Source organism: Rosa rugosa, chromosome 5, assembly GCF_958449725.1.
Source record: "Rosa rugosa chromosome 5, drRosRugo1.1, whole genome shotgun sequence".
NCBI classification, from domain to species: Eukaryota; Viridiplantae; Streptophyta; class Magnoliopsida; order Rosales; family Rosaceae; genus Rosa; species Rosa rugosa.
Window position 1 is genome coordinate 43,876,788 of NC_084824.1, and position 70,984 is coordinate 43,947,771.

Consider the following 70,984-nt stretch of genomic DNA (forward strand, 5'->3'; position numbering starts at 1 on the left):
ATCAGCTTGCTTGCTCGTGGGCATGTCACTTGCTTAATTGTATGCTTGCTGCCTTAGCCAGCCTTGGCCAGCACTGTCTGCCTCTTGGCCGACCTTGGTCAGCCCTAGCCGGCAGGTTGTGGCCAGGTTGCCGCCATACTTGGCAGATTGCTTGTCAACTCCGCCAGCATGCCCCTTACTGTGTGCTGCCCCTGGTAGTCCCCCACACAAGCCATGCATTGCCTAATCTCAATACATGGGCTTGCTATCAGTGCTTAGTGAGGCTAACTCCTTGCCTACTGATGGTGCCAATGTTAGGCAACGTCCTGCCTGTACCTTTGCTAGCAAAGTTAACGCCCTGCACACCCATGTGCCTAGCAAGGCTAACTCCCCGCACACTGACTCCTAATTTATCTTGCTTCACTTAGGCAATCCTTGCTGCCCTTCAACACCTAAGGTGGGCGCAAAACATGCCAACACTTAGTGCTTTCACCTTTGGCACCTTCAAGGGTGTAGCTAGCTACCTCCGGTGATACACTTTTGAGCAAACATCAAGATTATGGTTGATGTTTAACCATCTAACTAAATGGTTAAATATTTGTTTGATGCTAATATTTTGTAATAGTACGTACTTATGGAGTTATGGAGACCAAAATTAAACAGCTCACGTTATTGAAATACATCGTAGAATTAAACCCCAACGACGTGCCTGTTTTCTTTGCTTAAAGAAAGGATCCTTAATCCTCCATACAAGTATATATGTATTTCTGGAGATTTATATGCATGTAGATCATCATCAATATTTCCAAAGAAGACAACATTTCAGACCTACCAAATATGATATATCTAGTACAATTTTTGTCCTTGTTGGGAAAACAGGGGCTCTCGATCTGTTGACTTTAATTTTTAATTTTTTTTTCCCACCTAATTAATTTAATTTCCCTCATTATCATGATAGATCACTTTGACATTGTCCACATTTTTAATCTAGTGAAACATGACATCATAACTAGCCTAGCTCCTAGTCTATCGATGGCAACCCTTAATTCTTGAATGATGACTTGTTCCTTCTCGATCATTATCTACGTACGATACTATCTTTTTTCTTCAGAAAGTTAAACGTACGGTTCAAGAATAAAAACTAAAGAATCAAAATTACTACTCCTGTGGGCGGCTTGTAAAAACAATATTATTTATCCCAAATTCAGCTCTTGACTTATGTACGTAGGACCAACATCATTTGCCACTGCCACTGATTAAGTTTCTATTTTAAGTCAAATTCAGGGCAGAAGCATATCATATCAGCATATGCATCATTATTCAAATGCAATGCATATATATGTACTGAGTGTGAGGAATAAACCCCATTATTCTCGGAAGACATAATGCCAGAGTAAGAGCATCTTTAGCAATGCTAGCTATTTTTGAGTCAAATTTTAGCTAAAATAGTTAAAAAGTCATTTTAGCTAGCCACTTTAGAATTACGTCTGCATCAATGCTCTCTATTTTAGCTAGTTTATTATTTTTTAAATGAATATTAAATAGTTTAAATGTATTTATAAATTACATAAAATAACTTAAAAGGAATGTTTTAAATTATAGAGAGCTTCATCCCGCTCTCTATATTTAGGAGCGAGATAACTAAAAGTTATAATAGAGAGCCACTTAGGAGTCTGGTTCAGCAGCTAAAATAGATAAAAAGCTAAACATGCTCTCCAAAATAGCTAAGGAGCCACAATAGAGAGTCTGCTAAAGATGCTCTAAGCTAGATTTTAAGGAAAATCAATATAGTAATTGATGGTTGTTTGATTTCAAGTTGTCCATTAACGGCTAGGTCATGTAATGGACGGACCACTGGGATTATTAATGTTGAATATTTGGTAAGGATTAAGATAAATTAAGAACTTTTGTACAAGTTCATTGGTACGAACTTAGGAAATGAGATGGATCGCGGAAGAGGATCTGTCACAGATAAGATTTCCTGGATATTATGTACATGCATGTGCGATGGCCGAAGAATTTTTGTGCGCCACCACAACGCGCGCATATCAGATTAATTTCGTCACAGAAAAAATGTGGGATTAACAAAAAGAAAAAGGGGTACTACTAGCTAGTAGTGGTGAAGGACTGTTGGAAAAAGTAAATGACACTCTCTCTTTCTAGACTTGATCTTCCTCCAAATTTCTATCATTCTCACCCATTTTTAATTTCATCCCTTAAGGATCATTAAAAAAAAATGAAAACGAAACAAAAATGATTTTGTTATCTGTTTGTTAGAGAGAGAGCATTGAAACGGCCTTGAAAAGAAAATTCTCTATATATTCTTGTTCAATAATGAAAGGGCATAGTTAATGGCAAGTTACAAAGGAGTGGTTAGACATGCATTATGTAAGGTTAATATTTTTCAATAGATACAAATAAGACCAACAGATTACAGCTAAACCATCACATTGAGAATCTTTTCTATAAGCCACTTCTCTTATCAAATTAAGATAATACAAATTTGGAAATGTACTTTGATCCGTAGCCATCCTAGCTACCACGTACGGCTATTCATATACAGAAATTTATAAATTTTACGTTTTTATTGTGAAGGAGGAAAAACAATGGGTGGGAGATATGGATGACCTTCGCAAATTCATGACATTTACGTTACACCAGGATATTTGCATTCGATCCATGAACCTTTGAGTGTTCATATTTATATTCTACTTAATTTCCTTGTTGTTTCCCAACAAAAGAAAATAAAAGATGAAACATATACGCCCAGTTGACAATTTTATAAAGTACTAGAATACAATACAAGGACGAAAACATAAAGAAACCCTAGTTGTGGATTTGGTCCACCCTCGAAAAAATATCAAGGGATAAGAATAGGGCAAAACAATAAAAGCCGAAATTGAAAGAGAGATCGACAATGGCGGGTGACCCGAATATAACTGGCAACCGTTGACTTTCTCCTCCATGGAGTCGGAGACATGGCCACGCAACCCTTTCTTAACCATACGGAGATTACGGTCTTGTACTTGCTCACATACGTCATGAACACGTGGCAGCTTTTCTTTCCGTACGTCCTTACACTCGTCTCTACAAATATACATCCCCGTTCAATCTCATTTCCCAAACAAACCAGAAGCACGTAAACACAGCAACCCAACACAAAAGCAAAAACACGAGCGCCTTTGGTTTCTCTCTTTAGCTGAGAAAGTTTCTGATATTTGTTTCTCTTCCCATTTCGATCCCTTTTCTCGGGAAGGATCTGATCGGATAATCTTTCTTTCTCGGGGGAAGATGATGTACGAGCAACAGCAGCAACAACAGCAGCCGCAGCAGGTGAGGATGGATATCAGGAAGAAGGCTGGTCATGAGAGGAGGAAGTCGATAACCGAAGAAGAGAGGCTTGAGATTGTGGATTTGAGTGGGATGTCTCTTGATGCCTTGCCTAATCCCTCTCTCAATTTGGGGAGTATTTGCAAGCTTGATCTTTCCAATAACAATCTCCAGGTAGGTACAATTTTATGTCTCTACGAGCGGAAAAAGAGATGCGAATTTAATTTGATCTGTAAAATTATCGTAGTATTACAGTTACACCCATGATGGATGGTTGTGAGAGAAGGGAAGCATATATCAGTGTCTTAGAATATATTATTTATTTATTTACTTCTTCTTCTTTTTTAACAAAAAGATGGTAGAGTGTTATGGTTCATTCCTAATTTCATATATGATTTGGTCTAATGTTTTATTTTATTTTCTGGTCAATTTTACAGAACATACCAGAATCCTTGACAGCAAGGTTACTGAACGTGGTGGTGTTCGACGTGCACTCAAATCAGCTGAAGTCCCTTCCAAACTCAATTGGGTGTTTGTCAAAGCTCAAGATTCTCAATGTTTCTGGAAACCTTCTTGAATCTCTCCCCAAACCTATTGAAAATTGCAGGTCTGTAGTTTCTTCTATTAAGTACTCTTCATCGTCTTTCCTTTCCGATAATCAGTATTATGATTAATCATTTGATGACTGTTTGATATATATGTATCTATATTTCTGTATAAGGATTGTACCTTTCCTGGAAAAAAGGAAGGTAGAAAAGATACCTAAAATGTTTAATCTTCTCTATTGAATACAAATTAACTTTTGCATGTAAAATGAAGACATAAAAAAATGATGGTATAGAATGGTCCATCCTATAACATTTCTCTTTCAATTGATTACGGATCCTTTACCTGTTGTGGAAAAATATTTCACATGCACCAGACCAAATCATTGACATTATATTACAGTTTCGGTCATATTTTCCTGCTAATACTGATGTGACCCTTTTCTTGTAAATTTCTTTTATTTAAAGGTAGTTCAGATTCAAATAAACCAGTCCATATCAGGATTAGATTTGAAAACTGAATATAAACATCTTAATATCTTTGTATATTCATACCATATATATCTTTTCCTTGTTTCCTTGTTCTTATACATGACAACATTTTCAAGATTGAGATTGATATTTTGAATATTGCATTTGAATCCTTCCCTTCAGTATAATAGCACAACTAGTAGGCTAGGAAAGCAACTCACAGAATGCTCTAGTAATTGCCCATCAAATATCAATCTTTTTTTATTTTCCGAGGAAACATTAATTTTTGGGAGTCTAATCATCTTTGGTGCTATGTTTAGGGTAATAGGATTACTTTTCAACTCCTGCTTTTCTACTAGCTGCAGTTGCAGCTGAGTTTTGTAAGATGTAATTTTTCCATTTCAATAAAGGGCTGACGTCCTTCTCAAAAAATAATAATAATAATGATTAGGTTAATGGGGACTTTGAACTGATGGTGAGGGGAATTAAATTTAGAATGAAGAGTCCAAAGTCTAATTCATTAAGAGGTTGACTACCTATAGTAACAGTTACACGCATTCAAAGATAGTGAAACCCTAGACCGTACAACCAGCAACGTAGGATAATGAATAGTTGGATCACTTTAATATGGTCAACCAAGATGGTCTAAAAGCACCTAGTATGTGGTAAAAATAGTTAAATTGTTATTCTGAGTTTTAAGATCAAAGTAATTAATTGTGGTTTTACAATTACTCAGGTCACTGGAAGAGTTGAATGCCAACTTCAACAAGATCAGCGTGCTCCCAGATACCATTGGATTCGAAGTTATCAACCTCAAGAAGCTATCCGTGAACTCCAACAAGCTTGTCTTCTTGCCACGCTCTCTCAGCCACCTGACCAATCTGCGGGTACTAGATGCTCGCCTCAATTGCCTCAGGTCTCTTCCTGAAGACCTTGAGAACCTCATCAACCTCGAAGTTCTCAATGTCAGCCAAAACTTCCAGTACCTGGAAACCCTACCCTACTCCATTGGCCTCCTCATGTCCCTTGTCGAACTGGACGTCAGCTACAACAAGATCACCGCCCTCCCAGACTCCATCGGATGTCTCAAGAAGCTCCAGAAGCTCATTGTCGAAGGGAACCCTATGGTCTCGCCTCCAGTCGAGGTTTTCGAGCAGGGTTTGCATGCGGTGAGGGAGTACCTAAGTGAGAAAATGAATGGTGGACACAAGAGTCCAACCAAGAAGAAATCTTGGGTGGGAAAGTTGGTGAAGTATGGCACCTTCAACGGGGCCAACAGAAGCGTCTCTCGAGAGGAGAAAGAAGGGTACATCATGCCTGAGTACCGCTCCATCGACGGCCTTGCTTCCCCGAGGTATATGGGAATGTTCTCTCCCCGTCGTCTATTCTCGCCTCGTCATTACTTCAGTCGGTGAGGGGAAGAATTGTCTTCAAAATAATATAAAATAAAAAAAAAAAAATTATATGTTCGTGAGTCTTCTGTTTCTTCTTTTGTCAGCATGAATCGTGAGTCACAGACTCATGAGGATGATGTTAATTTCCGTCGTGTGTTTTGGGTGGTTGTATTACTAAGACGGTATTGTACCATGAAGGATATTGGGATTATTGTGCTTTGTAGGTTGTAGTGTGTAAGCTTGAGCATATCGATCATATAGCTTGCTTTAGATATAGTAGTGGTTAGACTCCTGGGTTGGTCTGTAAATAAGATTCATACGTTTAATATACAATTTTGAACCTTTTGATAATAAATTATGTGGAGCATAAAGTTCAGTTGTAAATATATTATTTATTCTGTTTGAAGAAGAAGCATGATTTTATTTGGAGCGCCAAATCTTTATATTTTTGTAACATTTAAAAATCATTTTGTTTTATGTAAACGCTGAAAAATGATGGTAGGATGTGATCGCACCACATCATCGCCACCATCAATCAACACCAGCGCGGCCCAATGACCACAACCATTTGACACCTAAGTCCACAATTTATGGAACATATATCAAGGACTAATCAGCTCTTTTATGTAAACGCTGGAAAATGAAGGTAGGATGTGATCGCACCACATCATCGCCACCATCAATCAACACCAGCGCGGCCCAATGACCACAACCATTTGACACCAAAGTCCACAATTTATGGAACATGTATCAACGACTAATCAGCTCCTAGTTTCCTGTTTCTCTTTCAGACCGAAATAAGACATGTTTTCCGAACCGAGATAGGTTGGAAATGGATGTGAGATGCAACGGAGGGAGGCCGGGAGAGAGGAAGAATGAGATAAAATGATTCAGCATACCAAAACTGAAAACGAAATGTGAACATGCAATTCCAATCGATAGTTATTGAATATAACTAGCGTAGACTTTCAATCTAGACTTTGCACCTTTGTCTAGCAGCCTTCCACCAAATTTATACACTATAATCTAGTTGGGTGATTGTGGTTAAGGTAGAGATCTGCGGCTTTGTCGGAAGTAATATTGTAGAGTTGTGAAGAAGGGAAGAAGAGGAGGGGTAAGAGAAAGACAAAAGTAATATATGGAGTCTAAGAACATCTTCAGAAAGACTAGCTATTCTTTAGCCAATATAGTTAAAAAATTCTTTTGGCTAGCAATCTTTAAACTATATTTCAAGTAATTACCTCTATTTTAACACTTTTTGAATTTATGTAAATTTTTTAAAATGAAAAAAAAAAAAAACAGTTTAAGTGCATTTGAAAGTTACACAAAACAGTTTAAGTGCTTCTTTGGGTAATTTGGAAGAACAGAAATTGTGTAATTTGGCAGGATGGTGTTTTCCATAGCTGGAGTTCGGTGTGCTGGGCGGTTCGTTGGCTTGGGGACTACCAGAAAGTTCATACCACTTCTCGACGAAAGGAAAAGAGGCCAAGAGTCTACTGGAGGTTTCCACCTACTGGACGCCTCAAGATCAATATAGATGGGGCTTTTCAGGTGGATAGAGGTAAAGGTGGAATTGGTGTGGTGGTTAGGGATGAGATGGGAACTTGTATGGCTGCGCTAGCTCGGCCTTTCTCTCATGTGTCTTCTGCGTTGCAGATGGAGGCTGAGGCACTGAGAGCAGGGCTTCTCATCGCTCTACACCAAGGTTGGACTGATGTGGTTGTTGAGTGTGATTGCTCGGTGCTTGCAGCGGCTATTGCACGGATAAATGATGATTTTTCAGAAATTGGTCGCATTGTGGACGATTGTAAGGATTATATTCAAACTTTCAATTCTTTTCAATTGCTTCACATTTTCAGAGAAGCTAACAGCGTAGCCAATAGGTTAGCGCATGTTGCTAGTTATTCCTTTGTTGATGAGTATTGGGTTGATGAGAGTCCTGCTATTATTCAGGATGTTCTTGTGGAAGATATTGCTAAAGCTTTAGTTGTAAACCGGAGTACAGGCCTAATGTCCCCTCCGAGGTCTGTTGTTTCTATCGTTTGATTATTAGTGTTTTAGGGGTTCTTCCCCTTCCTTTCAAAAAAAAAGAAAGTTACACAAAACAACCAGATATTTAGAAGAGCTGCTCTAGGGTTTGAGCAAAGAAGCGGACCTTGCCAGACCGAAGGATCTAGTGCGGTGAGTTTCATGTCATCGTGGGTATCGGACGAATCCATGTTGGGTTTGTGTCGCCGGTTCACGTGCAGTAGGGATTTGATAGAACGCGACGACGTGGTCTAACATCGATCTGCTGAGGTCCAGAGGAGATCGATTCCAAGTAGGCAACAGTGTAGAGTCGGCGGATAACAGAGAGGCAAGAACCCAATTCTTGATCGATTCCAGCCAGCATTGTTGCAGGTGATTGGGTTTGTTCTTAATTTCAGCCGGGTTATTGAGCTTGGATTGAGATTGCTTATCCTCGTTTGCAGAGGAGAGGCAACGCCACTTCTTTTAGATTTTCGTCGCTTGATGGTGTGTTGGAAATTCCGGCTGCTGGAAAGTTTAGCGGTGGCGGCAATGGGATGGTAGAAGCGGGCTAGGGTTTTTGGTCAGTTTAATCGAGCTTGGGCTTAGGCCTGTTAAGCTCAAATTTGGGTTGTTGGGATCTCTCATGTGGGCCAGTAAGGAGGGTACCTTACCATCCTTATTTATCACTTAGTGATGAGAGTGGGCTAACCTAAGAGGTGGACCCTTTTTGGGCTTTTAGGTCGATTTATTGGTCCAATTTGGAATCATGACTACTTTGAGAGTTGGTAATTATCTTAAATAAGATTGGCGTTCCAAGCGGCTTATGGATAATTGAGTTGCTCCTATTTGTTTGCTAGGAAGTGGCGTCTTTATTGGTACCGCAATTGCGTGATTAGTTAATGGGAAACTAGCTAATGATTTTGCTCTAGAAGACACGGAGTTGTTCTTTGTACTATAAACTCGCTGCTATAGCGAGCTCAAAACACACTTGTAATGAGTTTGCATTTACTTGATAGAGTTGGGGATTCTTGTCTATTTCCTATTTAAGTGCATGTTAGACTCTAGCCCTTGCTTATGGCTATTGAATATGATGAAATCAGTATCCATTAAAAAAACAAAAATTAGTAAAAATAATAGAAGTCGGACTAATGAATATAAGCTCGCTGCTATAGCGAGCTCAAAACAGACTTGTAATGAGTCTGCATTTACTTGATAGAGTTGGGGATTCTTGTATGTTTTCTATTCAAGTGCATGTTAGACTCTAGCCCTTGCTTATGACTATTGAATATGATGAAATCAGTATCCATTAAAAAAAAAAAAAAACAAAAATTAGTAAAAATGATAGAGAGTCAGACTTATTGGGAGAGATGGAGTAGGCCAACTTAAGTATGCAACGCAACATGTCATACCAGGTACTCCTTCATTCCTAGCCATGGGTTAAAATTGTGCTTAGCTAAAGGATATAGAAGAGTGGAACTAAAAAGTGAGGCAATCTAGGTCATCAATGCGCTGAACAACATAAGGTCGGATTTAAGTGTGAAGGGCGCCATATTTGATGAAATTAGATCATTGAGGCCAGACATTGAAGCATTGCAATGGAGGAAGATTCACACTAAAAAATAAAAAAATAAAAAACTTAACCCACCACACCCTTATATATGCATGTGAGAATCGAACTCATGACGTTTACAATGTTGGAATTATAACTTACCAACAGGAAGATTCACATGAATTGCAATAGAGTAGCCCACACAGCTTGTCACGCCCCGATTTCCAAGCATAAATAATAAACAAATAAAAATACACAGGGCGTGATGGTTCATACATCAACACTAAATACCTGTAAAAATTTCAACTTAAAACAAATACATGATAATGTCACACATAGTTTACGAATTAAGTTGCGTTAACAAATTAACAAGTAAACGCTCCCTCAGAGCTTACTACAAAACAGAAGTCTAAAGAAAGTTAAGCAACAAAATTAGTTTCCGAACACCTACAGTTACGACCGCACGATTCCTACTTCAGCCACGATTTTCCTGACCTGCAGGATCAATCCCTACACCATTGAATAGTGCACCGGGTTGCAACAACAAACCCGGTAAGCTTTTGACAGCTTGTATGAGTAAACTCCAACAAACAAATAGAAGACCAGAATAATGAAATTAAACAAATCAAACAAAATAGTAACCCCTGCATATGACTTAGTTCAAGTGATGACATGAAGACAAACAATTGATAATCCCTGCATAAAGTTTAGTTCAGGAGATTATATGCAATTAAAACAATACAGAATAATGGTAATCCCTGCGTATGATTTTAGTTCAGGTGATTACATGCACGTGGAATTGCTTAAATAACACATACAATCTACTTCAAACACTTAATGAAATATGAATTACTATAAAGCTCATCGAAATCAACAACAACATCATAACCAATCCGCAATATCAATCATAATCACCACCTTGGTTATCACCACTTTGGTTATCACCACCTTGGTTATACTATACGAAACCGCAAACATTTATAAGAAAATCACAATCACAACACATACCAATTCCACACCAAAGCTCCATTCTTCATAACATAAACACATAATTTAATTTATATAAATATGTAGTCATCTTCTCAGGAATGCCACTAACACCAACTACAATGCACAATCACAAAACTCGATAAACTCATTTTCCATACCTGGCAGTCCTATGAACCGTAGTCGATCGAGCTCATATCATTTAAAACAAATATTCATTTTCGAAAACGATTTACAATTTATCAATTAATTCTGAAAAATAAGTAATTTCATTCGTGAATGAATCACGTGAGATTTACTAACCTAAAATCTAGCTGCGTCTTTAAGGAAACAATAAGAAATACAAAACTCCCTTTGTCAAGCACCTAAGAAAAATAAGGTCACAACTCAGCACATGAAACAAAAAGTGATTAAAGTCTGAACCCCTGTTTGAACTAAAACCCTAAAAGTAACGCCAATCAAGGCGGAACTTCTTCCGAGACCACCCAAAATGTCCAGAACAGTCCTACAATCAATATGTCACATCTACAAGTCGATCGAACGACCGGATCCTCACAGATCGAAAACCGAGACAATCAAAAACGGTAAAAACACTAACTAATTCATACGAACTCCAAAACTTACGTATTAAATATCAAAATGCTTGTATCGACGAGTAGATGATAAATAAAACTAGAAACTGCCCCTGGCATGGCCGGAAACTCCTCTAAGCGCCGCCACATGACCAAACTCAAAACCACCCTAATCAAACCGTCTAAAATGTGCACAATGAAGAGAGGAACAACTTTAATACCTGACGCAAAGCCTAACTCATCCTAGATTGTCTGGAATCACGTGTGCAAATCAGAGAATCGTCCACCGTTGAACTTCAAATCACGATCTCGGCTACCATACTCAAAACCGTCCTTCAAGGTTGGTATGAACTTGATCTAGAGGAGGAGAAGATTCTAAAAATGAAAGGATCGATCGAGCCCAGCCGCAGCCGGAATCAGAAAGTCTGATCGAGTCGGAAACTCTGCTCCGATCCGCCACTTCCGGTGGTTGTCGTCGACAGTGAGCACCAGAGGGAGGACGGGGGGTAGCGATGAAGAAGTCTACGTTGGTGGCTTGGTCGGAGGACGCCGTAAATGGCTAGAAAATCCGGGTCAGGTCGGCTGGATTTCATCGGGTCTGAGGAGAGAGAACATAAAGAACATAGAGAGAGAGAGAGAGAGAGAGTTTCTAAAAAAGGAAAGTTCGAAAATTATGAAAATATCTGGGAATTTTTCTATTTATAGGAAAATTTTCGAAAATAGAAAATCATCCGCTGACCATAACTTCATCATACGATCTCCGATTTGCGCGTGTCACATGTCCACGAACTCGTATCGACGCGTTCTACAACTTTTGTGACGGAAGTTTTCGGAGAAACTCAACATATAAAATGTCAAACTTCGTACTCCCTCTAAAATGTGCATTTCGAATAAATATTCATCCAAAATCTTTTGACTCCACCCGGAACCACACATTCGTCCTAACAATCAATTTAATAATCTTTGAAAAATCATCATAAATTAATAATGAATTTCCATTGTATTACACAGCTGCTAGACAAGCTTTGATGTTGGAGGGTACGAGATTTTGGAAGGAAGCTGGGCCGCCATGGTTTGTGGATGTTCTTATTGATGATATAAATAATTAATGAAAGGGGGGAAGTAGTCATTTTTACTTACTCTGATCAAGCAGGGTTTTTGAGGAGACCACATTAACGCCAATGCTTGTAATTGACCAAGTGTACATACATGTACATTTGTAAGCATAATTAGCTATAATGGGCTACGCTCATTGTACCGCCAGAGGTACTAATTCCCGCCAAAGGAATAGCATGCAGATACACAGCCAGGCGGGCAACAACCTGAGCCTCGGATCACCCCCAGATCACTGCTGACGCGCCGCCACGCGCCGTGCCAAGATAGCATCAGTAGCTCCCAGAGCTGGGGACTGAAGCACATCAGTCCCACATCGAAAACAAAGAGAATATCAACCTCTTCCTCACCTATAAAAGGTTATCTCCTCTCTCCTCATTAATTACGCATTTACTACTCATTTATTGTTATGCTGTTTATATGTTTGGACTGACTTAGGCATTGGAGAAGTGAAGACCGCCCAACGCGGTCTCCCTCTGACGCCCTGTCTTTCATTTGACAGCTAGCAAAGACCACCAAGTCTACAGAGTAGCGGTCCGCCCATCGGACCCGCATTAAACGAAGGTTCGGCTACCGCCGGACTTTGAGCATTAACATTGGCGCCGTCTGTGGGAACCCTTGAACAAAAGGTCATCCCACCACAATCACCATGACTAACGGAAGCGGGGGAAACGCTGAAGAGCAGGCAGACCAATCCACCATTCCCCAACCCCCCGACCCAGCGGTAGGCGTTAACCGCGCACTATTCACCACCCCAGCCAACAACCCCGGCGGTGAGGCAAATCCAAGCAGCAGCCGCCCACCGGGCCAAGATCTCACCACTATGTACGAGCTGGCACTGGCGGACCTTCACAAGGCAAACAGAGAGCGTGAAGAGGAGCGCAGAGAAAAGGTTGAGGCCCAAAGACAAGTAGCTACGCTGATGTCACGTTTTGATGAACTGAAGAGGACGCTGGAAGCCACTGCCAATCCAGCACAGAGCGAGCAATCATGCAGCACCAGGCGTAGTCGGCCCGGCACCGGCACATTGGTACCGGGGCCAGTCATACAAATGCAGGTACCGTTGGACCCACCTGAACTATTGGGGATGGGACCACCGCCCATCCCCCAACTAATGTTGGAGCAGGAGGCGGAATCACTGCCGCACACCAACCGCTTGGAAGCTAGGGCGAGGACTGAAGGCAATCCGCCTGCGCCAAGGCGCAGGCAGGTCCAGCGGAATATCCAGGCTGGTTCCGCCGGCGATGCAACCGCCCAGATATTGGAAAAAGGATGCAACAACTGGAGCAGAGATTAATCCGGGCGGAGTCGAGCGCCCCAGCGCCAACTCAGAATCCACTTTTCGCTTTCAGACCTGGGCCCTTCACCGCTGCGATTCTACAGGCTATCAGACCAGCGTATGCAAAAACCCCAAAGATGTCACATTACAGCGGCATGTCTGACCCCTTCGTCCATATGGACACCTTCAAGAAGGTCACCAACAACAAGGGATTTGACGACGCCACCCTGTGCCACTTGTTCAGCGAAACGTTGGATGGTGAGGCAATGAACTGGTTCTTCGAGTGTCCGCCGGGGTCCATTGACTCATTCCATGCACTATCACACGCCTTCCTCTCTCGATTCATCTTATTGTCCTCTGGACATCACAACACAAGTCAGTTGTTCAGCGTCAAGCAAGGGGAAGACGAATCACTGAAGGCATTCGTCACAAGATGGCGGGCGGCAGCGTCTCAGTGCCGCGACCTAGACAAAACAATGGCATCGGCGGCCTTCAAGCAGGGACTCCTCAAGGGGCCATTCCTCTATCACCTCAACTACAATCATCCAAATGCGGCATATGACCACGTCATGAGTGAGGCGGTCATTCACGCCTAGGCGGAATTCATCACATATGGAGAAACCCCACCGCCACCAGCAACACCAACAAAGTCAACACAGCCATCCCCCAATCATCAGCGCCGCCCCCAACAAAGACCCCTTCAGCGCCGCCAACTGACAAGAAGAGGGAGTGGCAGCAGGGCCACCACCAGAACAAGTGGCAGAGGGACCAGCACTACAACAAGGGCAACCGCCCAACCCATGGGGATAACCGCAACAAGCAGGCGGAGTCCTCTCAGCGGTATGCAGTGTTTACAGTCCTCACAGCATCGTATGAGGAAATATACAATCAATGCAAGGATCAGATCCCACCGCCACCCCCACCAAGATACCCAAAAACGGGAAAACCAAGAAACACCGGCAAGTGGTGCAAATACCACGAGGACAGCGGTCACAATACCAACAGCTGCAATGCTCTCAAAACGGCCTTTGAGACCTTGTACCGTGACGGCAAGATGGAGCAGTTCAAGGTACGCCAACCGCCACCTGTGATCGCCAATGTTGAGACCTTGGGCCGCATCAACACCATCGACGGCGGTGCCCCAATCACTAGCATGTCCCACAGGGCAAGGAAGCGCTATGCACGCGCTAATCACCCAAAAGAAGTCTGCAACATCCGCTACGAAAGATCCGCCAAACTCCCAAGGTCAGGATGGGAACCTATTACCTTCTCAGAGGAGGAGGAGCGCGGAGTGCATTTACCCCATGACGACCCATTCTTGGTCGACGCCATTCTTGGCAGATTTTCAGTAGGGAGAATCCTGGTGGATAGCGGGTTCGCTGTCAACGTCATCTTCAGCGGTTGCTACAACCACCTCAAAAGGAATAGGAAGTTACTCCAGGATCACGAGCCACTGCTCAGCTTCTCTGGCGACGTCACGCAACCGCTAGGCTCCGACTACATGTGGTTGACCATTGGCACTAGTCCATGCATGGCGGAGGTACATACAGAGTTCATAGTAGTCGACTGTTTCAGTTCGTATAACGCCATCATTGGGCGGCCGGCACTCAACAAGCTCAAGTGCATTATCGCCGGATACATGCTTCTCATGAAGTTCCCTACACCCAACTACTATAGCACGGTCAACGCGCCGCCATGAAATCCTAACGGTGGGTAATCAGGCACCGCCACCAGATATCTTCGAGGATCCTAGAGATGAGGAGAAGAAGTATGTAAAGAAAGAGCCGGTCAACCCGGAAACGTCGTTGAAGGTTGTCTGCATCTCAGATGAGCACCCTGAGCGGACGGTCCGCATAGGCGCCCAACTAGACCCAGAGGTAGCGGCGGAACTCACTTAATTCCTACGTGACAATGCTGCCGTCTTTGCATGGTCATACTCGGATATGCCAGGTATCTCTCCTGAAATCATCACACACAAGTTCACCATCAAACCATCCTTTTATCCCATCAAACAGAAGCGGAGGGCCTTTGATGAGGAAAAATACCTGGCAATAGGAGAGGAGGTTTCCAAGCTCCAGGGCATTGGGTTCATCTGCCAAGTCATCTATCCCCAGTGGATTTCCAACTTGGTCATGGTCAAAAAGCCCAGCGGCAAATGGCGGATGTGTGTCGACTTCAAAAATCTCAACAAGGCATGCCCAAAGGATAGTTTACCGCTACCCCGCATCGATCAACTGGTCGATGCAACCGCCGGGCATGAGCTCCTTAGCATGATGGACGCTTTCTCCGGCTATAATCAGATCAAGATGCATCCCGGCGACCAGGAGTGCACCACCTTCACCACCGACAAGGGCCTCTACTGCTACAATGTGATGCCTTTCCGTCTGAAGAACGCCGGTGCAACTTATCAGCGACTGATGAACGCCATGTTCGCCGAACATCTCGGAAAAATAATCGAGGTCTACGTGGACGACATGTTGGTCAAGAGCTTAAAGGCCAGCGGACATGTGGCAAACCTCAAGATCATAGTAACCATTCTCCTGGCCTATGGTATGCGCCTCAACCTAGAAAAATGTTTCTTTGGCGTCACCGCCAGCAAGTTTCTGGGTTATATCGTCAATGAACGAGGCATCGAGGCTAACCCAGACAAAGTACAAGCCATCCTCGACCTGGCGGATCATGAGTATAAGGTGCACGTCCAGTGCCTCCAGGGCAAGTTAACCGCCCTTTCTCGATTCATCTCCAGACTCACTGATAAGTGTGCCCCATTTTTCAAGCTCCTCAAAACGACTCACAAGAAAGTCATCAACTAGAACCCAAAGTGTCAGGCGGCGTTCCAGGGCCTGAAGGAATACCTAGCGGCAGTGCCACTCCTCTCTATCCATGTGCAAGGAGAAACACTGTATATATACCTAGCGGTATCGGTATCAGCGGTAAGCTGCGCCATTGTCCGGCGGGAGGACCAGGATGAGCTCCCAGTGTTCTACGCCGGCAGGGGCATGAACGGAGCAGAAATAAGGTATCCTCCCTTGGAGCAACTAGCTCTCGCACTCATCGTTGCCGCCAGGCGCCTCCGCCAATACTTTCAGGCCCACACAATCCATGTGTTAACCAATCAACCGCTGAGGCAGGTAATGCAGAACCCTGAACATTCGGGGCGCCTCAGCAAGTGGGCCATTGAGCTCAGCGAGTTCGACATTGATTACAAACCCAGAACCGCCATGAAAGGCCAGGCGGTGGCGGACTTCAACGCTGAACTCACCGAGCGTCAGCCAGAACCCGGTGCCGAGACAGATTGGAACCTGCATGGTAACCGCTGAAGAAGCAGCTCCCCTACACTCAGATTGGAACCTGCATGTGGACGGCTCCGCTAGTGCCAAGGCCAGCGGCGCCGGAGTCATCTTAACAGGACCCGGGGGACTGAACGCGGAGTACGCGTTGAAATTCAACTTCAAAGCTTCAAACAATATGGCGGAGTACGAAGCACTCATCACCGGCCTACTCCTCGCCATCGACTCAGGTGCTGACAGCGTCAACATATTCAGCGACTCTCAATTAGTTGTTAACCAGGTCAACGACAGCTTCCAAGCCAAGAAACAACAGTTAGCGGCATATTTGGGGTACGTCAAGACACTGCTCAAAAAGTTCAAATTTCACACCATCACACAAATCCCCAGGGAAAAGAACGCCAAGGCTGATTCACTGGCGAGACTGGCAACCGCCCAGCCACATCAGAGTCCAGCGGACACAAGAGTGGAGTGCCTTGACAAGCCAAGTATCACAAAGACCCTAGCGGAGATCTTCAGCATCGAGGTCAATCCCGGCTGGATGGACGAGATTATCTAATACAAGCGCAACGGGACATTGCCGGAGGACAAGGTCAAGGCACGACAGCTCAAGCGGAGAGCAACCCGCTACAACATCCAGAATGGCAAGCTAATAAGTAGAGAGGGAGAAAGAAGATGATTGATCACCACAATTTTGATTCTCAGTTACAGGTTAGAGAACAATTAGAAAACCATATCCATCAAAATTATGGTTGTAGGTTTCTCTTTATTGCATGATTCAAGTTTTGAGATTGGGTTTAATTGTTCTTAGGCTTTGTGAATTGTAAATAGTCATAGAACACATACACACAGATATAAACAACATCTGGGAGAAGATCAAAAAACCAATTTTGTAATGGAACGATTAAAATTTCTTGTACCAAAATATGGATTGTCAAAAGAATTCTTATAAATAAATAAAAAATTGTGAAGAACTTGTGTTCGCAATATTTAGGAAATTCTCATTTGTTTCATTTTTATTACTTTGCCAAAGAATGAATGGAAAATGGCATTCTTGTTCAAAAAATGAGTTCTTGCTCTTTTGATCTTTCATATATATATTTTTTTGAATGTGTTTTTCTGTTTTCTAATATCTTGTTAGACTTATTATTTTATTTTAGAAAATAATTTTTAACAAATTTTATGTTTTTGTTGGGAGGAAATTTAATACCATGTCATTTTCCATAATTAATCTTGACCATTAATGTGTTAATATCTAAGGGTTAACATAACGTGTAAAAAATTGTGTCAAATAGTGTGGTCATTGATCCTGACCCAAATAGATAATTAAAAAAGTAACATGGAAAACCACTTGGAAGTCTAAGGGTTTTTGTCCATTTACCCCATTTTTAGGGATTTTTTTCCCACTTACCCTATTAAGTTTTTTTAATTCTTTCTTACCCAAAACACTCTAAGGAGGTCTTTCCTAATACCCCATTAAGATTTTTTTTTTTTTTTTAATTTTTTTTTAATACCATTTTACCCTCATCCTTTATTACTTAGAGAGAAAGAGAGAGAAACCATAGGAGACTTCGCCGGAGCCGGTCACCGGCCGTCACCCACCGGATTTTTCTGAAAATCTCTATTGCCCCCCAATAGACGTTTATTGCCCCCAATAGTCTATTGCCCCCCAATAGGCGTCTATTGACCCCAATAGACGTTTCGATTATCGAAATGGGAACTAATCTTTCTATAATTAGACAAATAAAACTTTGATTGAAGAAAAAAGAGAGGAGATTACATCAATTTAAATCGTGTATTGCCCCCCAATAGACGTGTATTGATCCCCAATAGACATTTAACAGACGTCTATTGCCCTCCAATAGTCTTTTTCTTTTTCTTTTTTCTTTCCTTCTATTCTTCTGCCCTCATTTTATCCAAAAAAAAAAAAGAGAAGCCAGGTCAGCCGGTTCAAAGTTCTACCATCTGTTTGCTTTGCATCACTAAAAAGCTCAGATTAGCTACGAGGGAGCTTCAGAGGTGTGATTTACGGACACTAATAACATTCAATTTCGCAAGCAACTCCAAAATTCAAGTTTCTAGTCACAATCGATTCACAAACACACACATCTAAACAACTATTCGAATCAGGTTCAGGAAGGTATGGTGCACCAAGTAAAAGACTGAGCCACCAATAGCTCCAGACAACTGCAGCAAAAATTCAGGCCCAAAAACTCTTCCAATCTGATCAATGCACCAAAACAAGAAACATGAAAATGATTAAATGTAACACTCCATAAAGACTCTGCAAGAATCAACTTAATACGTCAAGCTCCCTTAACTCTATTACTCTTCGTCTCGAATTTGGTCAACATCTTCACCACCACGATCACTGTAATCCAATCCAATCAAATCAAAATTCAACCACCGCATGAACAAAATTCACAAATGAAATTGCATCCACTGTCTTCCTCTAGCCAACGAATTTCATATCACAAATCAATCGTAACGCGAAAAGATAAGAAGCGAAACAGATCTGAATCGGAAACCAAGCGGTGAAGAAAATCGTACCTTAGATCCGATCAGTGGGTGAGAGGATCCAAAGGAGTGGCTAGGGCGCCGACAAACTCACTGAGTTCCGCTTCACCTCCGACACCTCCGACTTCCGATTCTCCATCGCCGCTGCCGGATTCTGCTGCAGATATAGTCAAGTTGATCGGACTTGGAGCTTCTGTAATCACAGAGAGATGAGTGCAGGGGAGAAGGCCGGAATCGGACTCGGAGTGATCGTCGGGGTTGGGTTGGTCGGACTTGGAGCTTTTGTAATCAACGTTCTCGTTGTTGTCATCGACGGAATCCGGCAGGGGGGAGGGAGAGAGAGAGAGAGAGCTGTGAATCGTGACTGGAGAGAGAGGGGAGAGAGAATCGCATGGTTGCAGTTTATTAATTAAGTCGAGGACATATTTGTCATTTCCTTTTAAATTGTGTTAATGGGATAAAAATATCTTGCTGGGGTAAGTGGGATAATTTTCCCCCATTTTGGTGCTTTGGGTCAAGAACCCTAAAAATAACTCTCCAGGAATTTCTTTAGGGGAAATAATAAAGGGAGGTCTAAAAATTAAATTTGGAGGTTCCAAATACATAATGGTAAGAGATATGGGTAAGAATGTCTAGTATAAACCTAAAGCAATTGTATCACTCTCTTGAGAGGATGAGAGCTCTGCTAGGGTTTCTTGGCGGTGATCTAGCAACTTTAGGCAGAAAGATTGGATTTTCTTATCTATTTGGCCATCATAGGGATGTTGGAAATAGAGTTGTCATCCGGCGTTCATATTTCGGGTTTTCTTTTCTTACTAGCTGTGCTTGCCGGCGACGATGAAAATTTATTTATTTTTTCTTTTCTTTTGTTCTTATTATTTTTAAATTTTTTTATTATTATTATTTTTTTTTATCAATAAATTTGCAATGAAGTATGGGTCTAATCCTGTTTTCTAGACTAGTAACATGCATTGTTGATTCCGTTATATGGTTAGGTTGAGGAAAGGGCAATTTCTCTAAATCAGTATTAGCATCTGATTCTTCTACGCCTTCTTGTCTGTAAATTGAACATGCATTCGCAACCAATTCATACTTCTTCTGTTGTTCACTGTAATCTAATTATTTTTCTCATCCAGCTCCAGAATAATTTGAATGATGCATTGCTGGCGAAGATAAGAGTTTGAAAACCTAAATTATAAAGCTCCCCTCCACAAATTACTATAAATAGAACCTATCTAAAATGTAACACTCAAACGATGATGTGAACAACCCAAAAATACCAGAACCTACCAACGTAGTTTGAACCATCTTATAACTGATCTGATCTGACAAAGTAACATTCAATACTCAAAATTTCCACTTGGTCTATCTACACTGCAAACTCCATTGAAGTAGCATAAAAATTCCAAATCCATAAGCAACATAGAAAGTAAGATAAGCAGCACTGAAAACCAAGAGTGAAGTTAAAAAGTAGTAGAAACAAGAAAGTGACCCAAAAACCAAGCTTAATATCAGGAGTTGATCAACAAAAGAAATCATGAGAAAGTCACCCTTGAAGCTGTAATCTAAAGAGACTGGAGTGAGGCAAAAACAAAAGACTCCTTTCATTAAAATCTCAACATGAAAGTTTCTTATTGATTTTCAGTACCATGGATAGAAGTGAGGGTGGACCAGAGGATAGAGATCACATAGGTTTCGCAGCAATTTTCTATGATTCCAAACCGAGGGGAAAAAGAGAAAACCAAAACAAAACAAAACAGATTCAAAAATGTTAATCCAGGTTAGGATTTGTTCAAGTCTCATCCATCAGCTTGATGTAATAACAGATGGGATGAGCAAGTAATGCACAGCCCTCTCATAGTCTCATCTGCAATACACAGTTGAAAAGGCTGTTTCTCCATGCAATTGTTTATTTGTTTTCAAAGAAATAATTACCCTGTACTGGGCAATGAACTGCACCATTCTTCTTTTGTGCTTTAAAAGCTTAAGTAGTTTTCATGAAAAAAAAAAATGCAATTCATCATTGTATATCGTAAAGCGCAGGGCAAGGAAACAACATATAGCACAGAGGTAAGAAGTTTTTAGGACAACAGAAACTAATTTCAATAGGTGAACAGAGTGATGTTAAGCAGTTGCAGCTGGCTGAAGTGCTCGTAACAATTAGCAAAGGGTTCTGCACTATATAACTCATCCTAATATTCAAGAATTTGAGAAGTAGCAAATATAACTAGCAGTTATCCGCCAATCACCCTCAATCTCCCATTTTCCCTTCCTTATATAAAGGAAGAGAGAGAGGAGGGAAGGAGGTTGATGGTTGTGGATGCCCAATGACCCAATGGGTACGTTTGCAATCCCTTTTCATATGCCAAAGGTGCATTATGTTCCCTTAGCAATCTTACAAGCATCATACACATCTACAAGTCATATTATTTAGCAAGAGGTATCGATATTGGCATGATGGTGGAGTGCTAACATTCAAATTGAGGGGTAATTCAGAGGTATTGGAAACTCATATAGCAGTTTAGTAAACAAAAATATTTTGGCTAAAGAATACAGTCTCCTGTTGTACTACTAACTATAATTTGGAAAGTTACCTAGTCCCACAGTCATACTTCAATCAGTGTAATCCAATCATGATAGCATTCCCTTTTTGTACAATTAGCACATGACACCATTAACCAATCCTTCCTGCATTTCATTCACAATTCTGGATGACATGCCATCCTAACATTCATGTACTTCTCTCCTTTCATATGCCACGGGCCTATAGACTATCCCCTTCAGCAATCTTAGAAGGTACATCTCACTACTCAAAAGTGGAGTACCTGAGAACTAAAATGCAACAAACACCACCATAATGCAACACACCAATATCATTATAAATCACATATTCAACAAGTATGTCGTGTCCTAGTTCACAATTGTTAAGTCATACCATTTCCTCCATGATATTATAACTAAAAGTTTCAGAATAGGAAGGCCCCGGAATCTCAGATAAACACAACTTCTGTTAATCAAACAGCAGGATCATGGATCAGATATCACAACATACATAGCATTCATTTGAATGACAAACCCAGGAGCGATATAACATTATCAAGTCTAAATAATTCAAGTCGAAAACAGAAGCACAATTAAGGTCCAGAAACTGTTAAGATAAAACTGAGATGACATTCGAAATGTAGCTAATGAAGATAACCAGGGATCTTGATGCGAATAAAGAGCATACTCATAACATAGGCAAGAACAACAGAAGAGATCCCAGCAGTGGCGTACGAGACCTTGACGCTCTTAGCCCGATTGCGATCCAAGGCCAAATCCATCAGCACAATCCCCACGCCACCGAGCACGAACATGAAGCCCGAAGAGAGCCCTTCGATTATGTACTGGCCGTTGACCCGGCCCGGGAGGAACACGACGGGGCGGACCGACCCGGTTACGTGGTCCTGGGTGGACCCGATGCCCGGAGGCTCGACGATGACGTCGTAGACGAAGCCGGAGACGACCATGAAGTAGGTGAGGAGGACGAGGGCATAGACGGTCATGGGAGAGGGGAGGGTTAGGGTTGGGAGCTTGAGGCGGAGGCGAGGAGGTCGGAGGAAGCTGTAGGGGAGGATCTGGATTAGGTGGACGATCGGGTCGATGGAGCCGGAGGAATGGTCGGAGTGGGTAGTGGCGGTGGCCGGCTGCAACGACTCGGATTTGGGCGGCATTTTGGCTGGATCGGATTCGGGTCTGGGGTTTTGGGACTTGTTTGGGAGGGTGAAAGAGCAGCAGTGAAGGTGAGTTATGGGGAATAGTTGGGTTTTCCTGGGGCTGCTTTGGGTATTCAGAAAGAAATTATGATTTTATTTTTAATTTTTATCTCAAATATTTTAGATTTTTTTTTTTTTTAATTGAATACAACAACTAGTCTATTCGACTCACGACCTCTCACTTACAAATAACAGACTTATTATGCAACTAAATTAAATGGTGCTGGGCAAAATATTTTAGTTGAGTACTTGGGTTTGGGAACTTTTATTATACATGCGTGTATATCATACACACATGATCTAACGGTGTGTAAGTCATAAGTAGCTTTTTTACTGTTCATTATAGGTGATCACACATTGTTGGATCATGCGTATATCCCATTTGGGTTTACCCTACACCCCCAAACTTTAGGCATGTCCAACGGACTACTTATTTCAAAATAAATTTAAAATTTAGCTAATTTTAAGATAAAATTCTACCCTAATGGAATATTTAAAAAAAAAAAAAAAAAAAGTTAAATTAATTTTTTTCTAAACTCTCTAGTTAGAGAAGAAAGAGAATTTAACTAGAACTCAAATTTTCCAACATTCAAATTTGTTTGCGAGTAAAAGTCAGCCCTTTATTAAAATGGAAAAGCTTACATACTACAAAGTTCCGCTGCAACTGCAGCTAGAAGGAAAGAAGGTGCAGAAAACTAAAAGCAGTCCTGCTGCAAAGAGCAAGCATGTGCTGCTAACTGGTGTGCTACATTATTCCCCAATCTACCAACATGGGTCACTTTCACAAAATTCTCTGAACCCAGTAGCAAGATCAGATCATCATAAATCCGTCCCAGAACCGTAGTGTTGCTACCCACTGTAGCAGTCAACTGCATTTGGACAGCTGAAGCATCTATCTCCAAAATTATACGAGAAAAGAAATGGTACACGACAAGCTCCATGGCTTTCTTGCATGCCAAGACCTCCCCATGCTCCGGTGACAACAAGCCTCTTAGAGAACAGGCTCTTCCAGCCAACATCACCCCCTGATCGTCTCTGATCACAAAACCTACTCCACCCTTACGAGTAACATGATTAAACGCTCCATCAATTTTCAGAAAGCCCACTGGAGGAGCTTACCACTTCACCTCCATGGTTCTTCGAATTGTATTACTCCCTTATTTCAGATTATGGAAACGAAATTCCTGTAGTCTGGCCATATTGCTAATAACCACATCCCGCGCATCGCTCTTGTTTGGACCCAAAATGAGCATTTTGGCCTGACAAGGCGTGTCTTGGAGAAATTGAGCCAAAGTCAGTGGCTCAAACTATATATTGTCGACAAGTTCGAAATATATTATTTAGAGGGTAAATAAAGCCTACTATGGAAGATTGCGAGCTGCAAGAAAATGAAATGATGGAAGCATGGAAATGAAAAGTCAACTTTAGCATATTTTCCTACTTCGGCTAGGAGAAACCGAGCTAAACAAGAAAGGAGGGGCGGAAGACTAACCAAATGAAATCCAAATGAGCTAAAACTTTCCAGATTAATTCTAGACATCCCAAGGATCATTTCTTATGAATAGTTCCAGAGCTATTTATGAGTGGAAAGCCTTCAAACAATCAGTCTAATTTTCTGCAGAAGCAAAACTGGAAAACTGGACCTGTAAGGAGGCCAGCAGCATTTCCGGCCCAACCACATGGAAGAAAGCTCTGAAAATTTGCCACAATGATCTACACTTATTGTGGATCATTTGATATGAAGAAATCGAAGGCCCATTTTGAGTTCTTGGTGGAGATATAGCTGCAGAAAAATTGGAGCAGCCAACCACTATGGCTTGGTAGCCTATATATAGAGGCTACAACAAGTAACAAGAAAGAACACAATTCAACAACAATCTCTAAGATTATCCAAGCCTCTCTAGAGCAACCCCTCTCTAAGAGCAACTCCTCTCCTTCTCTTACCGATGATCACAATCCAGTCCTAGTCTTCTCAAGAGCCGACTGTCAGTGCCACCAAACCCTCTGTCAATGTGCTTCGATCCTAGTCTCCTCGGGAGCCGACTGTAGTACCACGACCACAACGGTTATGGAACCAGCTAAGCAAGGGTAACACCCTTGCAAACCAGCCAAGCTAAAGTCACGCTTTAGCAAGTTCTCCCTACTTCCCGGTGATTTCGCTCTGCTCGACCTACAACGTTGAGTATCGACTTGGTGATACAAGACAAAGTCCTCACCACGAGGCACAGAAGAATCCCGCGACGAGGTTGGTGCTCTCCTCGTCTACAGTCGCTCGAAAGAAGTCAAGTCAAGGGACACCCCCGACGATCGCACCCGAACGGTGCTGGCACGCCCGCGTAAGAAAAGAGACTGTTGACCAGCTCAAGCAAAACTGGAGCCAAACAGCTCTTCTTATGATTCCAAGTCCGCCCATTCCTCTCTTTCCAAATCCCAAAAAGAAGAAAGACCAACTCACCAAAATTGGTTAAAGACAATTCTGCAGCACAAGCATTAACCATTGCAGTAGTCCAACACCTACATTATGAGGATTATAACAAACCTGTCTTAAGATTGCATTGGACTTCAACACCGATTGAGTAAAAGGACAGTCTCTACTAATATGTAGAGTAGACTCATCGTGTAGCTCACACAACACACACAAGGTAGAATCTAGTTGCACCCTCCTCGACTTAAGCTTAACAAAAGAAGGTAAAATGTCCAAGCACACCCTCCAGAAATGAATATTGGCCTTATTTGGAACAATTACTCTCCACATCTTCTTCCATAATACACTTCCCTTCCGAAGATAATAAAGGACTGTAGCTAGATTAATTAAAGAAAGAAGCACGATAAGCAGACTTAACAGAAAACTTACCATCCTTTGTTAACATCCAAATCAATCTATCACACTCCACTCTTCTACTAAGAGGTATACTAGTTATCATCTCTGCCTCCCCCATGCACCCGTGGTCAATGGAAACAAACGATATATCTTTGCCTCATCCCAAGCACCCGTGGCCAACATCAAGTCTTCCACCATACACACCTCACTTTGCGCTGAAGTTATAAAAGTAGGCTTCCCTGCAGGTACTGCCTGAATCCAATTAGCCGAAAAAATCTCAATATCTTTTCCATCCCCAACTTGCCAACAGCAGCCATCTTTTAGCAAATCTCTAGTAGAGAAAATACTTCTCCAAGAATAAGGAGATCGGAAGCATGAGAAGCAACATTCCAAAAAGAGCCGTCAGGAAAGTACTTAGCCTTGTACAACGGAGCCACTAGAGAAGACGGGTTACAGACCACACGCCATGCCTTCTTTGCTAGCATGGCATTATTAAAATTTGATAGACTCTGAAACCACAAACCTCCTGCCTCATTTGGATTACACAAAGCATTCCAAGTCTTCCAATGAATCTTCCTCTTATCAAGTGTACTTCCCCATCAAAACCTAGCACACATTTATTCCATATCATCACAGAAGTTCTTTGTCAATTGAAAAACTCTCATAGCATATGTAGGTAATGCAGAAGCCACTACCCAGATGAGAATATCATTCCCTGCCCCACTAAGCAATTTTCCTTGCCATGCACTCAATTTCTTTGCCAATTTCTCCTTAATATACTCAAACGTATCTGTTTTCTTGCGCCCTACGTAAGTAGGCAAACCTAGGTATTTTTCATGCACTTCCACCACTTGAACTCCCAAGTATGAGGAAACCTCTTCTTTCAAACCTTCCGAAACATTCTTACTGAAAGCCACTGAACTCTTATCAAAATTGACAAGTTGTCCAGAAGCCCTACTATAGGTCTCAATCACATCTTGTATCTCAAAACAATTTTCCAAAGTGGCATGTGCATAAATCATGCTGTCATCAGCAAATAACATATGGTTTATTGAGGGAGCATTGTCACAAACCTCAATTCCTGGCAATAAACCTAGAGCTTGCTTCTGTTGTAGTAATGCAGAAAAACCCTCAGCTCCAATGAGAAATAAATAAGGTGAAAGAGGATCACCTTGATGTAAACCACGACTTGGACAAACATAACCCCTAGGTTTGCCTCTAATCAAGAAAGAATACCGGACTGACGATACACACTGCATGACTGTGTCAATCCACCTGTGATCAAAACAAAACCTGACCATGACCATCTTCAGGAATATCTACTCCGTTTGGTCATAAGCTTTACTTAGATCCAACTTTAGTGCCATATATATCCATCACTACCCTCCCTTTTGTTATGCACAAAATGAGTAATCTCATTTGCTACAAGAATGTTATCAGTGATGGGCCTTCCAGAAACAAAGGCGCTCTGAAAAGGTGAGATCACGGAGGGCATGATACTTTTCAATCTGTTTGCAATTACTTTTGAACAAATCTTATAAATAGCATACACAAAGCAATCAACCTCAACTTAGACATATTCTCCGGAGCACTAACCTTTGGAACAAGGCATATGTGCGTAAAGTAATCTGACGTAGTAACTATCATGTTTGGAGAAAACTATTGACTGCTTCAAAACATCTGCCCTTTTGCTATCTCAATAATGTTGGAAAAACAAAAGGGGCATACCATTCGGTCCCAGAGACTTCATTGGATACATTTGGAACAATGCATATCGCACCTCATCCACTGTATATGGTGCACAAAGCTGATTATTCATCTCTTGACTAACACTAGGTTGGATTGCTGCCAATGTCTTATTCACCGCCTCAAAATCCACCTTTGAAGCCTGGAACATATTAGAGAAATATGATGTTCAACCCCATCATCATCCTTCGTCCACTGACCATTCTCGTCAAAAAGCCCTTGCAGCCTATTCTTCATTCTTCTATTCTGAGCCTTCCGATGAAAGAATCCAGTGTCTCGATCCCCTTCCTTAAGCCATGTAACTTTGAACCTCTACCTCCAAAAAGATTCTTCTTGGTACAACAAAGTATGCAGTCTACCCATCAGCTCCTTTTTCTCTTGCTGCACAACCTCGGAAATGGACACATCCAAAAGCTCCTCCAACCTAGTCCGTATCCCCAACATCTGGAGTTGCCTACTTCTAAATACTTGCTTTTGCCACTTATCCAACTATCTATGGGTGTGAGCAATCTTCTTTGTCACACAGAACATAGGTGTGCCAGCGATATCCGTCTTCTAAGCCTCTGACACCACTCCAGCATACTCAGGATGCTGCACCCAGAACGCCTCAAACTTGAAGCGAAGGAACTTAGTTCTAGACGCAATAGGGATCGTACTTGCCCTCAAAAGGATAGGAACATGATCAGAATCCGATGACTGCAGATACAATAGTTTTGAATAACCAAAAAGATCAAACCATGCAGGCGTACAAACCGCCCCATCCAACCTTAGCTGAGTTTCCGAGTTCCACCAAGTTGCCATTGCCCCATGAAACCCTAGGTCCAACAGATCTCCGTACCCTAGCACCTTCATAAAACCTCTCATCTGTCTCTCTGCCCTAACCGAACCATCAATCATTTCTCCATTGTTTAGTATCTCATTGAAGTCCCTAATGATTGTCCAAGGTAAAGAGTCTAAATCCGAAAGATCTCTGAGCAGCTGCCAGGATCTGTCCTTTTCTCCAGTCCTCGTATTGCCATAAAAGCCCGTCAACTGCCACGATGGTAGACCAACGTCCCCTATCACCACCGTATCCATATGATGGGCTGAAGTTGTCTTCATTTGCAGATTGACTTCGTCACTCCAGAAAAGCCCCAGACCACCGGACATACCCTCACTAAAGACCTTTGGCATTTGCAAACCCTAGGGCTCGATGCAGTTTATCAAAATCCTCCCTCCTGCTTATCTTCGTCTCACAAAGAAACATGATCTGGGGACGATTTTGAGTGATCAGATCCTTCAAAGCCCTAGTCGTAGCATCATTGCAGATTCCTCGGCAATTCCAGCTGAGAACATCTAGATCCATTATGGATTGATTTGCTTTCTAATCCCTAGAAAGTAACCCTAGCGGCAGAGCAGCTAGGTCAGAATTCAATTGTTATCCCAACATTCAAATTAATTTAACTTGAAATTTAGTTTACCTTACTGGAGCATAACTCAAAAACTAGCTATGAAGATAACTATCAGTGAGGGAGATGCCCCAAAACATCCTCTACTTACCACCTTGATTTTTACCTTACCTTTTTCAATTTTTTCGAAAACTCCATCTGGTTTTTGCTCGTAATGAATGCTCTCCTCTAAAGAATTGTTTTTTTTTTTTTAAATAACATTAAATGGCAGATCGTCTTGAGATCATATACATACACTGATGAAAATACAATAACTGAATAATAGAAGAGGGGATAATATCTCGAACTAAAATTTTGTTTTGTTTAGACAATTCTACTCTTTGTCACTAAGTTTAATTTACTAATTTTATTTCACAATGACATGAATCTGTGAGCTTAAAAAAAATTTATTTTAGTGTAGGAAATTTTAAGTTATCAAAAGTTTAGTTAAAAAAAAAAAACACATTAGGGTTCTTGCCATTTTTCTACTTTTTCTGGCCAAACGGTGAATAATCTGACAAAACTCTAAGGTATAAAGTTGTTCTACTTCTTCCAGACTTTCTATTGACTATAATTTTGCAAGATTTCATCCAAATTTGAGTTGTGGCGGTTGTTCGCTTGCTGCCGCCATGAGCCACCGCGGCTCCTCCGCTTTTAATTACTTGTTCACCTATTTTCGACTCCTTAGGCAGACTATAAGAAGGCATTTTACAACCAGTTCTATCAATCTTATCGCAATGTAAAAATGACATAATTTTTGGGTTTGAAACAAGGTATGATAAGAGGAGGTTTATTAACTTGTCTAGATATGCTTCATTGTCAGTCACCAGTGAGCAGGGGCGGATCCAGGATTGAAACCTTGGACGGGCTTGGATTTCTTAAACAAAAATTTATATATATATATATATATATATCACTTAATCCCTTTGTGTTCCACAGTTCCAGTTCGTAGTTCCAATTCATAGAATCATAGTGCCATTCACAATTAGACAAACAAACAGAAAGAAGCCTCCTGTTTGAAGTACAAAGACACAAAGTTGATTAGCACAGCTGCACAACAAATGAACAATTGCTTAGGGCTGGGCTCGGTTCGGTACCAGAGCCGCAGGCCCAAAACCATGTACCGTACCGACCTAGTTTGGTACATAAAATGGAGAACCACTACCGGCCACCTAAGTCGGTATACCAACTTATCGGTATACCGAGAGACTTGGTTGGTATCGGTTGGTTGGGCCTCCAATCGAGTTTATGATTGGGCCAAAATTCCAATGTGACCCATCTGTAATTTTAAAAAACCCAGACCAATAAGTAAATGAAAAAAATCAGAAAAATAAGTATATAACTCTCATTCATGATACATCAACTTCATTGCATCATTTCATCACTTAATTGTTCATACTTCATACTTTATACAAATTCAGAAATTCCAATTCATAGTTCATAAAATCACTTCACTGAAAAAGTTTATAAAAATGTACAATAATCTGAATAACTAAATTGAAAGTTCATGTGAAGAAACAAGAGAATTAAACAAAACATCAAATAGACAGTAGCAGTTGAACCAAAAATCTGCAATCTGCCAAACTGCAATGCTGCCAAACACATGAAATTTGGTGTCAATGAAGCTCAGCAATGAACCAAAAATCTAATAACACTTAAGAGAAGACTGCATCACTTATAAGTTATAATCTCGATTAGGTTTGAAGCAAGTCAAAGTGTCAAACAACTATTTTAACTTCACAAACATACAATAATTAAAACAAGCTAGTTAGAGATGGAATTAGACAGCTACATACCTTACAAGCACCTGTAGGCTGCTAGAGTGCTAGACATCAGTTTGAACAGAAGTGGTACTGTTAATTGATGATTTCTGATTACAGAATGTCAGAATTCCCTCAATTCAGTCAATTCACATCAACAAGATGCAAAGATAAAAAGAACCAAAACTAAGGAAGTTTCCTTAGTTTGACTAACCTTCGATCAATGATGATGGAAGCATGAATTGTTAAGTTTGAAAATGTCTGATTAATAGTACGAAACATTACAAATTAAAACTAGACCACATAACTATACCACATAACATTACATTACAACCTAATCAAACATTACATTAAAACTGGACCACAAAAATACAACCTAATCAAACATTCAAACAAAAATAAGAGCTCTATATCAGTATATCAACATTCAATCTCTATAATGACAGAAACAATCAATTATGAAACAAAGTTACAAAGTCACAGACTGAACCTCACCTCTATAATAATTATTAGCTTTCCAAATCTCTAAAAGCAATGCCAATCGGGACCTGATATCCAAAAGCAAAGACCCAAACAAAAAGCAAAGCCCAGAATTAGTTAATCACCAAAACGTGAAAACCTAGAACATTACATAATTGAGAGACCCTGCAGAGATCGATTCAGACAAAAAAATAAAGTAATGGGTTCAGAACTCACAGCAATAGAGATCGATCCACTTGAAAGAGACCGATTCGATTTCACTTGAGATTAGTGGCAACAGAGATCGAATCCACTTGAGATTCAACATCAACAAGCAAGATGCAAAACAGCAAAAAGTCAAAAACATTAGAAATCACTCAACTTAGAACATGAATTGAATGAATCCAAGAGCTTCTAACTAAAATTAAAACAAAAATTAACAAAAATTGAATGAAGACTCACCGACAGTAGACACGATTTGAATGAACAGATTAACACTTTATGTGTTTGATTCTTGGATAGTTTGGGCTTCGAAGGAGAGATCGAGTCAACGAGAGGTGGAGAGGGTTTGAGTCTGAGAGAGACTCGAGAGTGAGGCTGTGAGGGACTGAATGATCTTTCTGAATCCACCCTTAGGGTTTGGAAAGTTTTAGTTTAATCCAACGGTTATAATTTAATATGCAATAAAACTATTAATAATCAACGGTTCAGATCAATAGATATAAAAAATATATAAATAAATAAATAATATATATTATATACGGTTCGGTACAGTATACCGTATTTTTCTAAAAATCAATACCAATACCGTACCGTCAGCTGTATCTCGGTTCGGTAATACCGTACCAATAGTTCGGCTACCGAAAATGTCGGCTACCGAATGCTTTGGCTCGGCTCGAACACGGCTGGCTGGTTTGACTCGGCTGAAAATGCCAGCCCTACAATTGCTGCCTTATACAGTTATACTTTAATTAAACCTAGTACCCACTTGAACGACTTGATAAGTATTGAAATCAAATAATCAATTAAACATTTAACCAATTAAACCCACAACAAATCAACAATGGCTATGTTTGGGGGGGCTTTTTTGCTCCCCTGCTTATAAGCACAAGAGCATCATGCGTTTGGTAACTCAGCTTATTTTCAGGCTTTTAAAAAAGCTGCCCCAGCTTCTGTCTAAAAGCAGAAGCTGGCTCCCCCCAGCTTTTAAAAGCCAGAAGCTCGGTCGGGGCACTGTAGCGGTAATACTGTTCATTAATGAATTTTTCAAAATCCCGTTTTGTATCCTCCGTTGGCTGAAACAATTACAGCCATCTGCCACCCACCCTCTACCAGTCTCTCGATCCCATCTCCCATCTCCCTCAGCTCTCTCTCCCACTCCCATCTCCCATCTCCCATCTCCCTCAGCTCTCTCTCCCACTCCCATCTCCCTCCGCTCGATCTCCGCTCTATCTCCGCTCGATCTCCGCTCGATCTCCCCTCTATCAGTCTGCTCGATCTCCGCTCGATCTCAAAAGTATCTCCGCTCGATCTCCGCTCGATCTCCTCTGCTCGATCTCCGCTCGATCTCCTCTGCTCGATCTCTGCTCGATCTCCTCTGCTCGTTCTCCCTCTGTTCGATCTCCCTCTCACAGAACCCATCCAATCACAGAACGCATCTCGGCCTCACTTGCATCTGAAATTGAAGCCTCAATCAAGCAATTTTCGAATCAAGCAAGTCAGTCTCTCTCCCTCTGCTTCGTTCTAATTGTTGTTATAATTGGTTGTTATTTTCGTACTTCTTGTTAAATTCGTAGTTCTGCTTCGTTCTAATTGTTGTTATAATTGTTGTTATAATTGTTGTTATTTTTGTAGTTCTTGTTATTGTCGTAGTTCTTGTTATAATTGTTGGTTATAACCACTTAACCAGAATAGCAGGCAACCAGAACAAGTCATACTAACATCATCATACTTGAATTTCCACTATATGATTAGTTCCGATAATAGACTACAATCCTCAGAAATGCTTTAATGGACTAAAATTCTAATTTGGTGTAATGAATTTGATGCCAGATTCTAGAAGGTTACATCAAGTATAAACATTTTGGGTTTTGTTTTTCTGTGTACATTGAGACTTTATTTACTTTTGAATTTTGATTGTGTTTTGAGGTGCTAGCTGTATGCAAGTGTTTCTTAATCATTGATTATGCATTGGGGTTGGTACTAAAGCTTGGGCTGTAAATTTTTGGCGTTTTTATCTGTGCTAGATGGCTGTTTGGAATGATGGTTTAGTAGATGTCTTTTGTGACATATGTATCAAGGAGGTGGATAACAATAATCGTCCACATACTCATTTTAATCCGGAGGGATGGGTGAATATAATCAATAATTTTTCTAAAGAAACGGGCAAAGAATATACTAGAAAACAACTGAAAAATAAATGGGATTCCCTCAAAGATCATTGGAAATTATGGAAAGATTTGAAGGGAAAAGAGACCGGTCTTGGGTGGGATCACAGGCGTCAAACTATAGATGCATCCGATGAGTGGTGGCGCCTCAAGATTGAGGTATGTAAATCAATTTAATTATTTTGGTTAACAATTTTACTTCATTTGAGATACATAGAACATCGTATGATTTATTTATTTATTTATTTTGTTCAGAAAAACAAGGAATATGGAAAGTTAAAGAAAAAGGGAATTGCACCCGATTTTGAAGACAAGTTGGATAAGATGTTCATGGGTATTTCAGCCAGTGGGAAGCATGCATATTCACCATCTTCTACACTACCTATCCCTAGAAGTCCACAACAAGGTAACAATGAGGTGAACCTTGAAGGTAGTGGTGACTCTGAGGACAATGATGAGTTGGCCCCCACTCTGCCTAAAAGAAAAAGAAATGAGAGAGCTGAGAAAGGTAAAGGAGTAGTACCAAAAAGAGAAAAGGTGGGAGGTGCTGCTCATTTGGCTAAACAAATTAATCGAATGTGTGAGGCAATTGAGAGTAGGAGCACAGCAACTTCCATGGTCCATAAAAGTGTAGAAGGTGGAGGCACGAGTATTAAGGACGTGATGAAGGATGTCACCTCATTGCCTGGTATCGAGCAGGGTAATAGTTTGTGGTTTTTTGCCACTCGACTGTTTTTAAGTGGAGAGAAGAGGGAGATGTATTTCACTATGGAAGATCCTAACGTGAGGTTGGAGTGGCTGAAATTTGAGATGAACCAAAAATAAGCTTATCTTGTCTTTGGTTAAGCTTATGTTATATTTGAAGTTTTATGTTTGTTGTTTGTTTCGGCATGTTTTTAATTATGAGAATTGAATTTGATTACATGTTTTTCAGCCCAGCCATATTCATTGGTGGGTTTGATTATGAGAATTGAATTTGATTACATGTTTTTCATCATGTGGATATTCATTGGTGGGTTTGAGAATGGATTTTGGCCTCATTTTGTTCATTACTGCTTGTTAATGATTTAGTTTATATTTATCATATTTATAAAATCAGTCATTTAAATTTGCAGGTTTTGGATTGAAATATGAACAATTCGGGAGTAGATGAAGTGGAGGAGGAGATATTCTTACGAAGTGTACAATTTAATGCTCTGCTCATTCAACATTATTACATGAACTATGTTCATAAAACTCCTTGCATGGTATCTTCTCAAACAGGTAATAAGTGGATAATGGAAGTGCTACAAGGGAATGACATTTGGTGTTACAACGCCTTTAGAATGCAAAAGGAAGTATTTTATCGTTTATGTAGTGATTTGGAAGTTCAATTTGGGGTGTTGGGTTCAAACAGAACAAGTCATATTGAAGTTATGGGAATGCTATTGTGGTGCCTAGGACAGGGATGTGGAATTAGGTCAGTAGCAGAACGATTTCAACATTCTAGTGAAACCGTTTGTAGATATTTCGGACAAGCACTAGATCATTTGTGTGAATTAGGTAAACTTATACTCAAGCCTTCGGAGAATGAATTTAATGGTGTTGCACCGGAGATAATGAGGGATAACAGATACATGCCTCATTTTAAGGTATTTGTCATGCGTTACTAGTAAATTATTTCACAATTTAGTTACTTATATTAATTGACTAATAACATCATCATTTACAGGATTGCATTGGGGCTATCGACGGAGTGCATATTCCCGCTTCTATACCTCCTGAAAAACAAATACCGTACATTGGTAGAAAAGGAATACCTACACAAAATGTTATGGTAGCATGTAATTTCGATATGCAATTTATCTATGTATGCGCGGGATGGGAAGGGTCTGCTCATGATACAAGAGTGTTTCTATCGGTACTTCGAGATCCTGAAATGAAGTTTCCTAAACCTCCACCAGGTAACTATATTTATTTATAGTTGTTGGTACTAATCAAATTTTATGATCCTTTGAATGAAGTTTTGTTCAAATTTGACATTTCTTTATTTTACAGGAAAATATTATGTTGTAGATTCCGGATACCCTCAAATGAATGGGTTTTTGGGACCTTACAAAGGTCCGCGACAACATTTTCAACAATACCGTAGGCAAGAACCAAGAAATGAAAAAGAGGTATTTAACCAAGCACACTCTTCTCTTAGAAGCGTTATAGAACGCACATTTGGAGTTTGGAAAAAAAAGTGGAAGATTTTAAGGGACATGCAAGGTTATTCATTTGATAAGCAAGTGAAGATTGTCATTGCCACCATGACACTTCATAATTATATACGGAGACATGCACATGGTGATAGACATTTTGTCCGCAGTGAAGAAAGAGAAGGTTATGGGTCAAGTAGTGAGATAGAAATGGATGATTATGTAGAAGAAGAATATCATGGTCACGGTGCACAAGAAATGGAAACAATCAGAAATAACATTACTCAAAGTTTGATGAATGCGCGTAATAACGTGAACATTTGATGTGAACCATCCACCAATTGTTATTAATGTTACTAATATTTTTGTATAAGTTATTTTTAAAATTGTCCAATATTAATCAAAAGTGTCACCATGATTTATAAAAATTGAAAGTTAACAAAAATTAATAAGGACATAATAAATATTAAAATTAATAACAAAAGCATTTGAACAACATTGTTTGGTATATAATCAAGGCAAAATAATCTCTCATGTCCAATTTGGTCATTCCCCAAACAAAAAGCACAAGCCAGTTTGATTTACCAAACACTTTACCACTGCTTCTGCCACTGACAGCTCCTAAAAAAAGCCAGTTTACCAAACACTCAGCAGCTTTGCTTTTCAGCCACTTATTCTCAGAAATAAGCAGAAGCCAGCTTTTTCTCAAAGAACAGCCCTACCAAACATAGCCAATGGCAGTGAGGAAGATAAATACCGCAGATTTGACATTTGAGATAGGAGATTCGTACAGTAGTGACTATTATTGGCCATATTCAATTCAAACCCCTTGTTGAGGCAGCTATGAGGGTAGAGAGGAGTCTTTCTTAGGGAATAGGGACATGCTCGTGTAGATAGTCGCCGTCCATTTGGTACGGTGGGTGGTCCCAATCAAGGTCCATCCAAGAGATAAAGGTGGTTCTACTTCTGAATCCTCTACTAGTAGTAAACCCTCTGGCCATGGAGTCATAGTGGTGGATTACTTATTGGGGAGCATAGAGTGCAATAGTACTAGTTCTAACAATGGGGTAACTCAGTCTAGTGGAGCAGGCAGAGGTAGGAGTCACTCAGGGCAACCCCGAGCTCAAGCAGGGAGTGTTTTCTATGATTAAGCAGGAGACTTGAGCTGCAGTAAATGTGATTATGGGTACGTTATCTATTTTTAACTATGATGCTTGTACACCGACAGACTTTTGTATCTATTTTTTATTGTTGTTATTTTTCCATTAATTGTATTCTAAAAGGAAAAAAAAATTCCCATTGTTGTTTTTCCTGTTTGTATGCCAAGAAATCATGGTATGGAATGAGAATTAATTTCATTTTTCATGTAGAGGTGTCCTTTGGTTGTGGTTAGAGATTGGAGGAAATAAAAAATGAGATTTGCGACTCCCTCATAAAGTCTGAATTGAATTACCTAGTAAGAGGTGGTATTCTAATTCCATTCCCACTGTCAAATGCAAAATTACATAAATTATCTCTCTAAAAAATTTATTTTCTCTCGCAAACATTCCTTATAAGTTAATGTTATATTTGTACTTTAATTAGTAAAATAGTGTTATTGAAAATTATAATTTTATATTTAATTCTTATGACTTACCAAACACTACAATAGGAATGAAAAATAAATTTCATAATTTAATTTTTAATAATGTTCCAAATACCCCACATGAAAATACCAAGATCTATTTCATTTCATATCGGTCTGGAAAGGAAAATAAATCATTTTCCTATTTTGACATTCCTAGAAACGAAACGGGGCCAAAGTAGAAAAAAAAAAAAAAAAAAGCTTTCTCGTGGGGTGGTCAAAACAAGGGAAAAGAAAAAGAGTTTTACCACCGTTCTAACTGTCTGTCGGTACCTGGGGCAGGCGTGATGATGTCTTCGACCTCGATCTTTATATATGGTTTCTCTCTCTATTTCTCAGACACAGGGACAAACAACTTCAAATTTGCGCCATCACCGCTCTCGTCAACCCACGTGTCTCTCCTTCTCTGTCTCCTAAATGGATGCTCTCTTTCCCCATTTCCCCTTCATATCCTCGTCATTTCAGTTCAACTCAAACTCACAACTACTACTTGCTGCTCCACTCTCACTCTAATAACGCCGTTCGAGAAAGAGAGAGAGACCCAGAACCCGAAAACTACATCTTTTTAATCACAGACAGTGTTAGAGATCGAAAGGTTTATGCTTTTGCAACTCCAACCCAAAAATGTTAAATTTCTTAGGGAGGAAAGATGTTAGGAAGATTCTCAAACGCAAGGATAGTGATGCTGGTGAAAGAGGTAATCTTTAGTTTCCTTACTCCTAATTCCAATAATATTTTTCTTTTTCTTTTGAATTTTTTGTTTAATTTAAAGGCTTAATTTTTTTTTTTCCATGATTTTATTGGATTAGACATAGCTATGAAGGGTCTCTTAGTTTGGTTGATCTGGGTGACTGATGCAATTACTGTATTGTAATATTTCAGTTTCTTCTACTTGTTTTCTGGGCAGTAGTGGCCGGCGTTTCTGGGGCTCTTAGTTTTTGTTGGTTTAATCAAATAGCTTGCATGTCAGTTTTGCTGCTTGCTTTCTAGTGGTAGATTTTAAGACCTGTTTACTTATGACTACATTGGCCCATTTGCATGAGATTTTTGTTGAAAATGTTAACCACTTTGATTAGAATCTATTGATATGAATCTTTTTCTTCCCTTTTATTAAATAATTATTCTCCTTATTTGTTACGGCAATTTATTTGAACTTGTAACATCTCGATTTGTTTTTTTCGTGTTAATGAATTTCTTTTGTGCTTAGTCGGAAATATGTGTGCAAATTCCTGTTTTATTGCTAAGCTTCATATACTGCATTTGCAAAGAAAAGGAGTTGCTTTATATTTCAATTGGAGTTTTAGTACTTACTCAAGTAAAATGGAACTAAAGGCGCTCATGGCATGTTATGAATCTTTTCTTGTAAGAAGATTTGCTTTTGTTCATGAAAATCCCGAACCTTGAGTATGTTATAAGGTGTGATTGCTTATGACGTGGTTCCGAGTGTGATTCTCCACCTTGATATTGTATATGTTCTTTATGAGTTGAATGCTTCTTCCTAAAAAGAGGTTAGACTACTCTTGTTTTGTGTTTTGACTTTAGAGGTTAGACTACTCTTGGTTCCTCACTGTCTGTGATTTAAGTGATTGTTTGAAAGCAAAATTAATCATACAATAAGCAAACCATTCAGAGTATGACAGTAGTCATGGATCTGTATTATGTTAGACAATGATATAATTCTTCTCGTCCAACTTTATTGTTCATTAACTCAGGAAAAGCTCTCGAAGACTTGCGGTCTTCTCTATTCAATGTGTTTCGCTCACCTGAAGGTGCAAAGCGTCAACAGCAACAACTATGTGGCCCTGCAACTGCTCTTACATTCAATTTTATAGTTGCTGTTGGTATAATTTTCATGAACAAATTGGTTCGTATGCTAAATTTTCTACCATGTTGAATCGATCTGTAAATTGCCTGATTGGATCTTAAAGTTACAGCAGTTCAGTTGGTAACTTCCTTTGTTTTCTTCAGGTGCTCAAAGTTGTTGGGTTCCAGTTTCCTATATTTCTCACTTTTATCCACTACGTTGTAAGCTGGTTGTTGATGGCCATTCTGAAATCTCTGTCTATCCTCCCTGCATCTCCCTCAAAATCGGCTCGCTTATCTACGTTATTTACTCTTGGCTTTGTTATGGCTCTATCCACCGGCCTTGCTAATGTTAGCTTAAAGTACAATAGGTGAGATATTTCATAACTTTTTTCCTAATTAATATAGTTTTTGAACATTGAATTTAATATCTCTTTCTTCAGTGTGGGTTTTTATCAGATGTCTAAGATTGCGGTTACCCCATCCATTGTTCTCGCAGAATTTTTACTCTACAATAAGAGAGTGTCTTTTTCCAAGGTAACAGTTTTCTCTTGGGTGTCTTGAGTATCAATTATGCAAGTAAACTGTAGCAGACCAAAAAATTTGGGATGATCCATGTCTGGTTTTACTCGTCACAAAAAAGAAAACAAAGGTGATTGATGTATAGCTTTGCGTGTTTGGGGAAAAGCGGATACTATATTGTTTTCGCTATCCTCATTATTTTCATCTTCTTTTGATGGACGAAGAAATCAGGAGTATGTGAACCTTATATTCCCTGTGGTCTGCATTGTACCAACAAATTTATTCGGGCAAATATATATTACAACAGGGAAAAAATAAGCTGCTATATGGAAAATTGTATTTAATTGTAAAACCTGGCATTGGTGACTGCATACCAATCATAAATAAAACATAAAATTTTTATAATATATATAGAGACATCAATAGAATATTTTGGAGTTGATTTGTCCACCATGAGTTTTATGCGTCCGGCACCATTTCAGCCATGTGTACAATATTAAAATTTTACTTCAAATATGTGGAGACATCCTGGACATTTTACATATCCAAATGAATCACCTAATCCTGCCTTCTTTCTCTCTCTGAAGTGCTGCCATGCTACTTTTCTGGTTTACATCTCTTGAACTGCTGTTACTATTCTTTTGGTCTATGATACTTTTGTATTTAGGATGCTTGTATCAGTCTGGGTACCTTGAATTGATTAACCTCTTTCTTTCCGAATTCTGCTCCAACATTTATTACTTTATTTTTCAATCATTGTTACAGCCAAGCAAAATGTAACAAGTTCTCATTTCTGTCCTAACTCCATAATATGAAATCTTTCAGGTCCTAACACTTGCAGTAGTATCTTTTGGTGTTGCTGTGGCTACTGTAACGGATCTGCAATTCCATCTCTTTGGTGCTTGTATAGCATTAGCATGGATAATACCTAGTGCAATTAACAAGATTCTTTGGTCTAGTCTGCAACAGCAGGAGAACTGGACAGCGTTGGCGTAAGTTATGCTGCATTTGTAATTCTTGAATTTTTATTGGAATGTCCTTTATTTTGACATCTACATGAAAGAATCTCCATTTGCTTCTTAACCAAAATGCAACTCATTGAACAGGTTAATGTGGAAGACAACACCAGTTACTTTATTTTTTCTGGTCGCACTGATACCCTGGTTGGATCCACCTGGTGCTCTCTCCTTTAATTGGAGTTTTAATAACACCTCGGCAATTCTCATGTCAGCTATTCTCGGCTTCTTACTTCAGTGGTCTGGTGCTCTAGCTCTTGGGTATGTATGTTCTATATAGGTCCCCATATAATATCTGTTTCTTCTCTGTGGCCACTACATAATGACCTGCGCGGTTCTGTTTCGAATTATAAAAATCTTTGCCTCGCTGGTGTCTGGTTTATGTTATACCCAAGTAGCCAAACATGTGAAGTTTCAGTTGTAAAAAATGAACAAAGTTGTCTATGGGGTACAATATTATAATTGAACTTACATATGTCATAGATTCAGCGTTAGTAATGATCTTTTAGCTTAGCTGTTAGATTAGATATGGACTATATGGATCGCTGAGGTTCTTTGAAGCATTTTATCTACTTTCCATCTGAAGTTTCCATATATCATATTATGGCTAGGAAACAGGTCTGTTTTTAAGGATACATGATGTCTATATATAATGGCTAGGACAATGGTCTATTTTTAAGGATACATAATGTCTATGTATAAAGTGTCTAGCTCTTCAATTCAACAGTTCCTGCCTTTCACATCCATTTAACCTCTATCTGTGTCTTTACTTCTTTGTTGGAGAGATAGATAATTACTGGCAAATCTTCTACTGGATATGAGAATTGGTTACCTTCCGAATTGATGAGAGAAATCTAAATTGTTTTGAGGTGTATCTTCACCATTGCATTTTACTTGGACACTTAATTCTACATTTTCTTACAACCTATTTATCGCAGAAAATCTTCCAGAACAATAACAGTTTTTCAAATGTAAATATGTAATAGTGAAGAGTTCTTGATAACTAGTGGGTATTTCGTTTTATTCTTGCATAGCTTTTATCATTTGCACTAATCGCGTTGTCAAATAATTTACTGTTTCATTGTGTATTATCATCCGCATTGCGTTAGTGATTCATTACATCATGGATCAATTTCTTTTCACTTGAATTTTTGTTCACCTGGCACGTAATGGCTCTCAAACAAGCCAAGATAGAATCTCGTTAGCAACATTATAGCTGTGGACTCAGAACGTCATTAACAATTCTAGACTATAGCTGATAGGAGGCAATGACTGAAGGAGGTTAGTTGTATCCATGGTAGGCCATAACCAATAACTTACGACTATGTGGGAGGATTGAACAACACTTGCTAGACTGAGCAACATATTGCCCCAATATCTAGAATTACCTGCAGGTAGACCGTAGACAACTGACCAAAAAGACACCAGGCCAAGTTTTACAGATGACCATTATGATAAATAATAGAAACTCCCTTTCTCATGATAAGTACTTCAACTATAGTCTTGTAAGATCAGATAATGGATTCATTTCCTGCATTTTGTATAGTGTATATTAGGGACAATTATATTTTCATTCATCACTATTTATTTTACTTTCTGAGCTATGCACACTAGCTATGCACACTAAATTTTGTTTTAGCTGGTTGTTTTGGTTCTCATCCTCATTTTTTATCTTTCTGTTAAATGACAGGGCTACATCTGCTGTTACACATGTTGTTCTTGGTCAATTCAAAACATGTGTCATTCTTCTTGGAAACTACTACCTGTTTAGTTCCAATCCAGGCAAGACCAGTATTTGTGGGGCCTTCACAGCAATTGCCGGAATGTCCATTTACACTTACCTAAATTTGAGGCAGCAATCAAGCAGAACATCCCCACGACAAGTCTCTACATTACCAAAATCTAAACTGAGTAAAGAAAATGGCAACCATGATGGAAATTACGGGGCCGAATCTGTCTAACACAATTCATCAGGTTAGGTACATGTGAAGCTCTAACTCATCACTAACTCGGGCATTGTTTCAGTTGTTTACTGTTAGACTAAAATTATTCAATTCTGATTTCAAAGTTAAACCGCATTTGGTGTTAGGTTGTTAGTCTGATGGACTATTATATGACTTACCTGCTACAGGACACCTTTTTGTAGATTCTGCTGGGTTCTTCAGTACTATCTTGGGTGCAAACTGAACATTGTATATATATTTAATGAATTGGGGGTTAGAGATCTCTTTTCTGGATACAACTTGATCATGCTTATCATTTCAGCATTTTTGGTCAGAGATTTGATTGCTCTCACGGTCACACACTTCTAGCCGTAGTCATTTTTTTTTTTTAATCTCTTGTTCTCTAACCTTCTGTGAGTTTGTTTGAGTTGGTCAACCCAAATCTGAAACAAAGCTGTGCATTAGTATTTGAACGCCAGACCGCACTTTTGGACTTTTTCCTGGGATGCAATTGCATTCTTGTAATTCAAGACCACTCATTTGTCAAAAAAAAAAGAAAAAAAGACCACTTGTCTGTTGGCAAGCTAGCTGAACTTATTATTTTTTCATCAATAGCATGAAAGATTTGGGCTTTGGCTGCTACGTAATTGGGCTCAATGCATTTGATTTATAGCTTTCAAAAGACTTGTGGTTTGAGTATCTCTTTCTGGCATTTTGTAAAGAGGGGTTGTTCTAATATGGGTTCTATTTCAGACCTCTCCTATTTGTAAAATATGATGATCCTCCCTTATAACAAAATGAAAGAAAAAAAAAAGGCACCACATTTGTTCTCTCCTCCGTCCCGGATCTCCGGCTTGGTTGGCAGTATGACGGTAGCCGTTTGTGATGGTTCTTTTTTGGCAAATTTATTGTGTTTGTATTTGGAGTTGGAGGAAGGAACACAAACAGGTGTTTGTGCTGAAATAATGGACGTTTAATTGTTCCTCTACAATCAAAATCGTGAACCACATATTGTTTGTACCATGTTGTTCCTTTATATCTTTAGAACTTCTGAGAATCAATCGCAAATATAATCCAAGTCACATATGTTTATTAGTGCAAACTTATAACACATAGTAAATGGAAGTTTGCTAGAAGAGTGAGCGCTTTCGTAGAAGCTCACCTCTTGGACAGTATTGATATATAAATAAATATATTAATTCGTCAAAAGATGAGCATTGGAGGAAAAATGGAAATACATTTTTTCATTTTGACAGTTTGAGTTTTCAGGTAATAAGGAGTTGCAATTGCACTTAAACAGTCGTAAACGATCTTTATATAAGTATGGCCAGAAGCCAACATGAAAATCACTACAATTCCATCTTTTTTTCTTTTTTTTTTTCATAAGAGAAACATCCAGTTAGCTAGGGTTCTAGTATGTGTCCAATCGGTAGTTGTATATTGCAAGATAGAAGTTGAAGAACTAGTGCATAAGTGCAAGATTGCTAATGCAAGCCAGCCAAGCCTCTATCATCCAAACAACTCAGTGATTTCCAATTCATTAGTTTTGTTCCAATTCAATTTTGTATTCTTATTTATTTGTCGAATTACTGTTAGTTCTTTGAGTATTATTTATGAAATATTCTTCATATATTATTTGGCATATAAGTTGATCGGATATAGTGTAGGTAATACACATTGGTTTAGATATAATTATCAAACTCATGGTTTCTAGGCTCAGAGATTAATCCGCTGAGGGTTCGGACAGCCAACAGGGCATTGTAGCCCCTCCCATGGCCACGCTTATATTTCAGTAAATAACTGGACGTGGGCAAACGCAGGATGTGGGGGTTCTACATTTTGAACGTTCCCATGGTGGGACCCGGTGCATCCACTGAACCACTTGCTGCAGTTATTTTTCCAATACAAGTTAGTACATCATAAGAGATATTTCATTTTTATGTTGCGTTTTAAATTTAAATGGTTAGAGTTTAAGCTTTTATTACAGCTTGTTGAAATCTCTAATCTTCATTAAAGTTATTTAATACTAAAGATCTTTGAACATGGATTTGATCAAATTTCATATGATAGTCATGTGATGGAGGGGGATAGAATGAGAGGTGTAAAATGTAAAATAAAAATAACGGAAATAGGTAGTTTGATGAAGAAAAGAATGAAGTGATGTTCAAATACCAAATTTGGTAGTGCTTATCTATGAAGCTCTTATTATTAAAAATCTTACACCAAATATTCATATTCTATCAAGCGGAGGCCTTCGTGGAATACGAAGCGACCTCAAGAAACGAAACCTAGGTTTCGTGTGTGGTGGCGGTAAGTTTGCGCTCCCCAGACCAGGCAAAGGCGGGACGACGTGGGCTCGAAGAGGCGGAGCATCTGCAGGTGTCTCAAGCGACAGCGCTGTGTTCTCGTTTCAGGTGTCCACAGGCTCCGATCGTGGCGATTATTGGCTGTGGTGGTTGAGGGTGTGGTTCTAGCTTGCGCGGTTCAGCGGATCGGGTCGGGATCTGCAACGTTGGGTGCAACTTCGCCGGCGTTTGCAGCTTATGAGAAGGACGACGGTCTGTGCCTTGGCGGCAGTCTGATCGTGATCGTTTGTCCGGCGTTTGATCTTTCTCTGTAGATCCAGGTCTCCTCCCTTGAGGCGATGGTGGAGCTTCGCGGCCGGCCACTGGAAGAATGGACGGAGTGCTGCCCTCGGGCTCCGATCGGATCATCTTGAAGGTAGATGGGAAGGAGGGGGTGGTGGGCTGTGGGCCCTGTCGGGTTGGGCTGCTGCCTAGCTGGGCTCACCCTTTCTCTTTCCCTTCTCTTTTGGGCCTGATTTGGTTTGGTCTGATGGTGTGGCAGGTTCTGTTGGTTTTGCATTTGGTTACAGGACCAATCGTTTCAGATCAAGACTGCTACGGGAGTTGGTAATTATCTGGAATAAGATTGGTGTTCATTTTCAAGCGGCTTATGGATAAGGAATTGCTCCTATTTGTTTGCTAGGAAGTGCCTTCTCTGTTGGTACCGCAATTGCGCGCCTGGCTAATGGGGATGCTAGTCAATGATTTTGCCCTAGAAGACACTGGGTTGTTCTTTGTCTATGAGTTCGCTTACAAAGCGGGCTCAAAATTGACTTGTAATGAGTTTACATTGCTTAGATAGGAGCGTGGTTGTTATCTCGCTATTTTTCTGTCTTTAAGTGTATGTTAGACTCTGGCTTGTTGGCTGGTCATCTAATGATATCGACCATTTATTTCAAAAAAAAATGAAGCTCTTATTAAGGGTTTACGTACATGGTTAGTAACTTTCTAAGAAAATTATATTATGCTCAATCACCATTGAATTTATATCCAGTGGTGGGAGAATTAATATTAAGTTATTTTGTTTTCCACCATTGAATTGAGATATACATGTAGTGTAGTATTCTTCACTTGGTGAACAATACTCCTACTAGTAAGTCTACGAAATGCTTTTGGATAAATTTTTATTTAAAGCAATTTTTATTGTTAATTACAATTTTCTCTCCCAATTAAGAAGAGGTGTAATTTATTGTTTGTTATATGTAGTTAGTTGTTATTATACCGTAAGTGTAAAAAGAGTGTTGTTATTTTATATTTACAATACGTACTAGTCTAAATAGGAAATAGTGAGTTGTTGTTCGTAGATCAATGGAATGAGAGATTCTTTGAGTTATTTCATCATGGGGTTCGTCTATGGTATATCAATGTATAGATACATCAAGTAGACCGGTTCAATTGAGGGTTAAAGTGACTCTATGTATTGGTAGATTAGTATGCGGCTACCCTACCTCTATATCAAATTATTCTATCTTTGGCTCTAACTAAATTTACTTAATGTATCGCTAATTTGATGTATTGTTGAACTCCTATTTCTTCATGTTGCAAAATTTGCAGAGGATAAGGAGATTAAGTGGTTTTCGGTGGTGGCTTGGTAATAGGCACATTGTTTTATAAGAGGAGGATGTGGGTCCTCATGGAGTGTGAGTTACTGATGTGCAACAATGGCAATAATCAAAATCTGGCTCTGTAGGTTGAATTTTGATAGAGCAAATCAATCCCAAAGCGGATTTCATAATAGTAAATCAATATTATGAATACCTTTCAACTTTCAATTTGGCAGAAAATTTATAAAGATAATTGACTCATGGAGGCTTAACAACTAAAAGGTCGATTTGTTGAAATGTAATTGAAAATGAATATCATAAGAAATTCATTAAATTACATAAAGAAAAGAATCTCATAGTAAATAGACATTATATGACTATATTGGGTCTGGATCAAGGGACACATAAATTTACACAATTTTTGACACTTCTTATAGACCATTGGATTTTAAATCTTTTAATGGCTAAGATTAATTGTGTGAATGATGTCAACATATCAGAAAATGACAGGGCATATGACGTGGCATCAATTTAATTTCACAATAACGAAATTGGATTAGATTAACCTTTCAGAAAAAAAAAAATAGATTAGATTGAATTTTTTTTTAAAGAAAAAAAATGCAATTAGATGATTATCTCGCAGAAAAAAAAACATAAACAATAAACAAAGAACCCTAGCTCTTGTAGAAAATTAGATGATTATCTCCCAGAAAAAAAAAAAACATGAACAAGAACGCCCAGATGAAGGTGTTTGTTTATGAACAAGAACACCAATTATGAAGAAATGATAGCAGGGACTCACAAGACCATAATCATGAAAGGGGTGGTGGCAAAGGGTTCTGAAGAGCTGCTAAGAACATCAGGAAGCTACCTGAGAGACGACATTTTCCTCCTCAAAGCCCACTGGTCGCCATTGTACAAGAGCTAGGGTTCTTTGTTTATTGTTTATGTTTTTTTTTCTGGGAGATAATCATCTAATTGCATTTTTTTTCTTTAAAAAAAAAATTCAATCTAATCTTTTTTTTTTTTTTTCTGAAAGGTTAATATAATCCAATTTCGTTATTGTGAAATTAAATTGATGCCACGTCATATGCCCTGTCATTTTCTGATATGCTGACAGCATTCACACAATTAATCTTAGCCATTAAAAGATTTAAAATCCAATGGTCTATAAGAAGTGTCAAAAATTGTGTAAATTTATGTGTCCCTTGATCCGGACCCGACTATATTATATATAGATATACTATTATCTTTGCTGTAATTTTATTTCATCCTACAAAGATATGCTATATGATGTGGTCAAGAAATACTATTCTTGGCATTACTCGAATGAATCTACCCAAATCCAAGGGCACTAATCTAACTCATGAAAATAGAATTGAAACGAAAGTCATAAGCAATAAGTGTCAAAGCTAGCAACTTTGATTTGATGGGATATATAATAGCAAGATTGTTTTAGTTAGCTCAAGGTTTTTCCAATATTATTTTTGGTTTGGCAATTAACTTTTGTAACTCAGCTCAAGATCTCCAAGGTACGATAATTTCAGGTTTAAATATTTTTCAAATTCTTTGATGATTGTGCTCTTATTGCGCGGGAGTTGCGATTTTAGCACCAAATCATCTTGTACTAAGTTATTCCTTTATATCTTTAGAATTTGTGGGAATCAATCGCAAATATAATCCAAGTTGCATATGTTTATAAGAGCAAATTTATAACACATAGTAGATGAAAATTGGCTAGAAAAGTGGGTGCTTTCATAGAAGCTGGCCTCTTGGCCAATATTGATATATAAATAAATACATTAATCTGTCAAAAATGAACCTTAGAGGTGAAATTACAGAATGTATATGTATTTCTCACAACTAAAGAAACTGATCAGTATGTCAACAACTTTAGGGATTAGTCTTAGGAGTGCAGGCCTGTTCGCATCCTAATACAAGATTGCAGTATAACTTGAATCCTAATCGAAATTGCAGATATTTGATGATGTTATGATTTATTCAATTCGCCAAACCATCCAAAGTAAAATCATCACACATAACACAAGATCTGTTGACGCAGTAAAACTCTCCAAAGAGGTAAACAACTGCGGGCACTATGCCGGTGAACAATCCACTATATGAATAGGAAAGTACATAAAGATCTTACACAACTCATCTACTAGAACCAATCTAGTGGGCAGCGGTGTCTTCTCGTCTTTGCTACTTTCAGATTAGCGAACTTGTTCTTCTTTGTAAATCTTGAGATAGCACAACTCTCACGTCGGTTGTCAATCACCTCAAGGCACAAATCATGCAAGAACTACCAACACACATGAAGCATAAAACCAGAAAACTTTTTTTACAAAAAAAGCTTAGGATTTGATAATCCTTCAAGAGCTAAACAAGGAACAACTCATGAAGAATTCTCAACAACAATATTGGCTCAATACTTTCTGAGGATGAAAGATCAGAAAGCTCTTTATAAACGTAGCAGATATATGTTTTCTGTTTTGGTACACTCTAACAACGTGAAAACACACACACACACACACACAATATATATATGAATGAACTAGGGTCTTCTAGGGTTTCTACTACGGAAAGGCTTTTCAAAAGAGGTTTTTATCCACGGATTAAAATCAGACATTTGAAAGGAAAAGCCCATAAACCAATTTAAGAAAGTTTGAATGCTTTGGATAAAACCTTCCAAAAATTCGCATATCAGTACATTAGGATTGAAAAGAGGATCGCATCCTATAATAGGATTTAAAGGCAAGTTCAATCCTAACCACTTTACAAGCATGCACATGTATGCAAGACATACCTGATTGATGAGAGTTGTGCATGAAGCTTGAAGCATTCCATTCTTCTAAGGATCCAAGAGTAGAAAGCTATTACATGAAAACATGACTCTTGGTTGTTATGTTTAGGAAATGCCAATCAAATAAACATTGCACTAACAAGAGGGAAAACGAAAAAATATATTTTTTGTTTTGACAATTTGAGTTTTCAGATAATAAGGAGTTGCAATTAGACTCAAACAGTTGCAAACAATATAATCTTTATATATGTATGCCCAGAGGCTAGTAGAAAAATCACTTCAATTCCATCTATCTTCCATCTCTTCTTTTTCTTTCATAAGAGACACATCAATTTTGCTAAGGTTCAAGTCTGTGTCCAATCCATAGTTGTTTCTTGCAAGATAGATGTTGAAGAACTAGTGCATAAGTGTAAGATAAAGGTGGCAAAGAGGCCATTAGGCCCCAGCACAGCACGAGCACGGCACATTTAATAGCGGCCCGGCACATCCTGAGCATGTTATTCAAAAGGGTTGGACTGGGCTGAGGAAAATGAGCCCATTGGCCCGGCACAGCCTGAGCACGACATATTGCGGTCTGCAAACCTGCCCGTTTCTATAATATAAATTTTTGGCAAAATAGTGAAATTACCCCCTGACTTTTCCCGTAGGTGTCAGTTTATCCCCTGACATTTCAATTTTGATTATTTACACCCCACTTTTCTAAATTTTGCTGATTTACACCATACTGTTAATTTTTAGACTTTCCATCCAATTTCTCCGTTAACATAACCTCACGTGTTGGGTGTTTTTGTCTTTCCAATTGTCACACAAAAAAAAAAAAAAAAATTAAGACGTGAGGTTTAACTCTAGCTCAGAGACAGCTCTAATCACTTCTATATTTGATTTCTATTATCCAATTTACGTGGGTTCATAATTCAAACCCAAATTGACAAATTCCGCCACACACAAGACAATTTGTCATTGCTATCTTCCCAACCAATTGGATCCACCAAGATTATTATCTATTCTTGTTATCTGCTTTTTGGTTGCTTTTGCTATATTAGAGTTCATATTCTGGGATTGATCCATTAATATTCCGAATAAAAATTTAATCTTGCTGATGGGTTTTGTGTAGTCTCATATTTAGAAAAGTGAGAGTGTAAAAAATCAAAACTGAAATATCAGGGGGTATATCAACACCCATGAGAAAAGTTAGGGGCTAAATTGGCTACTTTGCCTAAATTTTTTCCTTTATAATATAAAGATAATATATATTTATAAAAAATAAACTTATATTTGAGTGTAAACAATAAACTTAAATATAAAGATAATATATATTTGAGTATGAATTTGGATTCCCCTTTAGATAATTTTGCTGAAAGTTTATTACTTTGTAAACAATAACAAAGTCGACTGTTTGTAAACAATGAGCATTTGTCACTTATTTATAGGGGTGGGCGCGGTGCGGTTCGGATCGGTTTAAGGCCCAAACCGCAACCAAACCGCTTTTTTCGGTTGGCCTATATATCAAACCGCAACCGCATTACAAAAGGGATGAACCGATTATTTCGGTTACACCATTTTTCGGTGCGGTGTGGGTCGGTTTCGGTTTGGACCGATTTATTAATTTCAACTAGAAAGAGAGGGCCAAAATCATGCTTATATTTACCTAACAGTTTCAATAAGGCATAAATAAATTTTGAATGCATTTAGAGTCCACACAAATAGGCAAATGTCACCCAAATATCAAGCAACTTGCAGAAAGACCATATTTGAACACTTAACATAGCAACTTATATATATATCAATAATCAAGCAAACATAGCAACTTATTACAAACTAAAAACCTAAACAAAAATGGATTTCTTATATATTAAAAACCAACATTTCCATCAACAGAGAAATAATAAATAAATAAAATGTAATTAAAACAAATTCGGTGCGGGTCGGTTTAAATCGGGCGGTTTATGACCCGAAACCGCAACCGAACCGCATAAAAGCGGTTCAGTGCGGTGTGACCATGAAACGACACCATTTTAGTTCGGTGCGGTTACCGAACCGCTTTTTCGGTGCGGTTCGGGTCAGTAACCGCATTTTCGGTACAAAGTGTCCACCCCTACTTATTTATTTATTTTGTTTACAAAAAAAAAATGATCAATAGAGTGTAGAAATTAGTTTTGGTTTGTGATTGGCCGGATTGTGTATAGTTAAGACTCGAGACTTTAAGAGTAGAACCGGTGGTACATGAGTTGCAACTTATATTTATAATATTGGCCTAGACTAGTTTTAATTTTCGACAGGAAACGAGTAGAGCACGACTCGCCTATCGGCCTAGCACGTTGTGGGATTGGGCCGTGGGCCGGGCCGGGCCTAATGTTTAAGTATATGGACTGGCCCGAGCCTGTTAAGAAATGAAACTACTCGGGCCGGCCTGAACACGGCTCGAAGCCCGATGAAGTGGGCTGGGCTGGCCCGTTTGCCACCTATAGTGTAAGATTGCTACTGCAAGCCTCCATCAACCAAATAACTCAGTGATTTCCAATTCATTATATGTCGTTCCAATTCAATTTGATGTTCTTATTTATTTGTTAACTTAGTGTTAGTTCTTTGAGTATTATTTATGTAATATTCTTCATATATTAATTGGCATATAAATTGATCGGATATAGGTAGGTAATACACACTAGTTTAGAGATAATTATCAAACTCATGGTTCTACTAGTGTAGGGGGTTTAGACATGGTTATAAACCTCATTTTTCCAATACAAGTTATTATATCATCTGAGGTATTTCATTTTTATGTTGTTTTTTAATTTTTAATGGGTTAGGGTTTAAGCTTCTATTATTACAGCTTGTTGATCTCTAATCTTCATTTTTTGAAAGTTATATCTTTGAATATGAATTTGATCAAGTGATAGTCAAGTAAAGTTGAATTGTTGATCTATGGTTGGACCCTTTCACTTTGTAGTAATTAATCGATTGGCATCACCGGAGTTCATAAGTCACATAGTTGGAGCTGGTTAATGTGAAGATGAAGATGGATGGTAGATGGTGGAGGGGGATAGAATAAGAGGTGTAAAATCTAAAATGCAAAATAAAAATAAGGGAAATAGGTATAGTTTGATGTAGAAAAGAATGAAGTGACGTTCAAATACCAAATTTAGTAGAGTTTTTGTATGAAGCTCTTGTCAAGTGTTTACGTGGTTAATAACTGTCTAAACAAATTATATTTTCAACCACAATTGGATTTATATCCAATGGTGGAAAAAATTAATGTTAAGTTTGAGTTATTTTGTTTTTTATTGTTGAATTTAGATCTACTTGCATTGTAGTTTTCTTCACTTGGTGAACACTACTCCTATTAGTAAGTATACGAAATGCTTCATGATAAATTTTTATTAATTTAAAGCACTTTTAATTGTTAATTACAAGTTTTCGCTCCCATCTAAAAGATGTGCAATTCCGTCGTCATATACCTCCTCCATTCATGGAGATTCCTTCGAGCTTCGGCCTCTTTCTATTTGCCCTCATCATTTTTGACGGTGATAGGTTAGTGTTGTGTTTGAGTTTCAAGAGGATGCTGCTCTTAAACGATGGAGGTTGTTTTGGTGCAGGCTTGCCGACGAGACAGGGGATAATTTGGTTGGCAAATGATCGATCATGGAGAAGGTTGTCTTTTCTGACCGGCTCGTCAGGATCCATCACTGTTGCTGCCAGATTGTGGGTTCGTGCTGTGTGACTTTCTCGGAGGAATTGATGATCTCCGACGCCGTCGCAGTATGGATGGTGGTGCTTGTTTCAGGCCATCGACTTTCCTGGATCAGCGATATGGGATGATAAGCTGTATGGTGGCCAGGTGGTGCGTAGTAAGCGGCAAGAGTGCAAGCCGAGATGAACTGGTTGCCATCAAGCTCCGATTCTGGCACGGACTGAGCAGACGGATCCAGATATGGGATCTGGGTGGGCTTTGCCATTGGATTCGAATCTGGGATCCAGGTGGGTTTTGGGCTTGGACTGCGACCCGCTATTTTTGTTGGGTTGCTTGTTATTTGCTAGAATGGCTTGGGACCCCTAGGCGCTACTAGTATTGGATTCGGGACCCAAGTCTTTGGTATCTGTTCGTGAAAGATGCATGGTCTGCCAACACGGCCATGTTCTAACAACCTTGGCCGGCTTCGATCTTTAGGTGGAAGATTGCCCTCAGTTCTGCACCGAATTGACTTTTATCAGTTTGTGCAACAGATTTGCATGGGTAGTCAAACCACCGACTACTCAATTCACTACACAGCTGCAATCCGTAGTGTAAAATTAGCTATGCGTTTCGACATTGTTGCTATTGCTTTATTAATATTTTCTTGTATTTTAGATGCAACTTTTGCATCTTTTCCGATCGTATTGTTTATTTTCGTTGTTGATGTATTTTTTCATCGTATCGTTGTAATATTTCAATTTCAATAAAAGACTGACCTCATTTTACTAAAAAAAAAGAGGTGCAATTCATTTTTTGTTATATTTAGTTAATTATTATTATATACAACCGTAAGTATAAAAAGGCTGTTGTTATTTTATATTTACAATACAGACTAGTCTAAAGAGCATGTAGTGAGTTGTTATTCGTATATCAATTAATGGAAAAAGAGATTTTCTTGAGTTATGTCTTCATGTGGTCAGTCTATGGTATATCAATGTATCGATAATTGAAAGATAGAGTGGCTCTATATATTGGTAGATTAGTATGTGCCTACACTACCTATGTATCAAATTAGTGTACCTTTATTTCTAATTAAATCTACTTAATGTATTGCTAAATTGATGTCCCATTAAACTCCTATTTTTTCATGTTGCAAAATCCACAAAGGTTAAGGAACTTAAGTGGTTTTTAGTGTAATGGGCCCAATGTTTTATAAGATGATGATGTGGGTCCTCATGGAGTGTAAATTACTGATATGCACAACATAGTTGAACATTGATAGAGCAAATAAATCTCAAATAGACTTCTTGGCACATGTGTGGTAGCAAGAAGAGATGATGGTTCTCTTGTTGGTGCTTTGACAGTTCCTTATGTAAGCTATCTAAGTCCGAAAAATTATAACTACATCGTTTGTCCAATTTTTCAGTCAAATTGGTAATTATAAAGGTACCGAATTATAGGGTTGGATTCAGTTGAATACCGGCCCCAAAATCATTCAACTGGCTACCGACCGACGTTGGTAAGTATTCCAGAATTTATAACCGTTACCGTACCACCGCCGTCAATTACCAATAGATCAGTATACCGAGATATCTGCACGATTCGGCTTGAATTTCGGTATTAACGATGTCAGCGAGAAATTGAAGGAAATCAGCATATCCAATGATTAAGATGTAAGACCTCGGAAATTTGTTATTAATTCCTAAATGTTTCCTGGGATTAATAAGGTGTTCATTTGTACGATTTCGTGGTTCGAGGGTGGAGTGGAATTATTTTTGAACGAATAATTATTCGAAGTGCACGTTTTAGGGGGGTTACGAAGTTGGACTTTTTATAAGTTTAGATTCTGTGAGAACTTCCTTCACGAAAGTCGTAGAGCGCGTCGATACGAGTTCGTGGACATGTGAAACGCGGATATCGGAGTTCGTATGAAGAAGTTATGGCCGTCGGAAAAACTTTCCATTTTAGTATATATATATGGGATTTTTCCGGAATAATATCAGAAAAATCTGACTTTCCATTTTGGGAAAGTTTTCTCTCTCCTCTCTCCCGACCCGGTTTCGCCCCTCCCACTTCGCCGGCCGATATCTTCACCGTCCGGTCACCAATCGGCGCGATTCCAAAGGGAATCTTGCTCTCTTCAGTCCCCTCTACACGTATGTGGTGGTTATTCGTCGTGGGAAGCACCGTACACGGCGGTACAAGGCCGAGAAGTGGAGCTGCCGATGTTGAAATCGCCTCCGTGGGTTCTTCCTCCTCCGGCCCCTATAGCTCTAGTTCTTTGAGGGCTTTTCTAGCCCATTGGACGTTGATGCTTCCCTCCAAGCGGCTTGCAACGATTCAAAGTGTGGAGGTCGAGTTTGGAAGATTGGGAATCTAGGGTTCATTGGTTTTCTGAAATTGCGAGGTAAATTCCGGCCAAATGGCTTTGATTCTGACTTTTTGCTAGTTATGAATGTTTTAATTGGAGTTGAGATGAAGAACTTTGATGTTGGAAGTTTTGTCAAATTTTGACTTTGGTTTGGTGGCGGTGCCGCCACTGTGGTGGTGGTTTCGGGCGGCTTCCGGTCACCTCTGGGGCAGTTTGTTCTCCTCATTGCGATCTACTCGTCGATACGAGCATTTCGATATATAGTTTGTAATTTTTGGAAATCGTATGAGCATGTTATGAATTTTCCAAGTTTTAGGGTTTTTCGGTTCGATCGGTTTTCTATCCGTGAGGATTCGGCTGTCCGATCGACTTGTAGTTTTGATATAGTGATCATTGATGTGTTCCGAAGACGTTGGATGGTCTCGGATGAGGATCCGACTGTGGATCGTCGTATAATTGTGTTTTGTGAATTGTGTGTTTTGTGTGGTATTGAGTGCGACCTTGATGTGATTAGGTGATTGACGGAATTGCGTGAGCGGAGTTTGGATGATTTTGTGCTTGTCTTGGTATTTATGTGAAGACGCAGCTGGAGTTAGAGGTGAGTAAATCTCACGTGGTGCATTTACGAACGGATTTATTTATTACTGGGAATTACTTCTTTAATTGTTAAATCATTTTCGAAACAAATTATTTGTTTTAAAATATATGAACTTGATCTACAACGGTTCATGGGTAAGTTAAAACAATGTTTTGATATAAAATGATTTTTGAGAGTAATAATTTATAAAACTATAGTTGGTATTAGTGGTCATTCCTGCGTGAATGACTACGTATATATATATTTACGTGGAATATATATATTGGATGGTGTGACATTGGTGAAGTTGTGTTTGAGAGTGTGATTAATCATATTGTTGTACCAAAGTGGTGACCAAAGTGGCGATAGTTTATACAGTAGTACCAAAGTGGTGACCAAAGTGGCGACAATTCATCATGTTTGAGATTGATGTAATTGTATGAGTCTAGCGGTATACAATTCATCATGTTTGAGATTGATGTAATTGTATGAGTGTAGCGGTATACAATTCATCATGTTTGAGATTGATGTAATTGTACGAGTCTAGCGGTATACAATTCATCATGTTTGAGATTGATGTAATTGTATTAAAAGAGTATTTGGAGTTGATGTGTGATCATCTACTTTAGTCTGAGTCGATGGGTGAACATCGACTATCGACTTTAGTTTGGAGTTGATGGGTGATCATTGACTTTAGTGTGAGTTGTTGGACATCTTCATTGATTTCCTTTTCCTTCTAATTGTTGAATTTTAAGTAATCTCCTGAACTAAGTTATATGCAGGGATTACTGTCTTTTGAATTGTTTGATTTATTGTAATCTCCTGAACTAAGTTATATGCAGGGATTACTGCCTTTTGTATTGTTTGCTTTATTGTAATCTCCTGAACTAAGTTATATGCAGGGATTACTGCTTTATGTATTGTTTGTTTTAATGTAAATTCCTGAACTAAAATCTATGCAGGGATTTATATGATTTCTTTTGTTTGTTTTTATGTGATCTCCTGAACTAAATTTCTATGCAGGGATTACTGATTTTGCTTAATTCTTATTGTGGGTATAGTTGTGGGTTGTGATCTGTAGTGATTGGAAATGAGTATGTTTTCCTGGTTGTGCCGTTGAGGCAAATGAATGGTGATCTGATCAATTGTGGGGACGTGAAATGTTTAAAATATTGGGAGTTATTTGTATAGTTGGAGATTGTGGGAAGTGAGATAAAATAAATTGAGAGTCAGAGCATGTGGGTTTTAGTTGGGTTGAAATTATTGACCATGATATTGATTAGTTTGAAACTTGATGTTTTGTTGTGATAATAAAATATTGTTGCTTTATTTCATCTCACGAATTGAGAGATTATAAGCATGAGTGACGTGAGTCACTTTATTTGAGTTTACTCATACGGGCTGAAAAGCTTACCGGGTTTGTTGTTTACATTCCCGGTGCACTATTCTATGGTGTAGGGGTTATTGTGCAGGTTAGAATATCGAATGATCGTTATCGAAGCTGAGGTGGACTTTCCGTTACGTGGTGTAGAAGGGCGCATATACTTGTAGCCTTCCGCTGTGTAGTGAGTTGTGGTGGGTGTGTTTACTTATTGAATTGTCGTTCAGTTTAATTTGTAAACTATTGTAATGTAATATGTGACTCTAAAGAACGAGTCGGTATTGACATTGTGAGTTCAGTTCGTTTGTTGCTTAGTTTAAATGAAAAATTTTCTGTATGTGTTTTCTTGTGTTTGTTCTCGCGTTTCGGATTTGAATTCCTTTATTCAAAATTCGGGGCGTGATATAAGATGCATATGTGATGATGGAGTTTTTCATATCTATTGATGGAGAATTGGAGATGATGTAGATTTGATGTCTTGATGTTGTAGATGATGGAGAACTGAAATGGAATGAGAGAAATGTAAAAGAAGAAAGAAGAGGTTGATGAAAGAACTGGAGAAAAATGGACGGAGGAGGAAAGAATTGAATGAAAGGGAGAAGGAGGATAGAAACCAAGTGAAAGGGAGAGTCTTTCGAATTCAATCTGATGGAAAGTTGGAAACAATCAAATAGTTGTTTTTGACTTCTATAGCTGTTGAGCCCATAAAGAAGAAGAAGAAGAGAAAGCCCAGGCCAAGCTTCTATCAGCAAGAAAAAAAAAAAAAAGAGGAAGAAAATTTTTGGAAGAAGAGAGAGAAAGAACAAAACACTAGAACAGAGAGGAAAGAGAAAAGACGAAGGTTGTGGTTGTCGTGAGCCTCTTTTATTAATTGTTTATAAAATTACATAGTAGCACATGACCAAAGATGTAAACACAGAAAACCCACTTGCAAAAAGATTTATACAAATAAGGACATGAGCCCAGGCCCAAAAGCCAAATGAATCAAGCCTGATTCCCAATTTTAATGGCAAATGACTAAAATACTCGAGTTTCATCATAATTTACGACACTGCCACTGTCCAATACCCAAATTCTAAACTGAGTTTCATCAATTTCCAAACTCACCGATTTGGAAATCCTTCAAATTCTCCTTCCACAGTGAAAATTTCAGCTAGAAGCTTTGATGGAAGATGATCAGTGACTCGAGGCGCTCCTAATAGGACCGGTTTCACTTCTGGAAGTGGCTCGAAAATGGAGAATTTCGCAGGAGAACACAACTGCTACAGTGACGGTTTTGCCCAAAATTGATGGTTTTCTGGCCAAATCGCCGTGACCCACGGGTACCAATGTGTAGAGGAGAAATAGACAGTTCTTTTATGGGTGGTGGCACGCCGTTTGGTTGCCGGAAGCCAGAGAAATCAAGGAAAAACAGGAGAGGGCCGACGCGGGGGAGAGAGAGGAAGAGAGAGAGATCGGGGCAGAAGAGAGAGAAAAGTGGCAGAAATCTACCCACAGTAACTTTTCATATGTATACTAATTACCATGAACAGTAATATTTGTATTTTGCTTATAACTTTTGCATACGAAGTCCGATTTTTAGGAACCAAATATGCACGCGCTTGGTTTAACGTCCTCTACGACTTTCATGAAGAAAAAATTTTCAAATTTTGACCCAGTCAAAAAGTCAACTTTTAGGGCGCCCTAAAATATCGAAACTTAAATAAATTGTATAGAAAATCGTCATTCCTTGTTTAATAACAACTAAACATGAAAAATTTGATTTGGGGCGTAACAAAGGTTCTATAGTTTACTTTGATATACATGAGGAGCAGATTCATGAATTTAGTATCACTAAGGTTCTGTGGTTTACTTTGATATGATCGGCTACTGTCAATGATATGATCTGCTAATGTTCAAATTGAATTGATTTGCTACTTTATAGTTTATGGTTTATGTTAATGATATGATATTCATTGTTTATGGTTCAAATTGGCTACTGTGTGGAGGTGTAAAATGGTGATGACACAAGAAATAATCGAACAAAACCAGTGAGAAGAAAAGCTTCGGCACTTAGGAAAAAGTGCAGTAGCAGAATTGGACGAGTATGAGTGCAGCGAGTGCAGTAGCGGGATTGGACGAATGTAGTAGCAGGATTAAGCGATGATGAGTGCAGTAGCAGGACAAGAGTACAAGTGCAGTAGCAGAACTGGACAAGTATGAGTGCAGCGAGTGCAGTAGCGGGATTGGACGAGTGCAGTAGCAGGATTAGGCGATGACAAGTGCAGTAGCAGAACACGAGTACAAGTGCAGTAGCAGAACACGAGTACAAGTGCAGTAGCAGAACTGGACGAGTATGAGTGCAGCGAGTGCAGTAGCAGATTGGACGGGTGCAGTAGCAGGATTAGGCGATGACGAGTGCAGTAGCAGAACTGGACGAGTATGAGTGCAGTAGCAGATTGGACTGGTGCAGTAGTAGGATTAGGCGATGACGAGTGCAGTAGCAGAACACGAGTATGAGTGCAGCGAGTGCAGTAGCAGGATTAGGCGATGATGAGTGCAGTAGCAGAACTGGACATGAGTACAAGTGCAGTAGCAGAACTTGACGAGTATGAGTGCAGCGAGTGCAGTAGCAGGATTGGACGAGTGCAATAGTAGGATTATGCGATGAGATGAGAGTAGTAGGAGAGTGAGGTCTGAGATTCTTTCTCTTAGCAACGTGTAGAAGAAAGATAATTTTTTTTTTGCTTTTGCGAAGTAACATAAATGGATTATTCTCAGAAAAAAAAAAGTAATATAAACAAATTATTCTCAGAAAAAAAAAAAAGATTATTCTCAGAAAAAAAAAAGATTATTCTCAGAAAAAAAAAGTAACATAAAGGAATTATTCTCAGAAGAAGAAAAAAATGTAATATAAAGGGATTAGAAGTCAAAATGAGTAGTTAAGGGGGGAAAAAAGTATTATGTTTCTCGGAAAAAAAAAATAATATAAAGAGATTAGAAGTCAAAAGGAGTAGTTAAGGGTAAAAAAGTAAATTAACTCATGACATGTGGCAAGTGGAGAGTAGATTGTCCTCATTTGTAAGATTTAATCCTTATAAAAGGATTACAAGTCAAAATAAGTAGTTAAGGGTAAAAAAGTAAATTAACTTATGACATGTGACAAGTGGAGAGCATATTGTTCTTAAGTGTAAACTTTTGTCCTTAAATGTTCAAAACCAAATGTTGTGGAGTTTTTTGTGTTTTGAAATCCTATCAAGGGGGCATATGTAGTTTGCTATTAATTGTTTTATGTTGGAGAAGTATTAAATATAAATTTTGTACAATATATACTGAGGAAAGCTTGTGATCTAGTAGTTGAGAGCAAACTCTCTTTCTACAAGGACAGCAGTTCGAGTCATCCCTCTTACATTTATCTATTGCATTACTCGAATTAATCTACCCAAATTCAAGGGCACTAATCCAACCAAGGACTAAAATATCGACATTTTCGCCGATATTTCGGCGATAATTTCGTTTTTTTGACTCTCCGAAATTTTGTCGAAATTTAGGGAATATTCCAAAATATTCCTCAAAGAAAATCCAACAAACCTTGACATTACACAGGTTTCGAACCTGTGACCTTCCAAAATAAGGCCAGGCAAAGCACCAAGCCCCCAGCCAACTCGACTGACCGTTGGTTTTAGTTCTAACACACTTTTGTTTGTATTAGAATGTGTTTTCCATGGAAAATATTACTAATTCTTTTTTTGAGAATTAAGTTAAACTTCTTAAATATAATTACAAGCAATTTTGTATTTTTAATTTGTTGACTCTAACATTTCTAAATAGTTTAATGCTTTACAAGATTTCCTAAATACTTTTGTCACGTTTTCGTAATATTAATTCATTTGTATTTGATTATATAGTTCTACAACTTTACTAAATCTCTAATTATAATTGGTATCATATATTTTACTGGTGGCAACATACGTACTCTAAATTACTATAATTTACTATGAAATGAAAGTTGTTCACCATTTTTTTCAAATATAATAGATAATGGAACAAAGAAATACGTCATAAGGTTTCACTTAAAATTTCAATAATTTTCTCTCAATTTCCACCATTTCTTTTTTAAATTTATCAATATCGATATTTCCTCGATATTTCCGTCGAAATTTCTATTTATCAGAGTATCGATATTTCCTCGATACTCGATATTTTAATCATTGAATCCAACTCATGAAAACAGAATCGAAACGAAAATCATAAGCAATAAATGTTGAAGCTAGCAACTATGATTTGACGGAATATATAATAGTGAGATTGTTTTAGTGAACTCCGTTTGACTTGGTCTTCTTGGAAACTATCCAGACATTTGATTTGCTGAAGCCTGAACCTTGGAACTTGGAACTCATTAGAAAACAATTATCACACCACACAGAGAGATAAGCCACGTGGACCACCGATATAGCTGCACTGATGCATGGTGTCTTCTCTAGGGTTTACAGCAGCTGTTCAAACCTGTTTGTTTTTTGCAGAGATGTCTGAGAACACCTTCATGTGCTCGTCTAATTCTATTTATTTAGACACTCTCTTGGCTGCCCACGTGAGAAAGAGTTGCGAAATAATGCCAATAACAATAGATTATTATATTCTTAGTCCAACTTAACGTATATCAATATATTCCGTTTTTTAGTTCGTTTTCCATAGAATCTAGACCTAAATCCCAATGCTTATTGTTTGTCCATGAGTGCTGGCAGGGTCACCTTGATCTGATGCCAAAACACCCAACACATGTACTGTTTTTGTCTAATATATTGGCCGTGACATTTTCATTCTACAAATATCGTGGCCAGTATATAAGAAAAATATTCTTGGCTTAAAAGGTCATTGACTAATTGAAAGTGAAACAATGGCATTGAAACATTGTCATAACGAAACAATACCATTATCCAAAGGGGAGGCCCCCTCTTCTCTACCACCCAATGATCAAGCTTCAAGCTAGAGGAAGGCAAACTTCAGAACCAGTGAATCCAACAGCAATCTTGCTTTTATGTACTCTATAGCTATAGCATAAATTCAAATCCGATATGCAGGGTTTTGTACTACCTATGTACGTAGGAGCTTGGTGGAATAATTCATAATTATTCCTAGTAGACCTTGGGTTAAAATAATCAGATTGATTCATATAGTGATCGTACATGGTTCTTCAAATATATGCATGCTGTTATCTCAAGTTAATATGCATTAATAATAGATTAAAACTAAAAAAAAGTTCAAGCAGAATGAATCAATGATCTGGATTCAAATTCTGAGAATTTCTTAAATCATGAAGATTGAAAGCAAATTGAGGGAGAAGTATTTTATTACTTTTTCCCATGAACTCTGCATTTTGAGACCTCCAAATACTTAAAAAAGAAACATGTATAGCAATATCATCTTTGGATATAAGAATGAATAGTAAACATGAAATGGTCCAATTTATCTTATAGTTCTTTTATTACTACATAATTAAGAACTTATTTTCTTCAGCTAATCTCAAAACTTTCATAAATGAAAAAGAAACTAATATCACTACACTAAAATTAGGTCCAAAAATTTCAACTACTGAAATATATTCTAGATTTGAAACCTTTATTGTCTTTTTAAAATTTAGCCAGTAGTCACACCTTCCCCGCCTCTTCTTTCAGTATATATATGTTTCAATATTTATTGGCCACTGATCCCAAATATATAATAGTCAGCAGCACATGTTAGGACCTCAATAATAAGTCAATGATATTTCACACAAAGATCAATTAGATCGCTTCAATTTGCTAGCTGATCCAAACCCCAAAAAACAAGAATAGAGATGTACTTAAACAAATGAAGTTAGATCAAAGTATATTACCTGGATTTAGGGTCAAACTTAAGCAAAGGGCTTCATTGATATTGGTGTACCAAATATTTAAAACACATAAAATTTGCACCCCAAGAACAAAAAAGGAAATTTTTAACCTTCCCTGGCTTCTAAGGTCTACTCTCTAGCTATTACTTAATTTCTATCTAAGCCAGTACACAAAACTTAATAATATCATACGTAGTAACAGTAACATGGAGCAAAGCCAGTGAAGTAAATGGCATATCAAGACCCCCAATTGTCACTTGATGCGGAGAATCATATGATATCATTTTTTCTTTCTTTCTTTTCTTTGCTCAACACTGAATCCAATGGCATGCATGCATGCATATGATTTTCTGTTCAAGAGATTTCATCATTCACTCATCCACCTCAGCCTGACTTGGATATACAGCTATTATATTGCTTTCTTCTGCCTTCAATTTTGCCAGAAACTAGAGCCCGAGAAGAATATAGTAGAGTATTGTTATAGGCAAGGCAATCAGCATTCCAAAAATGACCCTGCAATAATTGCAACACCAAAATACAAGTTAGGTTTTTTGGTCACTATTTACCATCATGCATGAATCAATTTATGGGTTTTTCTTTAGAAATGTAGCTACTTACGCAGTGCTAAGTATGTCTGCGTGCACATTGTATTCTTTGGCAAATACAAAAGGAACAATCCCTTGAGGAAGAGCAGCCTGTGAAAAATGGATAATTCTATTTGCGGTAAGCTTTTAATTGAGAAAATCTAAATGGGGAAACATAATAAAATTGTATGGTATTGTCTTAAATTGTCAATTAACTAACTAAGATTTCCCGAGTGGGTATGGTTTGAAGATTGAGTTGGTTAACCTGAACTATTGCAACATGCAAAAGAACTCCACGAAGACCAACAGCTATGGAGCATGCAGCAATAACTGCTGGGCCTGTCAAGAACCTAACAGCCATTGCAAATGTTGCTACTGATTTTCCACAAGCTATGATCTTTGGTTGTAAAGCCATGAATAAACCTGAAACAAAGAAAAAAAGATAATTATAGATGGACACAAGGTTTGAATTTTATAATTTACAATATTTAGGTGGTCAATCAGTCAATAGAAGATGCATACCTAGACTGAACATAGCCATCCCCAAGCCAGCGTCAGATAATATTGATATGGATCCACTTATAATTGTGGGCATTTTGATGTGCCACCTGGAAATTAAAAATATTAATTAGTTTGAGGTGATGTGGTTGAGGTAAAGCTGAGTGTACAAGATATTTTTATTCAACTATTTGTATCATATTTATTAATAATATCATGCCTTTCACGGAAGTAAGGAGACTCCTTCCGACTGTGGTTTGGAACTATAGGAGATAAAAAAGCAGGAAGAGAGACGTACTTGTATGATACGAGAGACCATGCGACACCAAGGAGACTGGAGTAGGTGTTGGGATTTCTAATGAGCTTCCTCCACACCATGATGAGTATAAGCCTAGTCATGACACTTGCAGGAGGCATTTGTTGCTTCTTTGCCACACCTCCGTCTTCCATGTCCATCTTCTTCTGGCAGCTGCTGTATGGAGATGCACTTGCCGGAAACTTTGTTCCTTCTTCTATTTCAAGCTCCCCATCTCCACTCATTTTCCTACCAGGACTCATATTCTGAATCAATTCATGCATCCCTGCACATTTCAGGACACATTTAATTATAGTACTAGTAATGATTTTGGATATAATTGATCATTAAAACATATGCATAGTGACGCAATGGTGAACTAATTTGATTGAATTCCTGATCCTAGAATTATTAATGCAATATGTTAAAGAAAAGCACAAACAAACAGATCGATCCCGAGAAAATTGATTACTTCTTAAAAAACTAAAATCTGTCTAGTTGATTGACTGTCAATTAAACTTGAAATTGTATGTTGGTGTCAGAACTTTGTTAGCAATTTTCTAAATAACAGATATGGTTTGGGGGTGAGATCACACCGGACATTATTTGCTCACCTTTTGAACCAGCAATTGGATGATCATGTTGAGCAGCCTTGGAAGGATCAATGCCCCCAAAATCAGTAGAGGCAGCTCGGTTAACTGCATGTTTCAGATTCCCCTCGGAAACCGGCGAAGCACTCGAACTCCAAACAAACATATGAAGCTCCTTATTAGGCACTGCACCACCACTACCACCACCGGCACCGGCGCCTCCGCTTTCCTTCTTTTTCGGTCCGCCACTAGTAGACCCCGAAAACATGGGATTCGGAGGCGGATACGAGGACACAGTCCCGGCATTGAACAGCTCACCGCTCATGCTCCTGGCCCCTCTCTTCTTGTTGCTTATCTTCATCATCTCCTCATCAAAATTCGAAGTCCTCGGGGTCACGCCTTTCGACGACTGGACCGAGTAAACATCGCCAAACCCGCCCTGGAAGCTGTTGGTGTAGCCGTGTTTAGGGCTCGGCGCCTTGCTGGCATTGAACATGGCGTAGAAGTCAGTCTGGTTGAAGCTGGACGCCCTCGGTGTCGGCTCACGAGAGGACTGAACCGAGTAAATCTCAACGCCGGTCAGGTTCGAAGCCCGAGGAGTCATGCCGGAATTCAAAGAGTTCAACCCGTGCGACTTGAACGACGACACCATCGACGACGCCGCCGATCTTCTCACCACCACGTGTAACTTTCCATCCTCTCCGATCTCGGCATCGGTCTGCAAAGGCTCGCGTCCGTTAAGCGAAACGACGTCGGAGTCCACTCGAAACGAGGTAATGGACCCGGCGGTTTCCGGGAACTGCTCTGAGATCAAGAGTTTGGCTCCTCTGTACTCGAACATGAAGAGCATGAGAGTGTACCAGATGACGCTCTGCAGCACCACGATTTGAACCATAAGAGCGCCTGAAAAGTCGCCGTACATGGCTTTCAAGAGAGGAATCCCCATGACGAGAGTGTTAGGGAGAGTGGAGAGGGAGAAGAGCGTGATCATCCACTCGAGGTTGCCGCGCTTGGAGAAGGTCTGCCAGAGGAATAGAGCCACAAGAATCACCACTTTTTGCAACGAGTCCGCCGCGATGAACTGGTAGTCCATGGCGTAGGGATCGTTGGAAGAAATGAAGTGAAATGAAAGCAGAGGAACTGCAAAAACCGCCACGAAGCGGTTGATGCCGGAGCACTGGTCCGGGGTGAAGATTTTCCACCACCGGACCGAGCCGTAGGCCATGATCATGGCCACGTAAAGCGGCACAATGCTTGCAAGGACCTCGTAAATGTCCTTTCCGCTGATCATGGTTCAGTGCCTTCAGTATTTTGACGATGAGAAACAAGAGAGAGGTGGAGAGGAGGAGTAAAAGGTTTGTTTGTCTTCTCTTATAGAGAACTCTCTGTGATTTTGGGGATTAAACAACTCGACAACAAACAAAAAGAAAATGATTATTTAAGTGAGAACCTGTCAAGTGTTTGTGAAATGCAGAAAAAACGGTGGGAGTGGCAGTTTATTCTGACCCAAAAACAATAAACGGGAATAGTTTTACATGTAAGTTTGTGTACTGCAAATCTGTGCTAGCTGCTATTGTTTATATATTAATTCATCAAACTCTTAATGCTAAGTTAATTAAAAACAACAATGAGGATTAAATTTTAGGCTAAATGTGAATGGATGGGTTGGATTCTAGAGGGCTTTGGATATGTTGAAGAAGAGATGAGATGAGGCTTGGTAAGCGCCATTGTAGTCGTTAAGGCACATGCTTTGAGCAATTTACAGTGATCCGCGGTAGCAGCCAGGATCCTGTCCCCGGCCATTTATCATTTTTGCACTTTAAACCATATAAAGTACGGCTGGGCAAAAACTACCGAAAATTCAATTACCGCCCAAATTGGACCGAAATAAGTGGTTCGGTAACCGGACTGAATGCAAAACAATGTCGTTTTGTGATTTAACCGAACCGACCTGCATCATTATGTTCAGAATCGAGTCTGAGCCAAAAACCGATTGACATGATTATTTATTTAAATTCATTTTTGAATTTTTTTATTAATTGTTGAGTTTTGATCGGTTACATACCAAGATTACAAACTCAACTGCACCCGATCCGAAACTAGTAACCTTAATCTCTAACTCAGCCGCACGACTTTATTTTTGGGTCTTTCTAAATGTACCCAGCAAATTTCTATGTAGACCCAGCAAGTTTTTTACACCCAATAAAAAAATAGAATTTATAATTGTACTCAGCAACTTTTCCAACAATACCCTTAACAAAACTCACACCCAGCAAAAGTCATACCCAGCAAAACTTGGATTATCTCCGCATCAAGTTTTGATGTTGATTGTTGCAGTGTGCATTTGAGCCATGTATGCAGAGTTGGTATTTCGATCAGCCAGCTTTGGTTGACTTGGAGGAATTGGAAGCGAAGCAACTTTCCATCCATTTTCGTAGCTTTTTTTCTCAGGGTGATTATTATATCTCATAGTTAGTAAAACTGTGATTATATAATGCAAGTAGATGGAGTAGCACGATAAGCAGGACAACTATTTGTTTGCGAGAGAGAGAGAGAGAGAGAGAGAGAGAGAGAGAGAGAGAGAGAGAGAGAGAGAGAGAGAGAGAGAGAGAGAGAGAGAGAGAGAGAGAACCCATCTTTGATCGAGAGAGAGAAGCTACGTACGGATTAATATGAGGGAGAGATTTGGAGATGAATTTGTTGCGAGTCCATTTATGAACTCATATGACACTACCCCAGAGAGAGAAGGGCTGCAGCAGCAGCACTATTCTCTATCATAACCTGTGAGCTTGTGGCACAGCCCATCATCTTCTTCAGTTTCAGAGGGCTCTTCCTCCTTCAAAACCAATAAGTTTTGTACTTAATTCATATAACAACCAACTCTTCATCTGTCTGTACTAAAGCATGAACTGTTTTGGATGATGAATGGGCCCTACCAAAAATACCAACCCTGCAGGCTCAAATGCACACTGCAACAATCAACATCAAAAATTGATGCGGAGATAATCCAAGTTTTGCTGGGTGTGAGATTTGCTGGGTATGACTATTGTTGGGTGTCAGTTTTGCTAAGGGTATATTTGGAAAAGTTGCTGAGTACAATTATAAATTCTATTTTTTTATTGGGTGTAAAAAACTTGCTGGGTCTACATAGAAATCTGCTGGGTACATTTAGAAATACCCTTATTTTTTCATCTCTCTTCTCTGTACTTCTCAAAACGCTGCCCGGCCAAATTTCGGACAAAATCCCTTATTTTCTCTCAAAATCTCTGGCCACCCTTCTACTCCCACTGAAACCTAGACCTCTTCCTTCTTCTATTCTCAGTCTTCAACCCGTGAGGGTAAGAGTGGTGTTTTCTTCTCTTCTCTTCTTGATTTGTATATGGTTTTTCAAATTCATTCTTCATCTCTCTCTGGTTTTTCAAAGTGTCAAAAAGGGATTTGCATTTTGCATCTTCTTCTTCTTCTTCTTTTTTTTTTTTTTTTTTTTCACTTGTTCTTCTCAAATACTGTTTGGGGCTTCTCACTTTCAAAATCAAATCAGGGTTTTAAAAACCATTTGGGGCTTTTGTTAAAATTCGGGTTTTGATGTTCAAACTATTGTTTTGGGTTTGTGAATTGATGATTGATACTCGGATTTTTAAACCTCATTCGGAATTAGGGTTATTAATTTGGGGCTTTCTAAATTCATTCAATTAGGGTTTCGAAATTTCAAATTGGGGCTTTTATTCAAGGTTAAGGGTTCCAATAATTGTCGATTTGAACTGGGGTTGTAAACCTCAATCGAAATTAGGGTTTTGAATTTTAATTTGTTGCTTTCTGATTTCATTCAAACTAATCTATGGTTTTGTATTTGCAGATTATGGAAGGGATATCCCCGACTCCGACTCCTAAACCAACTCCAATTGCATATTCAAGCACTGAAACCACCCCTACACCGACTTCAACACCTACAGTTGATGTTGTCAAATTTTAAATAAACTTTGCAAGTGCACGAATCGGTTGTAGTATAGCTTGTGCAAGTACGAGGTCATTCCAACTGGGGATTGATAACCAACTTCTAATTCTAACTAATCGACCAAATTACACTCATGATTAACAAAGAAAAACAAGAAGATATTTTTGTGATTTTGTAAACAATCAAGAGATAGAACAAGTTACTATAGGCAAATCGAGAATATTAGGCAAGATAATTCAAAGGATTTAATGAGTTTTAAAACAATGATGGACAAACACTAGGGCTTCTAGCTTCACCGTCACAATCCTATTCAAGTTTCTAGTCTTCCAATTACTAATTTTAAACCGGTGTTGAACATTCGGTCATATAAGCCTTATTGCAGAGTACTTATATGCATAAGTTCTCCAAAGTATGAATACTACCTTATGGCAGAGTATAGTATTCGAATTATTCTCAGAAATATGGCATCTACTCCAAAAATCAATGAAGTTCAATGAGAACAAAAGGATTCACACAAACCAAATAAAACATGGCATCTATTTTATTAATTTGTGGTTTTTAATCACAGGAAGCTTTCAAGATTCAACATGGCATCTACCTACTCTTGCATCAGATAGCTTAAAACAAAACTCTAGAGGTTGCGAGTCAATAGTATTTTGAAGGGCTAAATACAAATTACTACCCTGTGGTTTAGGTCCAAAATCAATTCAGTCCCTGAACTTCCAATTTCATCAAAAACACCCCTGCACTTTCAATTTTGATCTAATAGGTCCAATTTGTTAGTTTTCCGACAATTGAGTTATTTAACTTGTTAATGTGGCTCATATATGGCCTATGTTTTATGATGTGGTGTCGAGGTGGTCTGCATAGTCAATTTAGGAGTGAGTCCTACTATTAAAAATAAATAGTTTTTCAACAAATAATCCAACTATAACTTGAACCCATAACAGAATATTAACAAATTGGACCTATTAGATCAAAATTGAAAGTGCAGGGGTGTTTTTGATGAAATTAGAAGTCCAGGGACTGAATTGATTTTGGACCTAAACCACAGGGTACTAACTAGTATTTAGCCCTATTTTGAAATAAGCAACAATGTTTATAGAGACTGAAAAATCAACACCAATCCAACAATCAAATAATCATCCAACTAAAAACATTGAATAGTCATGCTAAGGATACATCATGGTCCTAACAAAGGTATTAGTTACTTATAGTCATAACAAAAGCGATGATCATAATGAAAAACATAAAATAAACTTAAGAAGGGAAAAAGGGATGAAAGTATGTTGAAGATGGAAGTTTCCAACTCCACAGGACTCCAAAAATCCCCCTTCTACTTGCCTTAGCTTTTCTTTTTATATGACTCAATTTCCAATTTGAATAGGCATTCCCGATCCTCCTTTAACTTGAATCTTCAACCATGATGATGTGGCACTCCGAAAATTCACAAAAATATATATTGGACCTTCAAGACATCTATGATACTACCAGAATTTTCTCTAAATTTTCTGTGCACATTTAAGCTTCAAAACATGAGCTTGTAGAAAGACATTGCAAATTCTTGTCCAACCTGAACTACCTTAACTTGAACTGCTATATCTCTCCCTAGAAATATCGAAATCATGAACCGTAAAATTCTCCAGAAACTAGACATTTAGGGTTTTCCATGCATATAAGACTCATTATCGATTCTTCCTAGATCAGTCCAGTTTACTCTTTAAAGTTGACTGTTCTGCAGAGGCTGCTTCAGAATTCTAGGACTGCTAAGCCTCTTTAGTAGAAAATAAGAATTCAATGTGTTTTGGAATGCTATAATATTATTCACCTCCAAAGAATAGGGTTTATAAAGTGATACAAGAGTAATCCTAATAGGAAACGATCTCCTACAAATATACAGAGAGACGTAATCTATACGTACAAGGAAAGTAAATATTTACAGAATATTCTACACTCCCCCTGAAGTTGGTGCATAGATGTCAATCATGCCCAACTTGTTAATCGAGTTGTCAAACACTTTCCTTGACTCTCCTTTTGTAAGAAC

General features: G+C 38.9%; 8 protein-coding genes across 10 annotated transcripts; 5 read left to right on the top strand and 3 right to left on the bottom strand.

Annotated features, from left to right (window-relative positions):
* The first annotated feature begins 2,989 nt into the window (after positions 1-2,989).
* LOC133710317 (plant intracellular Ras-group-related LRR protein 6-like) lies at positions 2,990-6,074 on the top strand. Its single transcript, XM_062136359.1, has 3 exons — positions 2,990-3,483; positions 3,747-3,916; positions 5,062-6,074. The coding sequence occupies exons 1-3, from the start codon at positions 3,271-3,273 to the stop codon at positions 5,738-5,740; spliced, it is 1,062 nt and encodes a 353-aa protein (XP_061992343.1). The 5' UTR covers positions 2,990-3,270; the 3' UTR covers positions 5,741-6,074.
* Positions 6,075-6,551: 477 nt separating this feature from the next.
* LOC133711712 (uncharacterized) lies at positions 6,552-7,765 on the top strand. Its single transcript, XM_062137815.1, has 2 exons — positions 6,552-6,557; positions 7,106-7,765. The coding sequence occupies exons 1-2, from the start codon at positions 6,552-6,554 to the stop codon at positions 7,763-7,765; spliced, it is 666 nt and encodes a 221-aa protein (XP_061993799.1).
* Positions 7,766-22,023: 14,258 nt separating this feature from the next.
* On the bottom strand, positions 22,024-22,853 carry LOC133710318 (uncharacterized). Its single transcript, XM_062136361.1, has one exon. The coding sequence runs from the start codon at positions 22,744-22,746 to the stop codon at positions 22,219-22,221; it is 528 nt and encodes a 175-aa protein (XP_061992345.1). The 5' UTR covers positions 22,747-22,853; the 3' UTR covers positions 22,024-22,218.
* Positions 22,854-26,226: 3,373 nt separating this feature from the next.
* On the bottom strand, positions 26,227-26,916 carry LOC133711713 (uncharacterized). The gene has a single exon (XM_062137816.1). It carries the CDS (start codon positions 26,914-26,916, stop codon positions 26,227-26,229), a length of 690 nt encoding a protein of 229 aa, XP_061993800.1.
* Positions 26,917-32,125: 5,209 nt separating this feature from the next.
* Positions 32,126-34,373, top strand: LOC133707763 (L10-interacting MYB domain-containing protein-like). Its single transcript, XM_062133253.1, has 3 exons — positions 32,126-32,718; positions 33,248-33,547; positions 33,644-34,373. The coding sequence occupies exons 2-3, from the start codon at positions 33,248-33,250 to the stop codon at positions 34,211-34,213; spliced, it is 870 nt and encodes a 289-aa protein (XP_061989237.1). The 5' UTR covers positions 32,126-32,718; the 3' UTR covers positions 34,214-34,373.
* Positions 34,374-34,518: 145 nt separating this feature from the next.
* Positions 34,519-35,892, top strand: LOC133711714 (protein ALP1-like). Its single transcript, XM_062137817.1, has 3 exons — positions 34,519-35,019; positions 35,100-35,331; positions 35,426-35,892. Exons 1-3 carry the CDS (start codon positions 34,519-34,521, stop codon positions 35,890-35,892), a joined length of 1,200 nt encoding a protein of 399 aa, XP_061993801.1.
* Positions 35,893-37,477: 1,585 nt separating this feature from the next.
* Positions 37,478-43,118, top strand: LOC133712461 (nucleotide-sugar uncharacterized transporter 1). Of its 3 annotated transcripts, XM_062138568.1 has the most exons (8): positions 37,481-37,889; positions 38,905-39,056; positions 39,161-39,366; positions 39,439-39,532; positions 40,343-40,509; positions 40,624-40,794; positions 42,224-42,507; positions 42,665-43,118. In XM_062138568.1, exons 1-7 carry the CDS (start codon positions 37,817-37,819, stop codon positions 42,492-42,494), a joined length of 1,134 nt encoding a protein of 377 aa, XP_061994552.1. In that variant the 5' UTR covers positions 37,481-37,816; the 3' UTR covers positions 42,495-42,507; positions 42,665-43,118. The 3 variants fall into 3 exon arrangements, with proteins under 3 accessions (XP_061994553.1, XP_061994552.1, XP_061994551.1); XM_062138567.1 differs by having other exon boundaries at positions 37,482-37,889; positions 42,224-43,118; XM_062138569.1 differs by lacking the exon at positions 38,905-39,056 and having other exon boundaries at positions 37,478-37,889; positions 42,224-43,118.
* Positions 43,119-62,933: 19,815 nt separating this feature from the next.
* LOC133708032 (auxin efflux carrier component 2) lies at positions 62,934-66,605 on the bottom strand. The gene is made up of 6 exons (XM_062133483.1): positions 65,010-66,605; positions 64,399-64,681; positions 64,125-64,210; positions 63,868-64,025; positions 63,637-63,713; positions 62,934-63,531 (listed from the first exon to the last, which is right to left on the bottom strand). Exons 1-6 carry the CDS (start codon positions 66,274-66,276, stop codon positions 63,465-63,467), a joined length of 1,938 nt encoding a protein of 645 aa, XP_061989467.1. The 5' UTR covers positions 66,277-66,605; the 3' UTR covers positions 62,934-63,464.
* Positions 66,606-70,984: the final 4,379 nt, after the last annotated feature.

Bases quoted from the DNA above. Each gene is read 5' to 3' on its own strand.
- LOC133707763 (XM_062133253.1), top strand. From the start codon at position 33,248: ATGGCTGTTTGGAATGATGGTTTAGTAGATGTCTTTTGTGACATATGT. The intron at 33,548-33,643 runs GTATGTAAATCA...TATTTTGTTCAG, and splicing joins GGTGGCGCCTCAAGATTGAG to AAAAACAAGGAATATGGAAA.
- LOC133712461 (XM_062138568.1), top strand. From the start codon at position 37,817: ATGTTAAATTTCTTAGGGAGGAAAGATGTTAGGAAGATTCTCAAACGC. The intron at 39,367-39,438 runs GTGAGATATTTC...CTCTTTCTTCAG, and splicing joins GTTAGCTTAAAGTACAATAG to TGTGGGTTTTTATCAGATGT. The intron at 39,533-40,342 runs GTAACAGTTTTC...GAAATCTTTCAG, and splicing joins AGAGAGTGTCTTTTTCCAAG to GTCCTAACACTTGCAGTAGT.
- LOC133711714 (XM_062137817.1), top strand. From the start codon at position 34,519: ATGAACAATTCGGGAGTAGATGAAGTGGAGGAGGAGATATTCTTACGA. The intron at 35,020-35,099 runs GTATTTGTCATG...CATCATTTACAG, and splicing joins GATACATGCCTCATTTTAAG to GATTGCATTGGGGCTATCGA. The intron at 35,332-35,425 runs GTAACTATATTT...TTTATTTTACAG, and splicing joins GTTTCCTAAACCTCCACCAG to GAAAATATTATGTTGTAGAT.
- LOC133708032 (XM_062133483.1), bottom strand. From the start codon at position 66,276: ATGATCAGCGGAAAGGACATTTACGAGGTCCTTGCAAGCATTGTGCCG. The intron at 64,211-64,398 runs GTACGTCTCTCT...TTTAATTTCCAG, and splicing joins TGGTCTCTCGTATCATACAA to GTGGCACATCAAAATGCCCA. The intron at 64,026-64,124 runs GTATGCATCTTC...TCTTTGTTTCAG, and splicing joins GATGGCTATGTTCAGTCTAG to GTTTATTCATGGCTTTACAA.
- LOC133711713 (XM_062137816.1), bottom strand. From the start codon at position 26,916: ATGGTCATGGTCAGGTTTTGTTTTGATCACAGGTGGATTGACACAGTC.
- LOC133710317 (XM_062136359.1), top strand. From the start codon at position 3,271: ATGATGTACGAGCAACAGCAGCAACAACAGCAGCCGCAGCAGGTGAGG. The intron at 3,484-3,746 runs GTAGGTACAATT...TCAATTTTACAG, and splicing joins TTTCCAATAACAATCTCCAG to AACATACCAGAATCCTTGAC. The intron at 3,917-5,061 runs GTCTGTAGTTTC...ACAATTACTCAG, and splicing joins AAACCTATTGAAAATTGCAG to GTCACTGGAAGAGTTGAATG.
- LOC133710318 (XM_062136361.1), bottom strand. From the start codon at position 22,746: ATGCCGCCCAAATCCGAGTCGTTGCAGCCGGCCACCGCCACTACCCAC.